Source organism: Liolophura sinensis, chromosome 6, assembly GCF_032854445.1.
Source record: "Liolophura sinensis isolate JHLJ2023 chromosome 6, CUHK_Ljap_v2, whole genome shotgun sequence".
NCBI classification, from domain to species: Eukaryota; Metazoa; Mollusca; class Polyplacophora; order Chitonida; family Chitonidae; genus Liolophura; species Liolophura sinensis.
In genome coordinates, this window is record NC_088300.1 from 32,696,832 (window position 1) to 32,754,282 (window position 57,451).

Consider the following 57,451-nt stretch of genomic DNA (forward strand, 5'->3'; position numbering starts at 1 on the left):
CCAGTGATAGAGTATGCCTGGGTCTTTGAAAGCTGAGGTTAAAAGTGACCACTCGCGTGGAACAGTTTGCGGGGTATGGCATTAAGAAATTGACGGCAGCTGCGATACTCTACAAAGATTATGAAAGCTGTGTGTCGCAGTTTGCGCTAAACACGAATTTAACTAAATAAACAGAAAAGATAAACACGTAACTGTAACTGTAACCCCGTGACTGTATTTGTGACACTTTTTTTCACTGCCTGATGTGACGTGGACTACATTAACGTGCTTTCGAATTTCTTAACACGTTTGACACGTTTGCCGCTGTCATTCCAAGCATAAGCCTGTCAGTAATGAAGAAATGCGGCAGCAATGCCTTCTGTTTTCTAGCCGCCATATTGTCCCACAAATACACTGACAAGTAGGAGCTCACTCAGTGTGTCTCCTGCAGGAGCTGTTCGTAGGACAGTGACCAAGGGTCATTTTTTGCATGCTCTGGAGGAATTTAAAATGTAATGTGGCCAATCAAATCACAGCCCTTGATCTTTTGTGGATTTTTGTTTCTATATCGAAATAACTTTCAAAGGATGAAACATGCTTTCCAGATTTGACATCGTCGTCAGTTTGGACCGATCCAGTTGATTCGAACAGGAAGCCTTGATTCGTCACCTTCATCATCTGAACGAATGAAAGCAAAAAGCCAAAAATATTCACAAGATTTAAGAAACAATGGCTTCTTTCATTGCTTATACGCTGTGATAACTGGAGAGAGGTGCACTATCAGCTTTTCACGCATTATCACGCGAGATTTGTAATACTGAAACATTGCTGTAAACGAGAATTTTCGAGTCACGTGATCTGTCTGGCCGAAAAAATCCAATAGTGCACTTTAATGGATAACTACGGAAGTGTCCATTGTTTTGGGCGATGTTACATCGGTATAACATAAATGTGAAGCGATACCAATGGTTATTAAGTCGTTGGTATGGTTTAATAACTGGTGTCATACGGTTCTTCTGAAGTAGGGGAAGGACGCTATTGTAGATACCAATGTGACACTTTACCAGTTTCCCAAGCATAACCTTTCACCGACTCGCTCTAAATAAATTATTTTGTGTGAATTCTTCCTATAACAAACGTTACCTTTAGGCAGATGATCATACAAAAGATTTGCTACGTCTTGTGAAAGGATTGCCTGGTACGCTAGACTGGGTTTTAAGTATATCACTTAAGAAACTGAAGAGAATGCATATTTCAAACTCCTTAACATATATGGTTTCAACTACATCACTTACGGAACAGTAGAATATGCAGATTTCAAACTCCTTAATATATATTGTTTCAACAACATCAGTTTAACTTCACACAGAATTTAAATACCTAAATACTCTTTCATGAAACCAACCATGACCATGATGGGAATTTTCTCTAGCTAGTGACTAACTTCTTGGTAAGAATTCGTCCAGACAATATCGGTAGCCAGCCACTGGTAAACGTTGGTGGCGGGAATCCATGAAACCCCAAAGCAGCCAATGCGCAGGTCAGTACACTTGTGATTACCACGCTCAGATTACGCCGCATTCTCGCCATCATCCATTCCATTGGCGCATCGGGCAGTGGGGGGCAACATATCCGCGAAAAAAAAAATCCCTCTTATTTGCTTGAAAATAATACCAAATGGTCCCGACGTTTTGAACATAATTCCTCTATGTCCAGAATTCACATGAAATAACAATATAGCCACTTTAGTGAAAATGCAATGTTTGACAAGCTCATTAAAAAGACTATAAACCATACATGCTGTTAACAGGAAAGGCCCAAAAATATGAATGTAAGCTGTTTTGGTCGCGTAAAAATAGCAATGTTAAGTGCGTTTTGTACGTGTCCGGGCTAAACCTTGTGCAAAGTACGTGACCCCAGTTGTAAGCATCAGATCAGTTGGCTCAATTCTACACTTTGCAAACTGTGCACACGTTATTGGCACCAATGTGTTATATTACATTTAAGTATTGTCTATCTGGAAAATCTAGATTTCTGAATTTAATTTTAACTTTTGAGTCAAATGCATGCCTGCCTTTTTCTTCAAAATATCCAAAATGTCCATCCGAAAATTTTCAAGTAAAATGAATTCTAGACAACAGTTTTCTTACTGGGAATTGCGTATTTATGTATGTGTGTTACAGTTTGACAAGTGTTCTCGTCAGTGTCCAGGTATAGCCTGGGTGTGACCCAAGTCAATAGAGCCCAGGTTAGGAATTGATTACTTCGAATCTAGGCTTCTCCTGCTTCTTCTGTCAGGCGGGTTCTTGAATTTATTGGTTTTGGTTTCCACATCGCCTTTCTTCATGTTTTCCTCTGGTGCCGAAGACAATCCGTTTCACATTGCATGCAGTTTCCTTAAACATATGATACAAAAAGATGTAGTATTTTTCAATGGCGAAGCATTTCTTTTTTGTTTTTGAAATTATTGTTTAATTTATGCGGAGATAAACACACATGGACGCAACCTCTCCCTCCGACAAACGCATGCATACATGCGCTCTCCTACGCGTATTCAAATACACATATTTGTGTAAATATAAAAGTAGACATATAGGCAAATAGATAGATAAATAAAATAAATAGATAAATAAAATAGATAGAAAAATAATGAATAATAGATTAATCAGACCAATGGTATAAATTGATTGTTTGTTTCCGTGTTCTTTCATTCTCGCGAAACGCATTTGGTATACACCTGATCGGCCCTCAGAATCAAAGTATCACCGATGAAGTCTAACCTGCGCTTGTAATGTTCGTATGGCAGCCAAAATCTCAGGAACATATGTATACAATAAATAACCAGATAAATTGATAGGTAAATAGTGAAATATAAATAATAAAACTAAAATAATTTGAGCAACAAACGGCGATCAAAACAAGGTGTGGCCGATGTGGTATGCATGGTTTCGCTTTTCGCGCAGCGCATTTGAAATATCGGGATCTATAAGATATAAGATTGACGGTGATGAAGGTAAAGCATTACAGGAGGCAATTAGCTGCAGTTTTCCATGCGACACCCACCTTTTATATAGTAAACACTTGAAAGACAACGTCACTAGATATATTTGTGATAAGGTTGGTTGCTCAACCTATGCAAGGAATACCATTGTAGTGCCCATCTTTGTGGAGGTCTGTATAAGGTCTGACACACTCTATTTGTTTATTTATTTGATTGATGTTTTACGGCGTACTCAAGAGTATTTCATTTGTATGACGGCGGCCAGTGATATGGTGGGAGGAAACCGGGCAGAGCCCAGGGAAACTCACGACCATCCGCAGGTTGAGGAGACACACGATAAGCGCCATTTGTGCATGCAGAGTGGCAGAACTCGCACTATTTCAAGAAAAGCAAATATAAGGATGTATAACTGTACTGTAGGGACTTCAAAATGTCTGAAGGAAGGTGCACTCAAACAGGACTGAGGAACAGTCAGGGAAACTTGTGTTATCTGCAGAGGGGGTCTACGGCAAGGGGCACCCATGTGGCTGTCTCTGTTAGTTTTCATCAACGTATACGTATCGATCGTGGGAGTTATTTGAAAGATTATGATCTGTATACTCTGAAGATGGTTCCGATCGATTACAGGAAGATCGTAGTAACACCACACTATATGTAGCCAATGTATACTCTCGACTTGTTTTAAAATTCTATATAGTAACGATTACACTTTAAAGTGCTTATTTGTCCATATAAATTTGTTTTTCTATTATTACCGTTTCAATGGGTGGATTTCCAGCCTCACAGCGCTGAGGCTGAACAAACCATGTACCATTTGTTTTGCTGCACTCAAAAAATAATCTGTTAGCTTTAACAGAGAGTTTGTTGTCTGAGTGATGCTAGAATGTATTTCGTCATTATGACATAATGCTGTCTTAGATTTAAAGTAATATCATGTTAGTCTAATTAAAATAATTAGTTGAAGTTAATAGAATATGAGTGTTACATTTAATATAATAATCTGCTGCAATGAGAGGATAATCTGATGGAATAGAGTACACCAATTTTAATAACAGTTTACTCTGGCCTCAGTCACCCAAGTAACCTCGGCGTTCATCAAGATTCTGTACAAATTTTGCTAGTGGTGGCAGTGATGTACAGCGAAGGTAGTGAGCAGCACGTGAGAGTTGTAAGGAATATGAAATAAAGTATGTGATGCTAAAGCTCTATTCACATAAACAAATTAAATCTTTGTGCAACTTTCATGTATGTGGCGCAGTGTTGTTTAGTGAGGGGCTGAAGTACGTCACGCTTAATATGCATGTGTATATCAGTATACCTACAGTAGTGCTTATATAGTTCTATTTTCCCTTTTGTATTTTGTAATTGCATGCACTTTTTTTTCTTCAGATAAACTAAGATCCTATATAAAATATACCTAAGGAGTCAAACTCTGGTGGCCCACTGTGTGGCGTAACATATATCCTCAGAAAGATGCAATTACAAACTGGACGACGTGAAAGAAGAAGAGATTAGGTGCGGGTGAACCGAAGTGCGGGTGTCGTCAGCGTGTTGAGAATACCTTAATTTCTCTAATTTTTAGGACAGATAATTGCAGTGCTGAAGCAAAAAATCACACTTCTCTCTCAGTCTTTTTGGAAAAGTAGAGATATGAATATGTTGTTCATTGGATGGATTAACCCTGAAAGAAAAAAGAAACTAAATATTCCTGTTACAGTTACATGTATACTGGCTAAAAAGAGCAGACCAGGTGTCTCAAAATTAGAATAACTAGGGTACTCTTGCGAAATAAAAATAAAGGAAAACACTCATTATTCAATGATTGGACACAGTGTTCTGTGTATAGGTAAACCTGTACACTGCGAAGAAGACCACAAATGGGTCACCTTTGTACGCCTGACCAATTTAAGATCACTGAACTGTGAAGGGTAAAGAAATTTTCTTTTTTTTCTGACCGAATTTCATAACTCTGGCGTGAGAAAACGAAATGTCTCCACACTGCTGTCAACGGGTGTATTTGAATTTCTGTACTTGCGCTGATGGAACGGTGTGCAACAAGAACGTTACTTAAATGAAGCGCACTTTGTGCTCTTTTTGCACATGCAAATTCGCATCAGCTGACACGAGAACACTGCACTGATTACACACTTCGAATGGATTCGAATACAGCTAACAGGTGCTTATATCCATTTACACGTGCACACACGCGCCCAGACACACGCAGACGAGGCCAATTAGGCAATCCAATGTGGGGATATGGGGGAGATTTTGTGTGTGTATACAACTGGCAGTGTGTGTATATGATTGTGTACAACACACCTCAGTGTATGTATAGGATTGTGTACAGCAGACTTGAGTGTGTTTATATGATTATGTACAACAGACTCCAGTGTGTGTATATGCTTGTGTACAACACACTCCAGTGTGTGTATATGCTTGTGTACAGCAGAACCCAGAGTGTGTACATGATTGTGTACAGCAGAATCCAGTGTGTGTATGGTTGTGTACAGCAGACTCCAGAGTCTGTATATGATCGTGTACAGCAAAATCCAGTGTGTGTATATGATTGCGTACAGCAGAATCCAGTGTGTGTATATGATTGCGTACAGCAGAATCCAGTGTGTGTGTCCGGTTGTGTACAGCAGAATCCAGTGTGTGTATGTGCAGAACATAAAACTTACTCTTTAAAAGAGTTTTAAACGATGTTATTTTTTCTAACCTGCCTAGAACTGGTTTCTATGAACACACAACACGTCAGGGATACTTCACTACAAACAGGCACGAACTCTACATCAATATATATATGACAACCACATGTCCGTGATATACCCCAGGCACTAAGTCACCCATAAAACTGGTGTATATCGTATTAAGAAAAAAATTCTTGAGGATGGCGCTCAATAAACAACACTCCAATAAATCAATCAAATCGTTTCCAAACTCATATCAGTCCAAAAATTAGGACGGGATCATGCAAAGAGTACAGTCAACAGTTTTTAAATGATGTTGAAAAGACGCAAGAAATGTGTTAGAGGGCGAATGAGTAAAATCATTATTCAAATCGTGCACCAGTCTATAATTGGTAGACAATCAAAATATGTACCTCAGCTGCGCTTTGATTGAAACTGCTCATATATCCAACGTGGAGCTGCAATTCAACATGATGAATATCTGGTCCCAAGCTCCGGGTTAATAACTAAGTCTAAAGGATTTGCACCTGGCGCCATCTACCGGCCATATTTGGGTGATATGAACAAGAGGATAATAGCCGTTATGGGTACCAAAACAAGGACATTCAAGCTCTCAACAGAACCGACACATTCCGCATAGTTTATTTAAAGTCATGCATATAGCTAACAATACAGAAATTATTATCGAAATAAATGTATGTCCATATATGTTTTAATGCATTTTTTGACCTTTCATCTCCTCTTTACTTTTATAGTTTTATGTATATATTTCCACGTTTGGTGCTGTTTTCTACACTGTTTATACACATTTATTATCCGTATAGTTAGTGGTTCTAGAACGTCAGTTATCCTGGTAGCTAAACAACCCCTGTAACACATCCAGTCGGGTTATGAGTAAGTTGTGCAATCTGATGGCAAAAGGTAACGTGACTGTGAAGCATGCACTCATGTACAACGACTATTCCGTTGCTCACTTACACAAGGTATGTCCGCGCACGTGATCCCCGGGGAACCCTGTCTTCACCCGGGCGTGAATAGGTATATAAATAACGGCTAGATTTGGTGTTCTGCACATACAAAAGAACGGCTAAGGTGCAGTCAAAAACCGGGACAGTAAAGACGTAGACGTATATTTACGATGTTTTCTCTGGGAATTTTTATGCTCTGTGTCGTTTATTCTGTATGTGCACACAGTTTGGGTGGAAAGTCCGACTCCTTCCCTCATCATGTGGTGTTGGATCCAGAAGAAAAATTCCACCTGTTTTGGAACTTTGACCACCATGAAATCATCTTTGAGGTTCAGGTGATGACTCTGGGGTATGTAGGTTTGGGGTTCTCTCCCAATGGGGACATGACCGGCTCGGATATGGCGATCGGCTGGGTGGAGGACACCACAGGAAAAGCCAATTTACAGGTAACCTGACAATGATCAATGGTTATAACGTTAGTCAGATGACAGGCAGATGAACGCAAAAAGTATTATTATAATTGATATCTTCAGCACATGGGCCGATGGGCGTATAAACGGAACAGTTATACTTATTTAAATTGGGAGACAATAGCCGTCTACAGTGTCCATAAATCCAAAACCAAATAGCATAATAGCACGATAGCGTTGTATAAATCAGAGGTCCAGTACAGATATGGTGAGGATTTGGCCCACATCGACAATATATGGCGGATACCGTATGAGATCAGTTATAGGACGCCTATAGTGAACAAACACAAGGAGGTCTAACTTATCCTTCCCGTGCACACGAGTTTAGAGGATCACAAAGCCGTACACTCAGACTGACAAAATCATTTAGTTTTCAACCTTTCCGGAAAGAAAATGGACCCATTACTGACAGAAAAATTCATTCAAGAAGAAATAGTTCCGATTATGAATTGAATTCTTAATGTGAGGTTATAAGTGTGGATAATAGTAAAAGATAATGAAAGTTTTATCGTAATCGTCAGCTATACCCCTACCACTGAGGATTACTCAGGGCACTACACTAATAATGAAAGTTTGTCGTAATCGTTAGCTATACCCCTACCACTGAGGATTACTCAGGGCACTACACTAATAATGAAAGTTTGTCGTAATCGTTAACTATACCCCTACCATTGAGGATTACTCAGGGCACTGCACTAATAATGAAAGTCTGTCATAATCGTCAGCTATACCGCTACCACTGAGGATTACTCAGGGCACTACACTAATAATGAAAGTACGTTATAATCGTTAGCTATACCGCTACCACTGAGAATTAATCAGGGCACTACACTAATAATGAAAGTTTGTGTAATCGTTAGCTATACCGCTGCCACTGAGGATTAATCAGGGCAGTACACTAATAATGAAAGTTTGTCGTAATCGTTAGCTATACCCCTACCACTGAGGATTACTCAGGGCACTACACTAATAATGAAAGTTTGTCGTAATCGTTAACTATACCCCTACCATTGAGGATTACTCAGGGCACTGCACTAATAATGAAAGTCTGTCATAATCGTCAGCTATACCGCTACCACTGAGGATTACTCAGGGCACTACACTAATAATGAAAGTACGTTATAATCGTTAGCTATACCGCTACCACTGAGAATTAATCAGGGCACTACACTAATAATGAAAGTTTGTGTAATCGTTAGCTATACCGCTGCCACTGAGGATTAATCAGAGCAGTACACTAATAATGAAAGTTTGTCGTAATCGTTAGCTATACCCCTACCATTGAGGATTACTCAGGGCACTACACTAATAATGAAAGTTTGTCGTAATCGTTAGCTATACCCCTACCACTGAGGATTACTCAGGGCACTACACTAATAATGAAAGTACGTGATAATCGTTAGCTATACCGCTACCACTGAGGATTACTCAGGACACTACACTAATAATGAAAGTCTGTCATAATCGTTAGCTATACCGCTACCACTGAGGATTACTCAGGGCACTACACTAATAATGAAAGTCTGTCATAATCGTTAGCTATACCGCTACCACTGAGGATTACTCAGGGCACTACACTAATAATGAAAGTCTGTCATAATCGTTAGCTATACCGCTACCACTGAGGATTACTCAGGACACTACACTAATTATCGAGTTTTAACTGTCCATGGGAAAGTTATTAATTTGAAAAGTGTGTATATGGAAGAGCGAGTAAAAGGGAGCACTTTTTATTGAGGGCTGCTTCTTTTCTCTTTAAACTGGGTCATATTCTGATCTAATGCACTCTGGTTGTTTCATTATTTTCTGCCCACTGGCATGAGTCATCCTGGCCTGAGTTTACTTGGCTTTAATATGCTGGCGGTTAGTACTTTTAACTGTGAATTTAACGTGGGATTTGCGGCATTTTATGGCAAGTATATTGTCAAACAGTACACCGAGCACTACACTAATAATGAAAGTTTGTCGTAATCGTTAGCTATACCCCTACCACTGAGGATTACTCAGGGCACTACACTAATAATGAAAGTTTGTGTAATCGTTAGCTATACCGCTACCACTGAGGATAACTCAGGGCACTACACTAATAATGAAAGTTTGTCGTAATCGTCAGCTATACCCCTACCACTGAGGATTACTCAGGGCAGTACACTAATAATGAAAGTTTGTCGTAAACGTTAGCTATACCGCTACCACTGAGGATTACTCAGGGCACTACACTAATAATGAAAGTTTGTGTAATCGTTAGCTATACCGCTACCACCGAGGATTACTCAGGGCAGTACACTAATAATGAAAGTTTGTCGTAATCGTTAGCTATACCGCTACCACTGAGAATTAATCAGGGCACTACACTAATAATGAAAGTTTGTCGTAATCGTTAGCTATACCCCTACCACTGAGGATTACTCAGGGCACTACACTAATAATGAAAGTTTGTGTAATCGTTAGCTATACCGCTACCACTGAGGATTACTCAGGGCACTACACTAATAATGAAAGTTTGTCGTAATCGTTAACTATACCCTTACCATTGAGGATTACTCAGGGCACTACACTAATAATGAAAGTCTGTCATAATCGTTAGCTATACCGCTACCACTGAGGATTACTCAGGACACTACACTAATTATCGAGTTTTAACTGTCCATGGGAAAGTTATTAATTTGAAAAGTGTGTATGTGGAAGAGCGAGTAAAAGGGAGCACTTTTTATTGAGGGCTGCTTCTTTTCTCTTTAAACTGGGTCATATTCTGATCTAATGCACTCTGGTTGTTTCATTATTTTCTGCCCACTGGCATGAGTCATCCTGGCCTGAGTTTACTTGGCTTTAATATGCTGGCGGTTAGTACTTTTAACTGTGAATTTAACGTGGGATTTGCGGCATTTTATGGCAAGTATATTGTCAAACAGTACACCGAGCACTACACTAATAATGAAAGTTTGTCGTAATCGTTAGCTATACCCCTACCACTGAGGATTACTCAGGGCACTACACTAATAATGAAAGTCTGTCATAATCGTCAGCTATACCCCTACCACTGAGGATTACTCAGGGCACTACACTAATAATGAAAGTTTGTGTAATCGTTAGCTATACCGCTACCACTGAGGATAACTCAGGGCACTACACTAATAATGAAAGTTTGTCGTAATCGTCAGCTATACTCCTACCACTGAGGATTACTCAGGGCAGTACACTAATAATGAAAGTTTGTCGTAAACGTTAGCTATACCGCTACCACTGAGGATTACTCAGGGCACTACACTAATAATGAAAGTTTGTGTAATCGTTAGCTATACCGCTACCACCGAGGATTACTCAGGGCAGTACACTAATAATGAAAGTTTGTCGTAATCGTTAGCTATACCGCTACCACTGAGAATTAATCAGGGCACTACACTAATAATGAAAGTTTGTCGTAATCGTTAGCTATACCCCTACCACTGAGGATTACTCAGGGCACTACACTAATAATGAAAGTTTGTGTAATCGTTAGCTATACCGCTGCCACTGAGGATTAATCAGAGCAGTACACTAATAATGAAAGTTTGTCGTAATCGTTAGCTATACCCCTACCATTGAGGATTACTCAGGGCACTACACTAATAATGAAAGTTTGTCGTAATCGTTAGCTATACCCCTACCACTGAGGATTACTCAGGGCACTACACTAATAATGAAAGTACGTGATAATCGTTAGCTATACCGCTACCACTGAGGATTACTCAGGACACTACACTAATAATGAAAGTCTGTCATAATCGTTAGCTATACCGCTACCACTGAGGATTACTCAGGGCACTACACTAATAATGAAAGTCTGTCATAATCGTTAGCTATACCGCTACCACTGAGGATTACTCAGGGCACTACACTAATAATGAAAGTCTGTCATAATCGTTAGCTATACCGCTACCACTGAGGATTACTCAGGGCACTACACTAATTATCGAGTTTTAACTGTCCATGGGAAAGTTATTAATTTGAAAAGTGTGTATATGGAAGAGAGAGTAAAAGGGAGCACTTTTTACTGAGGGCTGCTTCTTTTTTCTTTGAACTGAGTCACATTCTGATCTAATGCACTCTGGTTGTTTCATTATTTTCTGCCCACTGGCATGAGTCATCCTGGCCTGAGTTTACTTGGCTTTAATATGCTGGCGGTTAGTACTTTTAACTGTGAATTTAACGTAGGATTTGCGGCATTTTATGGCAAGTAGGCCTACATGTATATTGTCAAACAGTCCACCGAGCAATCTTTACACTGACTGAACTTATTGATCAGAATCTGCTTAAGCAAGCCCAAAGTTGAGCATTATTCCCGCGGTTGTTTATTCGCTGCTTGGTGAACCGTTACACTGACAAAAAATTTACCCGGTAAATTCCCTTTCCTTTTATTAGTAAGTGGATCCGCTGGTGTTGTAAAGCTGAGGTTGATGCAATCGTTAGTCGATCACCCACTTCTCAGATGCTCTTTGCATCTTGCTATATATCATGTATAATATTGTTGTAAATAAGGATGTGATGCATGTCTAATAAATTTATTTGAATATTAATTTGGTGTTTATATCCGAACACATGTATTTAATCTGAATTTTGATAACATTTACCAATACATTAATAACAAGAACATGATCAAACTCCAGACTGAACACATGAGTTAGCTGAAAAGGTCAAATTCTAGTGCAAATATATTTATTAAACATGTGCTACGTCATCATTCATAAAATTATTACACAAAGACAAAATATACCAAGGGATGGTCCCATATACTCATCATACATAAATTATGTATGATGTGTCTATAGGTGTTTATCTCTTTTAAGAAAAATCGAAAAAATACTGAAGCACACACTTACCACTAACATTTCGCACTCTTTCCTGTGAACTTTATGTAATTTGCATATTTTCTCCACCTTCAACAAATCTCGGATCGCATTGCAAATGAATCAGACTTTGAGGGGGGCATAACTCGATCCATTCTAATGAAAGGACAGACTTCTTACAAATGTAAATAATTGAGAATGCTCAGATTCAGATAAAAGTTGATAGTCAATAGCTTCAAAGATATCACACTGAAGCCACTTTCAGGGGGTGCGATTTGTTGCATTTCCTTATATAGTCCAATGAAAATGGGATAAACCCGCTGATTTGTATAGGATTTGTAGAATTCCGCATAGCCGTCATTGAATGTCAGTATCTCTGAGGGCCGTGCATGACGCCAGTCTATGTTATAAAACATTGTATCAGAAATTTCCAAGTCTAGACACTTCATACAAAGTGAAGTGAAGTGAAGTGAAGTTCAAATTGAAATTAAACGCCAAAATAAACGCTTAAAGGAGAAGAAAACTTAAAAACATGACACTGTAGGCTGAAAAGAGCACATTTTTTCTATCTGGTGGTGCCTGCTGCATAATTTTGCCATTTTTCCTCGCCATACACGTATAGCCTGAAAACGGCAAAGCTGGCATAAGTCGCTGAGTCCATCGCGTCCTCCATCTTTAACACCTGTAATTTATGCTGGGTGTGTGTTGCGTCTCAGCCATTGAGAATCGGAACCTACGTCCAACATTCCGGTTTCCCGATCGTCAAGCGGAAAACGAACTGTACTGTTCGCTACCTTCAGGGAAGAAGAGTTCTACCGGAAATGTACGAACTGCACTTCGGTGGTTTCCGACGGCAATTCTCCGAACACAGAAGACTGCAGGACTAGTTCTTAGGCAAAATCGAGTCGCCCACAGCAACAAAAGTAAGCAGAATACTTACAGTATTGCTCCGCTTACATAGGTGGAGGCAACTGGATTACAATAACATAAACTTAACTAATGGGAAGAAATCTATATAGTGAACTGACTGAATTACACAAAGCGTTTAGTGTCTTTAATCATTTTGCAAACACTCAAAACAATGACCTCGTTAAGTTTTAAACTGACATCATGTTGTGCATATAATAATAACAATCAAGTGTTAATCTCTTCATCGTATCCAGAAACTTTGATTGTAACCATCATGACCTTCCTATGGTCAATAAACAATGGATAGTACATCAAAAAGTGATCAGCTGACTCATCAAAACTGCCACATTGTCATGCAGCGGAATTTAAGATGTGTTCAGTGAACTACACCCATTTCGCAGTTGGCATAAGACTATATTTCAACGTCTTTCTCCAACACAGTACCATTTTGGGGGCTGAAATTTTTAATATTACAACTAAAGATATTTGTAACTTTAAATTGACTTTATGTCATTAGGTATAACTTATTCAATGTCTTTTTGAATAACTCTGTTCTACAAAAAAGAAGGTTGTTAACTGAAGAGGATTCCTGCTGGGATATGGGTTGTACTTTTGCCTTGTTTGGGAATATGACGAGAGAGGCAGGGAAATTGATTGTTTACTATTTTATGGAATGTAGAAAGGTGATGTATCTCGCGACGCATATGAAGCTGCAGTAGTCCAGATTCTTCTTATAAAAACGCTGTACATGTATACCTGAAGTTAGGTCGGTTATTATTCGAACAGCAATTTCTGAATTTTTGGCAGTCGGTTTACGGCTTCGGGAGAGGTAGATCCAAGATCACTCTTGGATCGAGTCAAGAGTTAAGACTTTAAAAGCTTGGCGCTTGGCGTTCAGCATGAAACGGATTGTGCAACGACTGGTTGACCCGTATCAGTATAATGGCTCGGGCGCTGCCGGCTTTCATGCATTTGGTAAGTCGTCTCAGTGAAGCAGCACTAGATAAAAGAGCTGTGGAAATCCGTCACATTGCATGCACTCTAGGGTTTCCTTCGTCGTCATATGACTGAAAAATTGTTAAGTACGACGTTAAACCTCAAGCACTCACTCACTCACTCCAGTCGGTTTACATCAGATTCTATCAAGTTATCCTACACAACATCTGCATACTGGTATTCTGTGCTGGGACCTACGCAACCTCTGTAATAATATCAAGACATTTCACTCCAATATATACGTCCTCGAAAAACAAAAAAAGGTGAATTTCTTTTGTGCAGCGGTAAGTAACTGGTCGATGTGATTGTTCCATGTTCCCTGGTTATTTATTATGACACCTAGATGTTTATGGGTTATGCGCAACTCAATGCTTGATCCCCTGAATTCATAGGTAAGCGGCGAACGTCCGGAGGCAAGGAGGGAGTTCGCTTTTTTGTGCGTTAAAGTTAACCAACCATTGTTGAGCTCACCGATCAGTTGTACTTAAATTATTATTGAGTTATCGATAGCAAAATGGAATAAGTTTTTCCATATAAACATCTGTCATACTTGTATCTTGAGACAGACTTATTCCAAAATTGATATCCGTTCCCACAAACTCACTCCTGATTAGTTATCTAATGTAGCTTTAGTATAGGTTACTTTGTAATGTGCATCGGACACGGCTTTTTGCAGCATGTTTTTGGAAAATTATGATGTGTTAAATATTTCATTTCCATGCATTCTCAAGTTTAACCTTGAGAATAAGTTAATTTTTATAATTTCTTTTTTTTCCAATGAAAGGCAGTATTTGCTTAGTTGTTCACGATCTGCCACTTTCCACATACTGGGCCTTTGTTCTAATCAGGATTCCCTCTATAATATGTCATAAACTTAATACTTAGTGCTGGAAGCAGATTTATAGGCTATCCATATTTTGAGGCACACTTAACCACATGTTGAGGAAGACTTATACATATCTAGAGCCAGCTAGACAGAATCGACGCTTATCAGCTGACAGTGGATATAGAGATTCCTTGGTCACGCTTGAATAAAAGCACCATTTCTGAACTTTAGAGGCTTGCGCAAGGCATAGCCTGGACTTGCCTATCTCTCACATCAGCCAGTCAGAATCGGTTCTGTATCCCTTTAAGGCACGCTCGTAGGCCTACATATATCTTTTGTGGCAAACATCTGGGACTAATATAACAGCATTAGTAATAGGTATATAATAGTCCCAGCAAACATCTGGGACCAATATAACAACATTAGTAAGAGGTATATATTAGTCCCAGCAAACATCTTAGACCAATATACCAGCGTTAGTAATAGGTATATATTAGTCCCAGCAAACATCTGGGACTAATATAATAGCGTTAGTAAGAGGTATATATTAGTCTCACCAAACATCTGGGACCAATATAACAGCATTAGTAAGAGGTATATATTAGTCCCAGCAAACATCTGGGACCAATATAACAGCGTTAGTAATAGGTATATATTAGTCCCAGCAAACATCTGGGACCAATATAACAGCATTAGTAAGAGGTATATATTAGTCCCAGCAAACATCTGGGACCAATATAACAGCGTTAGTAAGAGGTATATATTAGTCCCAGCAAACATGTACTGGACTGTGTTTAGTATAAAACAAAGGGAGATTTAATTGCTGACACACATTGTGATTAAACTAGATTCTGAGAAAAAGTCTGGAAACGTGCACCTGTTTCATGGTAGAATACCTGATGTTGACGAGTTCTGTGGGTAAACGTGTGACGTTTTGCCTATATTTAAAATGTTTAAGTATTCTAGAGGCATAAGGTGTCCTAAACAAAGGAATGCATACCATGTGAAACACGCTATTTACACACAGTGATACTGGCATGCGGGACAGATGTGCGCATTTATTTGGTGACGTTTTACGTCTAAGACGAGGCGTTTTTATCATTGTAGTGACACGTACGCACTGTTTAAGATTCATTTATTTGGTATTCTTAAATTAATGTTTCGCTGAAAGTCCTCATTGTGCCTCTGGCCAGTGGATGTTTGGATCCATCCAGTTTAATTTCTTTCTCCCATTAAATTTTGTCATTGTGAAATAAGTGATTTGAAAAACAAATCAACGGTTTAAGTGCTCAGTATTTTTTCAGGATCGCTTTGCCCCCGGACGCTTTGAGCCTGTCGTTGACCTGATCTCTGACTACAAGCTGTTGAGCGGCTCTCAAAACGGTACACACACAATACTCAGGTTCAGTCGGCGGCTCAATCTCTGCTCAAAGGATGACTTCAGTATCAACGTAAGATATAGACATTTGTATTGCGCAAATACTGAAATAAAATTTTTACATTTTCTAAAATAAATTACGGTAACGTATCAATATGAGAATATAATGTAAATGATAGAAGGGTAATCAGGAAGCTTTCTACTTTTAAAACGCATTTAAAATATGTTGGTCATAAATCAACTACTAAATATTTAATTTAAAATTTAATGACGATTTTTATTTCGTGAACGAGCTTTATGGATCAAAAGTATGGGAGGAGGTATAGAAAGTCTGTTAGATCTGTTTCATTGAGATTTACCAAACGGAATTCCAATGACCTTCATAAAATCAATTTGGAACATTTCAGAATGACACGATCCGTGTTATCTGGGCTTACAGCGACTCTCAGCCTGGTCCGGATGGACACATATCATACCATTTGCAGAACAGAGGGACGAGGAGTATGTATCTGCTGACCTACAACCAGGATTTGCCACCATTACCCACTGATACCGTCACTCTGGATCTGGTCAACTCGAATGTGAGTACAAAATGGCACAAAATCGACACAAACTGTTCAAAGATGGCGGGAAAACAAGTCTAGCCAAAACTAGGTACTTAAAGTTTGTTTTATGTCTTACGGTCTCCTTAAGAGGATGGGTGGATAGAATAAGAGCTGGTTCCGGATTAGTTTGGGCACTACACACTGTGCAAATTCCAGCTGCAGATTGATCCTTAGATGTTTACACTGAAAATTACACCTCCCTTTATACACAAACTGAATATTTTTTGGAAATGTAAAAATAAATTTGTACATAATTTTTTTTCTCAGTGCGTAATTAACTCTGAATGTTTTTTGTGAAGACGACAAAGTAGTTTAGAGTGAGAAACGCATGATGGATTACTGTGAGTCCTAAGAGGTAGACTATTTTGCATCAAGATCGCACACTATCGTATCGTTCCGCTTTTCTGTTTAGGTTCTCATCCCAGACAAGGACACCACCTACATGTGCACCTCCTTCAGGATCCCTGAACTGAGTGGTAAACACCATGTCATACAGGTAACAAACGCTCCATTTGACATTTACAAAACATAAATGTCTACAATATTGTGAGGCAAAGATTTTTTAGTGCAGGCGAATAATAATAAACATATTAATAATTTATATTTTCAATATAAGACTTCAAGATCTTAAAAAAATGTTTCTTCACAAAGCTGACAATAAGGGCATTTATCGCTAGCCGACTACCAACGACCCAGTAGCATCTAACACTTCCTAAAGTGTCTATTTTTAATTCATTTTAACACGCGTCTGAATTGTAAGCGGTATGCCGTGGGTTCAATCCCGACCGAAGTTTTCCCTAAGAATATAAAATTGTTTACATCAGCACTATCTCGTTTTGGAACTGATCGATCCGGTGTAAGTATGATATAAAAGAATGATTAAAACATAACTTTACTTTGGTATTATTGAAGAAGCCATATCGTGGCATATAGTGTATTGTAACCGGGTGGGCGTTGTGTCTGGTGTCTTTGGCATTGCGTTCCAGTGCGACGCCACTGCAAATGTTCTGACATTGGTTCCGGCCTTTTACTACAAGGACACACCCTTGTGATATGATCAGAACATTACTGAAAGCGACGTTAAATAAGCAAAAATAAATAAACCATATATAAGCAAACGAACAATCCATTTGTCTCACCCCGGTACTTCTGGTCCGCAGGTGGAGCCCGTGGTTCAGCCTGGTCGTGAGGCGGAAGTGCATCACATCGTCTTGCAAATCTGCACGTACAACTCCAGTGCCAGTATCGGGGTGACCCACGAGTGTCGCCATCCAAACATGCCCCCAGAGTGGTGGACTTGCGCATCAGCCTACTTTGCGTGGGCCATTGGCGGAGGGGTAAGTCAAGTTGGATGGTTTCTTTTAATACTGTTTCCGTCATGATTTATTTTAATTCCAAATTCTAATGTGGTATATTGTATCGATACGACCAAATATTTAGGTAGATCATTACACGGTTATGATTCCTTTTTAGCTCTCCTGTACATAGTATAGACGTGACTTATATCATACCTCGATCGTCGGTGTTGGCGTCCAGTAAAAAGGAAAGCGATGTTAAACAAAATGGTAGGGGTGGTACTGCATGTATTGACCTCAGCTTGCCATACATGTAAAGCACAATAACACGAGGGGCCGGGGTGGTGGGTTGAGGTGTTCTATCGCTGATGCCCTGTGTGCATATTAATTACGGTAAATTACGAAATTCACGACTTAATGTATTGTATATTAGAATCAGTGTTAAGGTAAATGTTAAGGGCGGTATCTCAAAAAGTACTCCATGTATTGAGCTGAAATTTCGCATTCATTTGTCTCCTCCACCAAATCTAAGTAAGTTTAATTCAGTTGATGAATGCTATGCTGAATTCACCAGTGATTGTTATGAAATTTCCTTTGGCTGATTTCATCTGTGGTTGTTCATCTGCTCTCCTCATGCAGGTGCCAGTAGCCTTGCGTCTGAAACATCTGCTGAAAAAGGCCACAAATCTGATACAGATAGCTAATCAGCTATCCACGTACGTGGGGAGATCTTGCAGAAACCTGCGGATGGTCGTGCATGGGTTTTCCCCGGCTCTGCCCGGTTTTCTCCCACCATAATGCTGACCGCCGTCGTATAATGAACTATTCTTGAGCGCGGCGTAAAACACCAATCAAATGAATCACTAACTAAATAAGTAAATAAATGATAATCCAGAATGACCAGTGGAAAACATCGTGACATTGTAAAACTGTAACATGTTGCTGTTGTTGTAAAGTTACTGTGAATGAACGAAGCGGGATCGTGAATACGGGCAAAATTTTGACAAATTTGTTGATCGAGTATTAAGTGTGGACACTATCTATGGTCAAATTGTGGGCGATAAGTGACGCCAGATATTGCTGACGTAGTTTTTATTTTATTGAAAATGCTACCCTCTATAGCCGCCAACCTTGCTCTGTGTGTAATGTGTATATTATAAGACACACCTGCACATTGACAAATGAAAATTTGTACTCGTTTGCTCAGGTATCTTTCTCGCGTGGAGCGTTAATTTGCAAACATAGATTACATCACTTTTCACTCTTATCAGATAACCGCGTGGTTCAATCAAATTTCATAAATAAATAAATAAATAAATATTCCCTTGAACGAGGCTTGGTTATATCACGGTTAGATGACACATCAAGACACTATAGCGTGGAGCGTGCTAACATAGATTACGTCACTTGTCACTTTTATCAGACAACCACGTGTCTTTGGACAGAGTATAGGGTAACTCACATCAAATTTCAGAAATAAATAAATAAATAAATATTCCCTTGAATGAGGCTTGGTTAAATTACGGCTAGATGATACATCACGACACTATACAATGTCCTATATACTGTGTTATGAATTTCTCACTCGATTGTCAGTTTAAGCATTTAAAGGCGATGACTCAATAAATCATTGTATTTCAACATGCCTAGGTGTTTTCGTTTCCGGAACATGTTGGGATGCCGATTGGAGACAGCGATGAACCTATGATGTTTTTACTGGAGGTACACTACGATAATCCGAGATTACAGTCAGGTAAAACAGTTTTAGCAAAGAATCGACTAAACTATCTTTCGCTAAACTCATTATCAAGGTTTCGGCGTAATGAGAATTGTCATGATATAATACTAACTAAATTAATGGATTTGTCCCTGAGCTGATTTATTGTGAAAAAGATTTTATTTTGTTTATTATTTATTATTATATTATTTATTTTTTTTCACTTTTGTTGTTAACTGATGAACTTTAGTACAGATTTTATAGTGGCTGAAATCGCACTGAGCTATGTCCAGCTCCCAATGTATACCTTTAAACTGTAGCGTGAATTCCATTATTTCATGTCGTGATTTCTTTGGACTCTTGAATTAATATCAGTATCAGCGAACAAACAGGGCCCAGTTTCACAAAGATGTCGTACATATGCAATAGTCACACATACAGGACAATGGTGCAGTAATAGTGACCTACAAAATATCGTTCGACAAATGTACAATAAAAAAATATCGTATGCCGCGTTGTGAAACTAGGTCTAGCACCGGTACCAGATCTGAGGGCGCTGCCCATAGATTTTTTTTTATACCAATACCACAATCGAAGCAAAAGGAAATTGGAACACAAATTGTGCATTCGGTCTACTGATGAATGAAGGTGTGTGTTTGTCTACAGGCATGCGTGATTCTTCCGGCCTACGATTGATCATGACGTCACAGTTACGTCAGTATGACGCCGCTATAATGGACATGGGTATGAACGTGTATGAAGGCCATGTCATACCGCCGTACCATAAAGAGTTTCTTAGCGAGGGAGCTTGTTCCAGCGATTGTCTAAGTCAGGTATGTTATCAGATAACTCTTGTACCTCATTGAACAGTCGTGTTTTGAGTATCTATTTTATTCACAATACCACTTTTTTTTAAACCTTAAGTGTTACATTTAACACTGAAAAGATCACGAGGGTTGACTGCACTTTCAAGAGTTACAGGTATCTGATGTTTCATTAAGTGTTAATGTTTCAACACTGTTCAAAGATTTTCATATTCCAACTCCATCAAAATTTCAGATATTTTCAAACTCTGTTTCAAGTATTTTTTAATGTTGGAATGTTAGAGTTGGTGATATTTAGGGTGTTAAATGTAACACCTTAGTTTCAAAAGTGCTTGCAGTAATTTCAATTACAACAAATGAAAAATCATTGCCGGTATTTATTATTCAAGTGGGTAGAGGGCGCTACTGTACAACCAAATTCGAGATTAAAGGCAACCCATTTTACTTTTGTTCCAGGGAATGGGAAATCAGACTGATGAAATCCAAGTCTTTGCGGTCTTCCTTCACGCACATCTGGCCGCCCGGAAAATTCGCTTACGTCATATTCGGGATGGCAAGGAGCTGGACGTAATTGCGCAGGACAACAATTATGACTTCAACTTCCAAGAAACGCGTCTTTTGTCAGAGGAAAAGGTTATCCGGAAGGCAAGTATGTTTTACTGGATTGTTGAGCACCGACGTAATTGTAGAACCGTTTCGATCTTTATACGTACATTTGTGATCTTGACCAGTTTTCTGCCAGGATTGTTGTTTTTGATGTACTGTACACCGTACAGGTGATGCAATTAACCAGTCCTGAAGGTAGGCTACTTACTGTAACAAAGTATCCGTCAGAACAGTTGGGCCGTATAGAATTACATGACGGCACCTTCGTCCTGATATTATTTTGAAGTCACTACATTGCAACCATATAACCTGCACAATTTCGGCGGCCTCACTTATATTCATTATCAGCCAGCCGAAGATTATCGACCCACGGACTAAAACTTGTGCCGTTACTATCTGAACAGACGGTCTTGTAATCACAAGACTGATCCCACAGAATTAATGGGGCATTAGTCTGGCTACACCACGATGGTGCAGAAATTCATGCACGTCAAGAGTATATATATATTGACTCTAGGTACAAGTACTACAAGTTTAGCTCAATGAGCATTTCCAGGATTTATCAAGAGTGACCGGCTTCAGATGTTTGATGGCTTATAAAATAAAATCATTCATTCTACAAAAATGGATATAATATTTTATGAATGATCATTCAACAAAAATATATACATATACACTCAGGTTGATTTCAGTTCCCTCCACAAAATTTTGTTGCATATTACCTACAGTACATCAAGCCATCTACATGTATTTAACGCACGTGCCATTTAGTAACTTCAGTATAAGCAGTACATGGAAATTCGAAGGCTTTTGCATTCTGGTTTGGAAATACCACTATAATTTATTTGTGTCACTAAGTCACATAGATTTATGTTATCTGATCACAAATATTGGGTAAAATACTCATCGATTAAACAAAATGATGAATTTTGCAAACAGTAGACCTAAATATTTATTTCTACCTCTTGGTGTTGTTTTTTGAACAGGGAGACAGAACGCTGATACAGTGTGTCTACAACACAGAAGACAGAACCGAAATGACATACGTAAGTGTTTCAACCACTGTGTGCATTGCAAATTGAAATAACTATGCATCGTTTACCGCAAAAAATATTCACGGTTTACTGATTATTTGAACATTGTCATTAATTGGAAGTTTAATTAACTCCGTGGCATCTACGTCCAATGGTAACAGAGTCCAGTGAAATTATGACATTTTAGTGACACGTTCAAAAGTATACCTTTATAAACACCTTTCCATGCAACACTAAATTTTTGGTCACATCATGAAAGGCAAAGAAAGCACTAACGTGAAGTATGTCAGATAAAATACTATTAAACACTGCCCATAAAAATAGCTCAACTTATTTTTCAAAAAATTTTTCAACTTAGTAAAATGCATTTGAAAGTTGGCATTTTCTGACAATGTTGATCAATGATGTCACATCCGATTTTTACCACACACAGACTGCTACATTTTATCAATAAAAATGAATATACATGTAGATTTTTTTTATCGTGAAACGAGCTATTTCAATACTTTCTGGTTCACTACAGACCAACGTAAAAAAAATAAATTGAACTATTCTATTGGAGAGTATTTAATAGTTTTTCATCTGAGATATACTTCAACTTAGTGTTTTGTTTGCCTTTAAGTTGTCATACTCTTACTACGAAATATAAAAGACAACAGCATTGAGATTAACACCCTGAGTAGCGACGACATTGTGATAAATGGCAAATGGTCAAACATAACTGGTGAAATACGGGCTCTTGGTAATTTAGCTCAGTTAGGGTTTTATTCCAACTGTCCACGTACATGCTTAAATTTACCAATTTACACGCTCAGAAGTACGTTGTTTAGTACCGAGGCCATATGTACTTGCTAAAACAGGATAGAAAAATGCAATGATATTGATAAAAAAATTTTTGTCAGACGTCTTTAGTCTAGAAATATTAAACTTTTGTTGTGTCGTCAAATATATTAAACAATGACATGAAAACAATGCTACCCAGGATCACGAAGCGATCTTAGACTTACGTGCACATTTCAATCATTATTAAAGGATTAGTGTCCAGCTACTGGCCCTAATTGTAAAGAATGTAACCTTTTCAAACAGTGTTACTGGGAGGGCTTCCGAGAAACGTGATAACGACTATAAACCCACCAAAAACAATAGATTTACTACCCTAACCGATCTCCGACCGGCCGCCCCACACGGCTCAGCGGCTGACGTCAAGGCGGCCAACACAAGTCTATGTGGTCTAAATAACCTTCGAATCAAAACGATGTCATTTTTGAGATGGATTCTATCTACGCAGGAGCAAGTATACTGTCATTTGAATTTGAACCCTATTTCGATTTATAACACTGACATCTCTTTCCAGACTTTAGATTCCGAGTTTTCAGACGTTAACTTTGATCGGCTCAGGTATTTCCGCACTGGCAATAGGGACTAGTAAGCTATAGCTTTATCCTGCGTTACACTGTACATTTCTCATCTTTATCTTAAGATTTAATATTTATTTACTATTCTCTCCCACCGTCCGCTATACAGTAAATATCAGTCTTTCCCGAGACATTCTAAATCCACACATAGGGCTCTTATGTGATGACAACTAGCCGAATGGCCTATGCCCATCGGAGCCTATAGTCATCAAATCGTCTGAACACTTGAAAAAAAAACAAATCCTGGGGCCCTCGACGACCTGTTTTCACAACGCGCCGGTATGCAGAACAGCAAACCCTTTTAGTGGAGAAATTCGATATGCTTGTTGTCACTCTTGTAGCTTTTTTAACACTGAGCTAAATGTTGAAGCTCTGACATTGTACTGAAATTGTAGGACGTAATTGGGTGGAGCCTACCGAGTGTTAGCCGAAAAAAGCATAAAATTAGCCTTATTATCAAGTGATTTTAAGTGCCATATTACTCCAATTAATATACCCCTTTTCAATATTTTTTCACATTCAATTTAATAATATATACAAGTGTGGCTAATATGAATAGATAGTCAATCTGGACACTAATCCTTTAAACTTGGTATGTTCCTTTCCGTTATTTTAGCCGACATTTGTTTTACGATAACTTGTTCAAAATTTACCTTGTTAAGCAGTATTTTGACCTTGTTACGTAAGAATTAATTTTAAAGTGAAATTCTGTTTCAAGTCTAAGATCGTTTCTTGATCCCGGGGCCAGGTCTTGTGGATGTATATGCCCACCATATGCCCTGGTATATGCGGCCAAAAGCATGGGAAGCTAAACAAAGGCAGTGACGAGGTTTCCTTGAGGCTTATTATTTTATAACCCCAGTTTCGTGAATTTTTGAATTTCAATTTTCATAGGAAGGATTTGTACAGGCTTATATACGCTTGTGTTATAATTATAATTTTTCTTTTTAGGCCGGGTTGAGCACGAGAGAAGAGATGTGCATAGCGTTTATCGTGTATTATCCCAAGATATCTCTGAGCTACTGTACAACTCAGCCCACTGCACAGTTCAATATTGCCTTCAGGGGCGCTACAGCTGAGTATGTTCATTCTAAGTATAAGAAGCTTGTCGTATGTCTGACTTGAGTTTGTCGATACTGAGTATGACAAGCTTGTCCCCATCTACTGCTCAATATGTCCATCTAGTCTTGTCGTACGTCAGAAATGAGCATATATACTTAGCATACATGCAGATCGTTTATCATTACTTTGCCATATGTTAAAACTGAACATGTATGTTTCTCCTGATGGACAAGCTTGCTAGATGTCTGAACTGAGTAAATGTTTGTCTTGATCGAGTATGATAAGCTTGCTGGATGTCAGAACTGAGTAAATGTTTGTCTTGATCGAGTATGACAAGCTTGCCGGATATCTGAACTGAGTAAGTGTTTGCCCTGATCGAGTATGACAGCTTGCCGGATGTCAGAACTGAGTAAGTGTTCGCCCTGATCGAGTATAGCAGGCTTGCCGGGTGTCTGAACTGAGTAAGTGTTTGTCTTGATCGAGTATGATAAGCTTGCCGGGTGTCAGAACTGAGTAAGTGTTTGCCCTGATCGAGTAGGACAAGCATGATGCATGTCAGAACTGAGTAAGTGTTCGCCCTGATCGAGTATGACAAGCTTGTCGGGTGTCAGAACTGAGTAAGTGTTTTCCCTGATCCAGTAGGACAAGCATGATGCATGTCAGAACTGAGTAAATGTACGCCCTGATCGAGTATGACAAGCTTGCCAGGTGTCAGAACTGAGTAAGTGTTTGCCCTGATCGAGTATGACAAGCTTGCCGGATGTCAGAACTGAGTAAGTGTTTTCCCTGATCCAGTAGGACAAGCATGATGCATGTCAGAACTGAGTAAGTGTTCGCCCTGATCGAGTATGACAAGCTTGCCGGGTGTCAGAACTGAGTAAGTGTTTGCCCTGATCGAGTAGGACAAGCATGATGCATGTCAGAACTGAGTAAGTGTTCGCCCTGATCGAGTATGACAAGCTTGCCGGGTGTCAGAACTGAGTAAGTGTTTGCCCTGATCGAGTATGACAAGCTTGCCGGATGTCAGAACTGAGTAAGTGTTTGTCCTGATCGAGTATGACAGGCTTGCCGGGTGTCAGAACTGAGTAAATGTTTATCCTGATCGAGTATGACAAGCTTGCCGGATGTCAGAACTGAGTAAGTGTTTGTCTTGATCGAGTATTGCAGGCTTGCCGGGTGTCAGAACTGAGTAAATGTTTGTCTTGATCGAGTATGATAAGCTTGCCGAGTATCAGAACTGAGTAAATGTTTGTCTTGATCGAGTATGATAAGGTTCCTGGAAGTCAGAACTGAGTAAATGTTTGTCCTGATCGAGTAGGACAAGCATGATGCATGTCAGAACTGAGTAAGTGTTCGCCCTGATCGAGTATGGCAGGCTTGCCGGATGTCAGAACTGAGTAAATGTTCGTCCTCATCGAGTAATGACAAGCTTGCCGGGTCTCTGAACGGAGTAAGTGTTGTCCTGATCGAGTATGACAAGCTTGCTTTATGATAAAACTGGGCATTTGTGTTAAATATGACAATGTGTAACAGCTGAACTTTTTGCTACTCTATCTGGTACTCTAGTTGGTATTACAAGCTGGATATCACCAGTTTGGTGTACGCAGAGCTGAGTAGACTTATATTTGTAATCCGATATTCAAACAGTATACAGGGGAGTTCTATCTCGCCTACGATACCTCAAAGCGACATCTTAACTCGGTCAAGGCGCTGATTCAAAGGAAAATCAGGCAGTTGTTTTAATAACAACATTTTATTAGCCATAAAAGCCTGCTCTATGTGAGAATTTGATTCTTTAAAGAGGAATGTCATTTAGCGAGATGGCTGTCAACAAATAGCTCTTGAGTAGAATTGATTTCAAATGCTACTCAAAACATCGTTACCAAATAGAATCGTCTAATTCATAGACTGTAAGGATTTAAAGACTTGTGACTTTTCCTTTCTTGGGTACATAGCACTAGTGTTGGTGGTCCTGCCATAAATATAGAATTGTTTGAGCATATTTAAATTATTTATTTTGCAAAATATTGTTTTCACAGTCACCAGGTGAGCCCTAATATCCTCACCCCACCCGAGTACAAAGGAAAGAACTGGAAGGATTTCTTTGAGAACGCCATTAACTGGTCAGATCCAAAGGTTAGAAAAGACTTCCAGGAGTATTCCCTGCTCAAGGATTATCCTGTTCACTTCGCTCTGTGTTTTGATGGCACCAAATCCTACCCGGTAAGTTTACAGTGTTGTCCAAGTCAAACCGTATTTAACCCATCAAACTATAGTATTTATAATGTATTTCTTCTGGCCTTCTGTATTCAGCTATCTGTGAAATCAGTCATACCAGCTACCAAAATTGCCAGTAGTCAACGAGTGAGTGAGTGAGTGCTTGGGGTTTAACGTCGTACTCAACAATTTTTCATATGACGACGAAGGAATCCTTAGGGTGTATGTCATGTGCCTCCTTGTCGCAGGACGGATTTCCACCGGTCTTCTATCTAGTGCTGCTTCTATCTAGACGACTTACCGAAGGCAAGTAAGGCGCCCCGCCGGAGCCATTATACTGATACGGGTCAACCAGTCATTCATGCTGAATGCCAAGCGAGGAAGTTACAATTTCCTCTTTTAAAGTTTTAGGTGTGACTCGACCCAGGATTGATCTCGGATCTATAAACTGTGCTATCCAGGCCGGTTGTAGTCAGTGACGCGTATCAAAACAAACTATACACATGTTAATGTTGGAAGTCCATATTCTGGCACAGAAAATGAAGTTAGAACACTCTTTCTAATTCATAATATTAAACTACATAAGTTCGGTTTCGACGGCAAGAACTCACTAACTGGGGGAGGTCATAATTATTCAAAACCCGGTAGCGGGATAGTTCAACATGTATAGTATAATATAACCTTGTAGTATATAATCTTATGGCAATATGGTTTTAAAGCTGGACGTTAAGAAATTTTGTTATAAAAAAACAATGTCTATTCACTGAGACAGTAGTGTAGGCTGTGTCATTACATGGAGTTTGCTATAACGCATGCTGGTGCTCCTATTGTAAAACAAATTACTCTCCACGCCCATTGTCCAGCATGCCACCTCTTCGTGAATACTGATGACGTCACCCGAGGTGATGAGTTTGCGGCCTTGGCATCAGGCTTATGGAGTTTAACATTATGAATTAGAAAAAGTATTCTAACTGCATTTTTATTGTAATAATATAAACTTACAACATATCATTGGTTAGAGCCTTTGGTGTTACTTGTCACTAACGAAATGCAATTTTGGTAAGGAGTACGAGATTTCACAGATAGATGAATATAGGCGACTGGCTAAATGACTATAGGTATTTTAGCTTTATATGTTTAGCTCGTCTGGTAGTCGTACATTGCTTAGAAGGAAAATTCCAAAAACTTTTCACATCTCGAGCCCATCGTCACTTTTGATGTAGATTGAATCCGCAAGTTAGTCGAGATTTGAAAATGTGAACTTTGCACCGGCATACCTTTTTTTAACAATAATCCAACCTTTGAAAATTTTGAATCGAGAAGTCTAACTAACGCCCGCCATGTTTCATACAGGCAAGGTCATGCAACGTACGTACTGGCTGTTGTCCGTAAGGGCCACCATATTTAATTTTAATTTCAGGACATTTTATAGCTCAGAAAATAAAAAAATAAATAAAAAATTTCTGTTTGGCAATCGGAGTGACTTGTATTGTAAACAATAGATAATATCCCGAAGTTTTCGGTAAAATTTTCTCAACGAAAGACACATTTTGATCAAATCAAGGCGTTAGCTCTGTTATTCCTTGATTTGATTTGCTTTGGCGTGCAACGGACATTGTGTACATAAACGGGAACATGTGTACATTAAAATATCTGTGCGTCTTTGTTTTTCCAGGCAAATTTCAAGGTGACGAGCATACCAAGCATCAGATATCCTCTTGAGGAGAAGTCGATGTGTGGTAATGTGATAGCGGATGGAGCACAGATGGCAGTCAGCTCTGTGACTCTCTTTCTGATCACCACCCTTGTCACGGTGATCGTTTGAAACTATAGGACTATGTGAACTGGCTATCACACACACGCCAAGAGAGTTCTATAAACCCAGAGGTGTTTTGTAGATTACAACATAGCTGAACTCAAAGTGGGAGACTTTAGAGTTGCAAGAGGCATGTGTGTGGTCATATAGAGCTATTGTAAATGTACAATGAAGCTGAAGTTAATTACTGACATTGAAAATTCATTTTACTTCTGTTTCTAATTATTATTACATCTAATATGTCTATTACAAATGTCTGCTGATATATATTTTCCACAAGAACGACTCTCCTGCCACTGAACGTGATACTTTTTACAATATATTTTTTGGAATAAAAATTTTCTATTTTTCCACGCATGGCATTCTTACAATTTTTTCGTGTCACCTGAAAGTTTGAACCTACTGTTTTTCCATGTGGTGGTCAACTGGCCAATTCTCGCATTATTCCGTAGCCACCGCGCTTAGGTGGCCGAGAGGATAGGCAACGTCATGCTTGTACTGGGGTAAAGCTGGCAATCTTGATACATTTGCCTCCATGGCTTTGCACTCACCAATTTGTTTTTCTTTGATTGTTGTTTTAACGCCATACTCAATAATTTTTCACTTATACGCTAACGGTCAATTTCATGGGTGAAAAACTCCGAGAAACTGGACTTTCTCATGTGTTTCTCACATGTGACTTAGTGCAAATTATGTTTGTAGAAGACACGAGTATGGTCTTCAATGAACGTTAGACTGCCTAAAACACCCCACCGAGCATCACAGACCGCTTATTGTTATCAATTTTTCACAAGCAATGAGATCGAGAAAATCTATAAATTCCATGTACAAGGCCGGTTTTGAAGCCTCACCAATAGAAATTGAAAGCCAAGCGCATTGAACCGCTGGACCACACCCTACACCCCAAACCCCACACTCAGCATAAGGCATTAGGCTAAGCACCTGTCGACACTGTGTCAGCGCACTATCAGGTGTGAGGTCATGTCTGGTAAGTATGTATGCTTTGAGTTTTACGTCGTGGTTAACAATGTTTCAGTCATATGGCGACGAGGGGGCATTGGGTGTTTGTACATGAGCAAAAACTGTGTCTTCTTTTGGCAGGGCCAGTCCATGCCGCCAGTGTTGCTGCCAGTGAAGCATCATACCGAAGACACTAGACATGACACCCCACCGAATCACATTATGCTGATATCGGGCCAACCAGTCCTCTTTCCTTACTCTATAAACATGACAGGTACAATTTCAAAAGTCTTTAATATAACCCGATCATGGTTTCATCCTGGGTCTTCACAAGTTTTGGGGTAGAACAGAAGAGGTCTCAAATGTCTGGCAGCACTATACAACTTAGAATTGGTACCAGACAACAAAGCCAGTGATCACCGCTAGTAAAACTAACATTTTGTTTTTGGAGTGATGCTAGAATAGATTGTTACAACATAATATTATATCACCGGCAATAAATTAAGGCGTTATGCACTAATGAATTTATTTGTTTATTTGATTGGTGTTCGACGCCGTACTCTAGAATATTTCACTTAAACGGAGGCGGACAGATTTATGGTGGCAGAGCTTGGGAGAACACTACGACAATACGCAGGTTGCTGAGGGGTCTTCCCAGGTACCGCCGGAGAGGAAGCTACATCTTTTGGCTTCGATGAACTAATCATTAGGCCCTAAACAGAACACATTTGTATAATTTATTACATGGTTATTTGGTGACGAGAAAGTTCTCATGACTGTGTATTCATGGGCTGATCTATTGTTACCAAGATTACCAAAGACTGGTCTATTACACATGCAGAGCTCTCTATGGTTGGAGGTAAACTAGTCTTATGATTGTAAACAAATACAGTTGTTCCCTGTATTGCCACGCCATCAAAGTAAGCTCATATTTACCATCAATTTGTCATCGTAAACACTATCGAACTATCAATGGTTGTAAACGTAAACTAAGAAAGTCAACATGCGCATCCAACGGGAATTTTTAATATATATAAAATACATTGTGAAACAATACAAGGTTCTATGGGCTGATTTCTGGGTGAATAATAGGCCTGCGTATCAACACAGATTAATAATTTGGGAAGGGAGTACATGTAATATTAAAGTATATCAATGGCTATAATTATTATCAGTTATAATTAATATAATTATATTCAGGTTTATGTGACACTTGTGTAGTGGACGATCCTATACCATACCTGTTATTTCAATGTAAGATGCACAAAAATGCAAGAATACAGGTTTTACGCAGACGTAATTAAAGTGACTTTGTGTCCACATCATTACGTTCTAAACGCCTTCAGGGTTTATAGAACTTCGAGTAACTTTCTGTTGTGGTTAGTACAAGGTTTATAGAACTACGAGTAACTCTCTGTTGTGGTTAGTACAGGGTTTGTACAGCTGCTTGTAACCCTGCTCAAAACTAATTTCCCTCTTCGCACAGTGCTTATTCTAATCCATAAATTTTATCAGACTTCTCCTGATTTTAATTTCCTTGTTGTATCTTGAAGTGCACCTGACACGCTTTATAGCCCTTGAGTTTAGAAGAGCAGAGTAGCCAGGGTAGTTGTAAGGAATATAACCCACCAGCTGAGCATCATATGGCTGCCAGTCGCCGGATCCACAGGGCGCTCTGGCTTCTCCGTGAGAGGTACCCGGATGCTCGGTATGTCTACCATGCTGTAACTTGCCTGGATAATGAAACATGTAAAGACATTTGTATGTTGTCATTTACATACAAAACTGTCATTTCACGCAACATGGATAAGTAAGACTATATAGGCATATATACGGTGGAGGGTGTGGGGGCTGGGGTGGAGGCTGGAGTGGAGGCTGGGGTGCAGGCTGGGGTGGAGGCAGGGGTGCAGGCTGGGGTGGAGGCTGTGGTGGGCGCTCTGTGCCTAATGGTAGTATGCTAGCACAGAACAATGATCAATGCGATCGCAGTGAGTTCAAGTCCATCTGATGCTAGTTTCCTCTCCTGTCGTATGTCGGAAGGCCTGTCAGCAATCTATGGTTTCCCAGGTGGGCTCAATTTCCAATTTTCATCCACCGTATAATGCCGTGGTATAAAATATAAATCACTTAATATATTATAACCAAATGAATACATAAATATACATGTATACGGTTGGATACGATTTTATATTATTTGCACCATAATAACACAATTATTTTATTCGTATTACAACTTACTACTGCGGATAACCTAATATGACATTCGCATCAGAGTTAGTATTACACGTTACTGCTGCAAGTAACTACCATGAGCTGGACTTGAACTCACAGCGACCGCATTGGTGAGAGGATCCTGGGTCATTACGCTGCGCTAGCGCGCTTACCAACTGAGCAACAGAGGCCCTACTTCGTATTATAGCTTACTATTTTGGAGAGCCTAACATGACATTCGCATCACACTTCGTATTGCAGCTTACTATTGTGGACAGCGTAATATAACATTTGCATCACAATTCGTATTGCAGCTTACTATTGTGGAAAACCTAATATGCTATTCGCATCACAGTTCGTATTGCAGCTTGCTGTCGTGGACAGCATAATATGACATTCGCATCACAGTTAGTATTACAGTGGATACTTACCGGATAGAATTTTCGTTTATTACTGCACGAAGAGAAGTAAACAGGATAATCCTTGAGCAGGGAATACTCCTGGAAGTCCTCTCTAACCTTTGGATCTGACCTGTCAATGGCGTTCTCGAAGAAATCCAGTTCTTTCCTTTATAAGGTGGGCCTAAGGTGGGCACTTTTGTATATAAAATATTAGAAGTGAAATATCTGCATCTTGTTTTTTCCTATACAAAACAATGAGAACTCACTGGTGTTGATATCACCAGCTGTACGCGATTATCTCGTTTTAATTTTAAACAATCATGATAGATTCTCAAGATATTTACTTATTTATTTATTTATTTCCTTGCGTTTTTTTGACGGAACACGTTTTTTCACTTATAAGCTGATCGAAAGGGAAACACTTTAATAACAGCTCGGCCAGGGCCGGACCCATTATAAAGTTAAATGTAATTTGTTACGAACCCCATCTTTAAATATTGTATAGCATTTTAAAAATTTTATTTTACTGGGTCAATATAACTACATTTCCGCCTTTGTGTACGTTATAGCCTGCATTATAATCCAGTAGAGCGTTCGCCACGCTTCGGTGTTTACGAGTCTCGTGTCATTGTAAATAGGGTATACATTCTTGAAATATGTATTTCAAAAATAGAGATGTATAACTGAGCAAAATCGTTTTACTCAAGCATTCCAGGTTCGGTGGGAGAGAGACTCGAATAAAGCATGTATCCAACAAATGTACTGAGTATTTATTTATTTAATTTCTTCTATGCGACACCGGTCAGGATTGTGGTGGTTCGAAACCGGACAGAGCCTGGGGTGAAATCCACGACCATCCGCATTATGCTGAATAGACCCTCTTACGTACGTTATGTACCGAGTAAGGCCATGCAGTATTATACACCGAAAAAAGAAACTACTGATGTAAATATTTTAGTTCTACAGCAGAAAAATTACATCGACATTATCACAAAAGGCTTGTCACACCCAGTTTAAACACACTCAGCTCTTACATACAGCAAGCTTGTCACACCCAGTCTAAACACACACAGCTCTTGTATACAGCAGGCTTTGTCACACCCAGTTTAAACACACTCAGCTCTTACATACAGCAAGTTTGTCACACCCAGTCTAAACACACCCAGCTCTTGTATACAGCAGGCTTTGTCACACCCAGTTTAAACACACTCAGCTCTGACATACAGCAAACTTGTCACACCCAGTTTAAACACACTCAGCTCTTGCATACAGCAAGCTTTGTCACACCAAGTTTAAACATAATCAGCTCTAACATACAGCAAGCTTGTCACACCCAGTTTAAACACACTCAGCTCTTACAGACAGCAAGCTTGTCACACCCAGTCTAAACACACTTATCTCTTGCATACAGCAGGCTTTGTCACACCCAGTTTAAACACTCTCAGCTCTTACATACAGCAAGCTTGTCACACCCAGTCTAAACACACCCAGCTCTTGCATACGGCAGGCTTTGTCACGCCCAGTTTAAACACTCTCAGCTCTTACATTCAGCAAGCTTGTCACACCCAGTCTAAACACTCTCAGCTCTCACATACAGCAAGCTTGTCACACCCAGTCTAAACACACTCAGCTCTTGCATACAGCAGGCGTTGTCACACCCAGTTTAAATACACTCAGCTCTTACATACAGCAAGCTTGTCACACCCAGTCTAAACATACTCAGCTCTTGCATACAGGAGGCATTGTCACACCCAGTTTAAACATAATCAGCTCTCACATACAGCAGGCTTGTCACAGGTGAACTTGTAGGTGTAATTTACAGCATTCTGATAGAGGACATTTCGGATATCTCCAATACATTGTATAATCCTATTATCAGACTTCCCAACATTATATGTAAACTTTGATCAATGCAGATTTACTTTTCTGCATAATTAACCATTGACTGTCCATAATCTTACTCACCCATGTAAGTATGCTCACGTAGTAGCCTGTATAGAATACAACCGACTGAACTCCCATCGGCTAAACGCTCTCACGCTATTTTACTAAAACGTCATGTAAAACCGCCACGAAAGGTCAACCATGCTACGTATTATTTTCCACTAAGCAAATAATGCGGCCCAGTCGGCGCGAAAATAGACATCATAGGGTGATCATTCATTGGCGCTAATTATGATGGATTATTGTTTTTTAGTAATTGTTTGAAATGACACCGCGCGATTCTTGAAAAAGAATCGATAGTTGTTACATTACTACAAACACGTTTAAGTAGAAGAAACAACTCGCAACAGTTGATTCTTGACAAAGAATCGATGCGGCGCTCCGACTGTCAACTATCGCTCGTCGTTTCTCCACTACATAACAAAGAACTGGTCATCACTTTTCTGGGAGCGTGTTGCAATCCTGGTGTCAGTTGACAATACAATGAACAGAGACCATAATCTCATGCTTTTACAGTAGACATTGGCCTAGATGTAATTTTCCAGGCCTTTCAAAGACGATGCGAAATATGAAGCCGGTGTTTACCACACACCACACATCAACCCCTTTGTATGAAGCATGAACCAGAAAAAAATGCCAGGCACGTGGTGTTATTTTGAACAGGATAATATAGAATTGGCTGGATGTCGTGTTGCAATGTCTACGTTTGCGAAAGAACAAACTGACAGATAGCCCAACACTTACTGTGTTGGCAGGGATAAAGAAAATAAACGTAGCACAGCAAGTTGACGTTAAAGTGTCGATCCCCTCTTACGCGCCTCAAGGGGGACTTACGACGCTTGGAAGAGGAACTGTGAGTGTGTGTGGAGAAGGGAGAGTGCATCTTAAGAACAATTTGATCTCTTATATACATGACAGAGGGAAATTCCGTTGTCCCCAAAAACTAAAATGAAGAACATGTCAGATGAAAGACCGTTAAACACTGTTCAAAAAAACAGTTCATTTATTTTTTTTTAGAAAGGGTTACTTGGTTTTAGAACATAAGATTGTATACCATGATGTGTAATGATACATAGTCTGTTGGGACAAAATGTTTTATATCGGAGTCTATCAATGTGCTTTCGTAAAGCAAGACACCTTTGTTGGCATCAAAAGTCAGGCTTATCAATCATAAATTTGAAGTTTACCTATTAAAATATCACCCTATGACGTCTATTTTGGAGTTAAAAAAGCACTGAAACAAAAATGCTGTGAAGTAAAAAGCTGGTCAAGATTATAGATTCTTCTTAAATATATGGAAGTGAGATAAAATGACACTTCATGGACGACTAACAGCATCGTTATAATCTTATGTCACAAGTTTAATGATCGAATTAAGTGTCTAATTGATCTAGGCTTATCTTTCCCGTGAAAAGTGAAAAGCTTTAGGCTGCTTATATCATGTGTGGGAAGGCGGGCCAAATTTTGTTGTTGTAAGTCTCCAGTAGTTGTCAGGTGTCGAATTTGCCCAGTTATAATAAGGTCGGTGTTTTGTTTCGTCTGCGTCCGTCATACAGTGGTTACAAAGTTACATTAACTTTGTAACCACTGATTATTGTTAAGTTACCTGTAAATTGGCTTTTCCTGTGGCATCCCCAAACCTGCCGATGGCCATATCCGAGCCGGCCATGTCCCCACAGGGAGAGAACCCCAAACCTACATACCCCAGAGTCATCACCTAAAACTTCAAAGATGATTTCATGGTGGTCAAAGTTCCAAAACAGGTGGAATTTTTCTTCTGGATCCATCATCACATCATCACCTCTGTGCACATACATAATAAACGGCACAGAGAATAAAAACCCCTTGCAAAAACATATTAAATATATGTCCAGGTATCAGCTGCGCGGGGTTGTGACTGAACAGGCTTGTGTACTGCCAAATGACGTGAGCTGAAGTAATATTTTTTGGCGCGTGTAATATATACTTAAGCTCGACGTTCTGGTCTATATCCTTTTGGTGGGCATAAAAATGGGCCGTACTTTTGATGCTGCATTGCTCCATTACCCTTTGTTCAAACCCTTTCAAACTTCATTCATGACATTCAAATGGCATGATTTTGTTAATATACTAACCAATTTTCAAGGTTATAGCTTGAGTAGTCTGTACACAGGGTTAAAATGAAAACATAGTCTCAAAAACGCACGTTCCGGTGATCCACATTGCATCACCTGTCAGGTGTCATGAGTAGAGCGCGCGCTGCACCTGTGTGACACGCGTCAATCAAGTGTCGTCTGGAAAAATTGTCTGGCTCTAGTGTCAGAGAAACCCTTCCGGCAGATAGGCACAGGTTTTGCTGAATCAAGATGGTTTTCTCTGCGGCGGACAAGGGATTGATCACCTTTTCAAGTAAAACGAGGTAGAACATCATTTTGAAATGTCCGGAATGTAGAACACCATTTTGAAATGTCCGGAATATGCGTTTTTGACTCTACTTTGATTTTGGTCCCATGAACAGAAATCTTAAAGGATGAAATTGAAATTTGGTCTGTATACTTAGAACATAATTGCTTTTGATTGTGTGAGTATTTAGAAGCTGACGTAAGAGGGTTTCGGAGATATTGAGTGTCAAAATACGGCCCATTTTTTATGCTCACCCGATATACCTGACCGGATCCACGTGTACACGTGACATAGATACCTTATACAAACAGTCGTTAGTAAGTAAGGGTACAGTGGTACTGGAGACTGTCGATTAGCGACAGGTGTAAAACTCAAGTCATCGAATTTCACAGCTTTTATCACAAGCGAACAGACATTACATGTGCTTTATCTTTTCCTAGTTTTAGCTATTTACATGCGCGTTGGATTGCTGTTTTACGCAATGGCGGTGTTCAGGTTTATGGGTGGAGGAATTCGAATAGTGTCCTGGAAAACAACTGTCCCTCTCCAAAACCCCGTGCCGAACCATTGTGAGCTGGATTACAATCTGCGACCGCATTCACTAATTACTAATCAAAAAACTTGACCTTTATTAACTAAAACACAAGCACACAGCTAGGTGAAATCTAACCTACTATGACTTCTAATCTGTCGTATCCTGCTGAATATTCTTTGATACTTATTTTTACATGTGATTCAAGGAAAAGAAAACACTAAAATGAAGTGTATACCAGATGAAAGAAAATTAAACACTGTCGAGTCTAATAGTTTGATGTATTTTCGTAATGGACAAAAGATGTGTGGACGTCTCTGCAAGGCAATGAGAGAAAGGTGTGTGGGCGTGTCTGCATAGTAATGGGCGAAAGGTGTGTGGAAGTGTCTGCATAGTAATGGGCGAAAGATGCGTGGATGTCTCTGCAATGTAATTGGCGAATGATGTGTGGACGTCTCGGGAGCGTAATGGGCGAAAGATGCGTGGGCGTCTCTGCAAAACAATGGGAGAAAGATGTGTGGACGACTCGGCAAAACAATGGGAGAAAGATGTGTGGGCGTGTCTGCAAAGTAATGGGTGAAAGGTGTGTGGAAGTCTCTGCAAAACAATGGGAGAAAGATATGTGGAAGTCTCTGCAAAACAATGGGTGAAAGGTGTGTGGAAGTCTCTGCAAAGCAATGGGTGAAATGTGTGTGGGCGTGTCTGCATAGTAATGGGCGAAAGATGCGTGGACGTCTCTTCAATGTAATTGGCGAATGATACGTGGACGTCTCGGGAGCGTAATGGGAGAAAGATGTGTGGAAGTCTCTGCAAAAGAATGGGTGAAAGATGTGTGGAAGTGTCTGCATAGTAATGGGCGAAAGATGCGTGGACGTCTCTGCAAAGAAATGGGCGAAAGATGTGTGGACGTCTCTGCAATGTAATGGGCCAATGATGTGTGGACGTCTCGGGAGCGTAATGGGCGAAAGATGGGTGGACGTCTCTGCAAAACAATGGGTGAAAGATGTGTGGAAGTGTCTGCGTAGTAATGGGCGAAAGATTGCGGACGTCTCTGCAATGTACTGGGCAAATGATGTGTGGACGTCTCGGGAGCGTAATGGGCTAAAGATGTGTGGAAGTCTCTGCAAAACAATGGGAGAAAGATGTGTGGAAGTGTCTGCATAGTAATGGGCGAAAGATGCGTGGGCGTCCCTGCAATGTAATGGGCGAATGATGTGTGGACGTCTCGGGAGGGTAATGGGCGAAAGATGTGTGGACGTCTCTGCAAAACAATGGGTGAAAGGTGTGTGGAAGTGTCTGCAAAACAATGGGTGAAAGATGCGTGGACGTCTCTGCAATGTAATTGGCGAATGATGTGTGGACGTCTCGGGAGGGTAATGGGCGAAAGATGCGTGGACGTCTCTGCAATGTAATTGGCGAATGATGTGTGGACGTCTCAAAAGCGTAATGGGAGAAAGATGCGTGGATGTCTCTGCAAAACAATGGGCGAAAGGTGTGTGGAAGTGTCTGCATAGTAATGGGCGAAAGATGCGTGGGCGTCTCTGCAATGTAATGTGCAAATGATGTGTTGACGTCTCGGGAGCGTAATGGGCGAAAGATGTGTGGATGTCTCTGCAAAACAATGGGAGAAAGGTGTGTGGAAGTGTCTGCATAGTAATGGGCGAAAGATGCGTGGACGTCTCTGCAATGTAATTGGCTAATGATGTGTGGACGTCTCGGGAGCGTAATGGGCGAAAGATGCGTGGACGTCTCAGCAAAACAATGGGTGAAAGATGTGAGGAAGTGTCTACAAAGTAATGGGCGAAAGATGCGTGGACGTCTCTGCAATGTAATTGGCGAATGATGTGTGGACGTCTCGGGAGCGTAATGGGGGAAAGATGCGTGGATGTGTCTGTAAAACAATGGGAGAAAGGTGTGTGGAAGTGTCTGCATAGTAATGGGCGAAAGATGCGTGGACGTCTCTGCAATGTAATTGGCTAATGATGTGTGGACGTCTCGGGAGCGTAATGGGAGAAACATTTGTGGAAGTCTCTGCAAAATAATGGGAGAAAGATGTGTGAAAGTGTCTGTATAGTAATGGGCGAAAGATGTGTGGAAGTGTCTGCATAGTAATGGACGAAAGATGTGTGGAAATCTCTGCAAAACAATGGGAGAAAGATGCGTGGGCGTCTCTGCAATGTAATGGGCGAATGATGTGTGGACATCTCTGCAAAACAATGGGTGAAAGATGTGTGGAAGTCTCTGCAAAGCAATGGGTGAAAGGTGTGTGGAAGTCTCTGCAAAGCAATGGGTGAAAGGTGTGTGGAAGTCTGCAAATCAATGGGTGAAAGGTGTGTGGGCGTGTCTGCATAGTAATGGGCGAAAGATGCGTGGACGTCTCTGCAATGTAATGGGCGAATGATGTGTGGACGTCTCGGGAGCGTAATGGGCGAAAGATGTGTGGAAGTCTCTGCAAAACAATGGGAGAAAGATGTGTGGAAGTGTCTGCATAGTAATGGGCGAAAGATGCGTGGACGTCTCTGCAATGTAACTGGCAAATGATGTGTGGACGTCTCTGCAAAGCAATGGGTGAAAGGTGTGTGGAAGTCTCTGCAAAGCAATGGGTGAAAGGTGTGTGGAAGTGTCTGCATAGTAATGGGCGAAAGATGCGTGGACGTCTCTGCAATGTAATTGGCGAGTGATGTGTGGACGACTCGGCAGCGTAATGGGCGAAAGATGCGTGGGCGTCTCTGCAAAACAATGGGACAAAGATGCGTGGACGTCTCTTCATAGTAATGGGCGAATGACACGACAGCATCTCGCAAAATACTAATCGGACAATGTGCGGACGAATGATGCGAAGCAATAAAGAAGTCATGGTATCCAAGGTTAGATGTTGACAAATCAACCGCTGGTTATGCTTGGACAAATCCAAGCGATGACAGCATCAATAATTAAACACGTTTTTCTATTCGTTGAAGAGGCGGTACTTAATTAGCCTTACCGTAAAAGCTTGACCGATGAAGACATAAATAAAATATAGACACAACAAAAGGCAAAATGATAATGTCTACTATGATGGAAATGTGTTCAATGTACCTCGACAGGGCTGTTCCTTCACCACATGCACAAAGTACCTCGACAGGGCTGTTCCTTCACCACATGCACGGAACAGTGACCGATGTACGGGTTCGTGTATACCCATTACAAACTGACGAACATGCACTGGATGAGCCAAAGCTATAACAGGAAATCAATAGCTTCGTTGAACCGAGAACTAGGCCTAAAATAGCTAAAATTATCGAGTCGAAACCATAAACCGGCTGTTGTTAGATGCTGACCGTCATGGAATTGAATTTAACTCTCATTTTGTTTATTACTGAGGTTGTCAATTTAACTTGGGCTTATTCGGGATTTCATGGATTTCCGCCTGCTACATTCACGAGTGACTGGCTGCCTATCTCGTCTACTACCTCGTCCACCTCTTACCGAGTGGTCAGTCACGGACTGGGTGAAGTGCCAATCATGGTCAAGGTTTGTCGTATTTGTTTCCACCAATAAGTCTTATCTCTGTGTTGTTTTACTCTCGCTCTAGAATCGATTTCACAAAGCAATTTTTAACATTTTTCAACACTTGCGGACTAAGTTCCAATACAAAGTTTCAAGAGGTCCAAATCGTCACACTTATTATGTGTTTTCAATTTTAACTCCTGGGATCCAAATATAAATGTTTGTTTTGAATTTCAAATTTGGACGTTAGTATACTGGCTTTGTGGAATCACCCATTGGCTCCCGCGTTATTCTGTTGTCGATTTCATTTCTGGTTAACTAGTTAGGCTATTTTACTGTTTACAGTTTGCAGCTTAACCAATTCAGTCTGGAGATATGGGATTAACACTGAGATATCAGGGCAAGGAAACAGGACTTGTTAGCTCAGTGTCAGTATAATGTGACTGGGTGGGACGTCATGTCTGGTGTCTTCGGCATGGTACATCAGTGACTGAATCGCTTTGGTGGCATGGATTAGCCCTGCCACAAGAAGACACTATATATCGGCTTGGCATAAAAAATGGACCGTATTTTGACACTCAATATCTCCGAAACCCTCTTACGTCAGCTTCTAAAAATTTACACACTCAAAAGCAATTATGTCCTACGTATGCAGACCAAATTTCAATTTCATCCTTTAAGATTTCTGTTCATGGGACCAAAATCAAAACAGTCAAAAACGCATGTTCCGGATTTTTCAAAATATTCTACCTTGTTTTACTTGAAAAGGTGATCAATTCCTTGTCCGCCGCAGAGAAAACCATCTTGATTCAGCAAAACTTGTGCCTATCTGGCGGAAGGGACAATTTTTCCAGACGACACTTGATTGACTCGTGTCACACAGGTGCAGCGCGCGCTCTACTCATGACACCTGACAGGTGATGCAATGTGGATCACCGGAACGTGCGTTTTTTAGACTATGTTTTCATTTTAACCCTGTGTACAGACTACTCAAGCTATGACCTTGAAAATTGGTCAGTATATTAAAAAAAATCATGCCATTTAAATGTCTTAAGTTTGAAAGGGTTTGAACAAAGGGTAATGGAGCAATGCAGCATCAAAAGTACGGCCCAATTTTTTTATGTCCACCCGATATATATGAATATATAAACCCCGTAGGGCCGAGTTATTCAAGAGTGCATTAGTATTAGCAGTTAAGTCCGATATTAACTTTAGTTAATGCATTACATTGGTTAAAACATTAGATTTGTATTGGGCTACGACTTGTATTATGATTTAAGGCTCTGCTGAGGTTATTTGTTTATGACAAGAAACCAAATTAAATGGCATGTTAATTGTGTTTGAAAATCAGAAAGTTAAGAAAATGCCGGAGTTCAAACGCCTGAGGTAAAGTGAAGAGAAGTTTGATCAGTGTTCTGGACCTGAAGGAAACAAGGAAGGGATGACGTCATCATTTATACTATAACGATGGCCTTAACTATATTGATGGCCTTGAGGTAGCAGGCTCATTGGTCTGTTTTCAATATGCTTTATGACATACAAGGCTTTGAACAAAAAGCTATGGTATATGAAATTAACTCAGGCAATAATAAACGAATTTTATTGTGAAGATCTCCTTCAATCATTTACACAGAGATAATTCAAGTTGGCCATAAAGTCCTCTACTTACTGTCTTCCTAAGACCTAATGGTTTGAAAGATTACCATGTATATTGCTGACGATTAGATTGATGCTATCGCTGGTTCAAAACCAGGATTGACCTCAGTCACGTTTTATCACGAGAGTTTATATCCCGAAGTGCACTCCGTACTCACGATATATAACACTATTTATCCTTTATAGGTTTTGGTGAAAGTACAGGATGGCCCGAACAAGGACTACAAGTTTGAAGCGGCTGGTTCCGGTCAGACGGACGATGATTATTGTAAGCTCTGAACATTTCACAACAGCATCAATCGTTTGAAATCTGATCGAGTTTCAAGACCCCCCTTCCCAAAAAAAAAAGTCGAATAGTTGGCAGACTAAGCATCAATGGATAGAACATTATTTCTCCGTTATTTTCAATTGGTTTGTGGACTAAATAATGCGCTTTAAATATTTGCATTCTATGGTGGGCTCTATGGACCATACTGAATATGTTGAAAACAAGTGATGTGAAGCGGCGTTGTACTTTTTACTAGTGTATTGTTTAGTCATGAAAAAAAATGTATTCTTCCATAGTTAAAAAGGTATTTGGGAGAAAAAAAACGTTTCTGACGTCACGAAACCCTAAAATTGTTCAAAAAGCCCACAATCAAATAAAACAGCAAACAATAAGTTAATAGCTATGCATATAAAAATGTTCAATAGTCTTTCCACTTACGCTTTAATTCAGGTACATTTCAGCTTCTTTAATACATATATGCACAAATTATTCACAGTATGATGTCCGTCAGTTTGTTTGAAAGTTGGGTGTTATAGCATTCAAGTACTCACAAACTGCACAACAAACTTTCATAAGGTACTTTTTATTAAACGAGTGAGAGGAATTGTAAGAAATTATACTCTGAGCTAGGTTACAAATATTATGGGTATATGCATGGCGAACTCATGGATATCAGGTTACGGTTTTTGTCTTGTTAGCCCTTGAGGGCTTTTCTGACATAGTAAACTGTTACAGGGCTAGACTCTTCTCATTCATCCCTTATTTTATGTTGTTTTGCATACTGTCTTCAATGGATCGAAGCTGGGAACATTAAAATGTTTTTCTATAATTATGCATGCCTGAGTAGATATTCTCATGTGTGATTACTGGTAAATCTACACGAGCCTAAAACTGGTCGACATTGGACTCGAACTTCAGCTATCATGTTTGAGTCCATTCTCCCAACAGTGAACGAAACAACACAAGGGGCATCACTGCCATCACAAGACAAGTTTGACCTTTTATATTCCCTATATTCATCGTGTTGAATTGGATCGCCACGTTCGACCCGGTTGCAATCAAAGCGCAACTGCGATACATATTTTGTTATCGACAACTGATATTCTAGCACGGTACACGATTGAATACTGATTTCACTCAATCGCATAGAACATACCTTGCGTCTTTCCTACATCCTTGAAAACTGTTGGCTCCTTCTTTTTGAATGATTCCGTCTTATTTTCGTACTTTATATACTTTCTCTGTTCTTTGGTGGTTTATCTTATACGTTGTTTTGGGGAATTGGCCTTGCGATTATTGACCTGGAACGTCCTTATCGGTTGACGGTTGGTATACGAATGTCAGTGTCGACAGATTTTGACCTTGTCCACATATGTGGGCTTCCTTAAGCTTAGCTTCACCAGTAGCGCCGTAGAATGTATCCCAAGATCAACATTCATCAATTTAAAAAAAAAACTTTATGTGACTTTTGTGTCAAATGGAGTCGGAGAATGGCCAATTGTAACAAGTTTTAGGCTGGTGTAGATTTCAGAAATCATATATGAGGCAGCCTATGAAACCTAAATGGGTTACGGGCAGACATTTTTTAACGCCCCCAGCATCACCCCGGCACGCAAACCGGGCAACGTTATGTTCAGCACTGTGAGCACAATTACGCGCTCGTAACGTCAGATGGCCTTTGGTAACTGGGAAATGGAGACATTCAGCGTATATGCCCACCTCATTACTGTCAGTTAGTGCGTAAACGGCAATGTGCGTGTTTTTTTCTTAGCGTATACTGAAATATTCGACAGGATATGTCTTCATTAATTTATTTATTTTATTGTTGCCCAACGTCATGCATACTCCTGAATTTTTTGCTTATACGATGATGTCAGTTTTAGGGGTCGAGGAAACCCTGAGTAAAGCAAGGACCTTTGGCAAATTGACAAGATTCTTTCCAACGTGTGAATTACACACCATATTGGTGAAACATTATTGGTCTTCCATGAACGTTAAATTGCAACGCGATTGTTATCGACCACTTATTGGCACAAAGGACTCGCAAACAGTGAGAGCTGGGAAACAATCAACTTCCCTGTTTAATACCGGGGTTGAACTCGCACCTCGTGTGTACTAGCAATGGAAAGGCGAGCGTCTCTGAACACTAGACCACGACACTTTCAGTAATGGGCAGTAAATAATAAACTGGGTTAACTTTCTTTTCAGCTTCAGCTAGAGGGGGCGTGATTTATATGTACACTGACAATGACGTTCACATCTTTTCGGCTTCCGGTAATAACGACAACTCAAACGCCTTCAGCCTTTACATCGGAAATACTTGGGGGTCAGGAGCGCAGGCGCAATCCGAAACAAGTGCGCAAGTTCAGGTAAATTTTATATACAATCAATTGGTCGCCCTCAAATTGGAGAAATGTTTTGGCGTCCATACTTGAACTGTTGGCCGAAAAGATAGATGTTGAAATAGTGTAAAGTATTATCATGTCTAAAAAGAACGATCTTGGTTATCGTGGTAGCGCAGAACAATGGCCCTGGACCTTCCCACAAAACGGTCGCTGCGAGCTCGTACAGCTCATGTCGGCTTCCTTTCCGGTCCCACGTGGGCAATCTGCAGATGGTCCTGGGTTTTCCCTGGCTTTACCCGGTTTCTTCCTACTATATTGCTGGCCGCCATCGTGCGTATGTTGAGTACGGGGGAAAATACCGATCAAATAAAAAAGAAATAAATATCACATCTAAGGCAAAGCACTGACATTGTTTCCGTATCAAATGGAATGATCAAGCTGTGCTAAGTAAGCTATGCATTTTATAGAAGCTACGGGGTTAGTTCGCTAACCCACTTAACCCAGCGACTGATGAATATTAGTCTGACGCATTGCATTAAAATAGTGAAAGTGGTCATGTATGTTTAATCTGTGCTTCCGGGAACGTAGGTATGAGAATAAATTCCCGCCTTCTTCCCTCATATAGTCAACCCAGCCTCATACAATAACAAATGAATGACAGCCTATCTCCAGGGAAACCAATTTTGGTTATTACGGTGCTGTAGGCTTTGTAACCTCCCTTGCATGTCTGTACATGTAAAAATGTTCAGAAACCTACCCCTGGCGATAGCCAGTGGTATTGCGGCCCGCCTGCTTCTGTCAGGAGATTTTCAGCCAATCATTGATCGTCTCTTATAAGTGTGTATTTCCTTTGCTTCGAAAAGTTTGCATGTAAGGCATATAAGTTCAGATCCAGTTGATTCCCTGGCGCAATATTAGAAAACAGAAATAAACAATGGTATGTTGATGTGATTTTATCGACACGTACAGTCAGTGGAATGTCACTGGCCTGTCAGGCAAAACCGATAATAGCTACAGCGGTCGACCAGCCTATATAGCCCATGTTTTTGTTTTTCCGTTACTAATTTTCATATAACCGGCCCGGATAGCACAGTTGGTAGAGCGTCCACTTCGGGACCTGTAGATCCAGGATCAATCCTTGATCGAGTCACACCTAAGACTTTAAAAGAGGAAGTTGTAACTTCCTCGCTTGGCGTTCAGCATGAAGGGGATAGTGCAACGACTAGTTGACCCGTATCAGTATAATGGCTTACTTACCTTCGGTAAGTCGTCTCAGTGAAGCAGCACTAAATAAAAGAGCACTAAATAAAATAAAAAAAGGCACATTACACGTACGTGCACCCTAATGATTCCTTCGTCGTCATATGACTGAAAAATTGTTGAGTACGACGTTAAACCCCAAGCACTCGCACTCGCACTAATTTTCATACATATTTTTGCCTATTTTGCCTCAAAATGACCGGCCTCCCCGATAACCTTTAACATTTCGATGTGCAGGGAGTTATTTTTGGTGTGTTGTCTTGAACTAATATAGTTGTTAAGCTGCCAGTCGACCTGCCAGTTGATCGGACTGTGAATTAGGCATATTTTTGAAGGAAAGTTCATGGTTTTCAAGAGTTAATATGGCTCAGTAAATCAAGGTTGAAGATGTTGAACATCACTAGCTCCATTCATATGTGATATATGGGTATTCAGTATATCCATATCCTTACTAAAATGTACATCCAATTTCATCACGCGCAAAGAAAATTGATCCTGTAGTAGAATCATGAGTGTTACTTTCTTTAGAGACAAATATACTACCAAATGTGGACTTCCAGGTCGACGTACTTGACGCAGTATAAAAAAAAAGCAAAAAACGAAGTCATTTATGTTTGTTTTGATTTTAGGTCCAGGTCTGGTCTGTTGATGACTTTTATCCGGCCGATTTTGTCAGCGATCCATTCAATATTGGCTTATCGGCGTACAAAGAGATACAGCACAACTTTCAAGAAGAACCAGTCCTGCTGAAAGTTGTCGGTTCTTTCAATCTATCTGGTATACCAAGCGGTGGGGGTGGGGGTGTAGGGTTAAAATCTTGATATGTATTAATTAGAGTACTAACACATCCAGCACAATATCCACCAAATCACAGAATTCAAGCAAATACTGGGTAGTAACATAAAGTAATGACTTATCTGTCTTTACATTACCATGAAAATCTGCATTAAAAAAAAATCAGTATTAAAGGTGATACGTTTTATAACTTACTTTTTGGGTTTCTGCTTCGGTGAAAACTGTTTCATCAGAGTGGAGGAGAGATTTTTACCAAGATGGAAATATTTTCTGGTTGAAAGGTTTCCACCCCGGTGAGAACGCTTTCCACCAGATAGGAATGCTTTTCTCACCCAGGTGGAAACACTCGTAATAGCAAAGGCCATGTTTTCGCTCGTAAGAGTCACAAAATTGCAGAAAAGGGTGTTGATCAGGTAAGGTTTGTGACGTCAGATGTATTTTCATACTCGTATTCCAGCCTTTCGTGTAATTTTCCTAATCCATATACCTACGTGAGGTTAAAATGCCTTTCTTTCGACCCTATAAGCCGAGATAATATTCCTATGCAGAGTTACAAAATATATCATTCCCAGGTATTGTCTTTAGGTCAGCTAATACCCCCTCCCCCTCCACCCCCTCCAGAAACCAAATAAAAGTTACAAAACTTCCAAAACATTTAAATACAATATATAGGCCACTGTATTAATGTTATATTAATATATTTCTGGTATTTTATACTCAGGCGATAAATTCTATTTCGATGGAACCGGCAGTCAGCAAAGCAAGCCCGCCAGACGCTATGATCACACGGGCTGGGTACTTTATGCTTACAACCCAACCACAACAAGGCTGTGGACGTCAAATATGAATGTATTTCTTGCATCGGACGGATGGGGTCTCTCGACGTATGTATTCCTAGCTATTCAATTTTTTCATAAATCTACTTGTTTATCTGAATGGCCCTCTGAAATATACTAGTAAATTTGAATCAACACGTTTCTCCTGGACTTAATTCTGCTAATAAAAATTGCCAACATTGTATTGTATTTATTAAGAATTTTGTGCGTATACGATGGGGGCCAGTAGAATGGTTGATGAGAGCCGAAAGGGCCTGGCTCCGAGCTCACAAAGCTATTTTACACTTAAGTCAAAATTTTAATCATTAAATCTGGAATGTTCATTTCCCTTATTTAAACTAAAGTTTGTTGCTGAACAAATTACCCAGAATTTACGTTATCAAGCAATATTTCGACCTTGTTACATCAGAAATGACAAGTTTAAAGTGATTTGGGGACTTGAGCCTAATATTGGTTCTCAATATAGTGATGAACAGTTGTGAACAGTTGAGTGTGGTCTTCATTGAACGTTAAACTGTGCAAACAGACACACAAGTGTTGTGGACTGCATTTTGTCACCAAGGCCCCACAGGCAGTGGAACCCGGGGGATTTACACATCCCCTGTCCAAGGTCGGTTTTGAACCTGCATCTCGAGGGTTCAAGTCAAAATGCTTTAAGCACAAGACCATGGTTTGTTCCCTCAACATGTAGTAAATGTATCGTGTTTATAAAGAAATACTGTTGGAATTCTCCATGTCTTTCCTCTCGGAATCTTGCTGTGCATTTGTACAATATGGATGTAAGCAATTGGTTTACCCTAAAACACAGAAGGAAATAGATTTTTAGCTGTCGCTTTTTAACAAAACCATTTCCTCATTTAAGGGAAGACTTCTTCATAGAGTCAGCGGATGTGCAAGTCTTCGCCTGGCGCTCTTTCCCGTGTCTTACTCCAATACTCGATTCTGATTGGCTCGATGTCGACCAAAATGTCAAGACGTTTTTCGAGCTTTCTTATCCCGTGTGTACATCAGATCGCCATGTTGACGTGCATCTACGTGCAGTGGATGGAGCTAACAATGGTGGGTGGCAAGATATTTCACGATAACAAGAATCAAAAGCAGAAAGAATAAATGAAGACATAATGAAAAAGAAACAGAGAAAAAAATCCTTCAAACTTTAATCCTTGGAGAATTTTACATCAAGCGTTCCTAAAAAATGTATTTGTAAAGATATTTCTAAATCTTGATTAAAGAAAATGATAACACTGAATATGTTTTCTCAAACAGGGTTTATATTTAACGGAGCTGGAATGGCACAGTCCGCTGGTCAACGGGGAACAAGTGATGGGGTTGGCGGAGTAATATTTGCGCATTCAGATGGGGCTGTTCGTCTATGGGTGGCGGATCCTGTCAACTCCGGAAGCAACCTGATACTTATAGACGGTGTCAGCAAAAGTCAAGCTAGTAACAATGGAGCTTTTAGAGTCCGGGTATGGTGTGGCAATTTCTCCGGGACTCCCTTCTGCTCCACGCCCGGAACAATACCAAGATGTCCTTTGTCAAGTCCAACGCTTTCCGACCCCTCTAATCTGTCCTTGGTTCTGCTGGACTCGGATATCTCCAGCTCATTCTTGTCTTGCGCGCGCAGGTGTGTTGACATCCGGTACTGCACAGCATTTTCTAGGTTGGTTGATGTGTGCAGTTTGTTTGGTGATACACAGTTTGGGACTGATTCAGCTGTGGATAACAACGGACAAATCTTTCGCATTCTGACTTAACGCAGAGATATTCGTCACTTTACATCATACATCTTCTGGAGCCCCAAGACAAGTGCCTTAAGCATAAAAAGGCTATCAACGGCATACACTTTGGATGGGTCTGAAATCTTTTCGCTACCGGGAGCTTATTTATTTATTTATTGCAGTTGTATGCTGTACTCCAGAATATTTCACTTATACAGGGGTATTCAGCATTATGGTGGGAAGAAACCGGGCAGATTCCGTGGAAACACACGACCATCCGCAGGTTGCTGCAGACCTTTCTACATATGACCTGAGGGAAAGCCAGCGCGAGCAGGACTTGAAGTCGCAGTGGTGACAGGCTCCCGGGTCATTGCGCTGCTCTAGCACACTGACCGCTAGGACATGGAGGCCCCACCATGTCAAGAATTACGACAAATCCGACTTATGTCGACTTTACGCTTATGTCAAGAGGAAATTACCAATATTATGATATTGAAGTGACTGCCGATAGCAAAGTTCACTGTGACATTCACTTTCCAATCTGATGTCTTAAACTATGAATATTATGGTTCACTTTGATGTCCAAACGACATGGTTGATATCACAGTTCAGTCGAATATCGAAAAGAAGTTACCAATATCATATAGTTCCCACTGATGTTCAAATGGCATGTTATAACAGTTCATATAACAGTTATATGGCAGTTCATAGATCATATAGTTCACATTGATGTTCAAATGGCATGCTATAACAGTTCATATAACAGTTATATGACAGTTCATATATCATATAGTTCACATTGATGTTCAAATGGCATGATATAACAGTTCAGATGTGGCGAAGAAACAACCGATATCATACAGTTCACATTGATGTTCAAGTGGCATGTTATCACATTTCAGTTGTCGTGAAGAAACTACCGATATCATGTTGTTCACATTGATGTTCAAATGGCATGTTATAACAGTTCAACTCTCGTGAAGAAACTACCGATATCATATTTTGCGTTGATGCCCAAGTAATATAGCTGAAGTCATAGTTCACACTCATGACTAAATAATTTTCTACATACCGTCTTGTTACCATTCTGTTTAATAATCTCGAAATCTTTCTTGGAATAAAATTTTACGTTCTGTTAACGAAACTATGGTTCTGCTAACTCTTGTCTGTTGATAATGTCGATCGACAGTTATGGTAATTCCCAAAGCTAGATAATTTGAGGGTCTCCGTGGACGAGTAGTTAGCGTGCCGGCCCAATGACCCAGGAGCCTATCACCAGTGCAAACGCTGTGAGTCAAGTTCATCTCATACTGACTGCCTCCCCGGTCCTTCATGGGAAGATCTGACAGCAACCTGCGGATGGTCGTGCGATTCCCTCGAGCTCCGCCCGGTTTTCTTCCACCATAATTCTTGACGTCATGGTATAAGTGAAGTATATTTGAGTACGGCGTAAACACCAATTAAATATATACATTTATTTTAAGAGTCATGCTCAAATCCAACTGTCACGGTTTCGGCCGCGTCTTCAAGTGAAGAAGTTTGTCATGCCTGGAGGAATCCGCCGATCTTCCACCCATAAACCTCCATGCCATCAAATAAGTAGACAATTCTTAAGTACGGCGTTAAGACTATCAATCAGATAAATACATAAATAAATATATCTGTGCAAGGTGGAAGAGTGCTCAAAAACAGATGTGTCTGAATTGACGACGCCTGTAAGTCGAAAGGCTTGTTTACTACCAGAGGAAGGTCGATAGTTTATCCTTGACACTCCGACACTCTCCACCCCATGAACCTCATCGCCGTCATTTAAATGATTGAAAAATTCTTAATTGAGGACATTAAAAACGCCAATGAACTAAATGTTACCTGTATAAATAAAAGTCTTAATAATGAATTTTAATCCTGTTTTTCTGTATGCTTACTGTTGGATTGTAACTGATTTACATAACCACACGATGTTAAGGATTTTATATGCCTTCCTGCATACTCATGCATGGCATACTGAATGGCCAGAAGCAGAATGGCCAGGAACACAGTAACATCACTTACCTATTTTATCTCAAAATATGTGACCGGCCCGGATAGCACAGTTGGTAGAGCGTCCGCTCCGGGACCGGTAGATCCAGGATCAATCCTTGGTCGAGTCACACCTAAGACTTTAAAAGAGGAAGTTGTAACTTCCTCGCTTGGCGTTCAGCATGAAGGGGATAGTGCAACGACTGGTTGACCCGTATCAGTATAATGGCTCGGGCGGGACGGCTTACTTGCCTTCGGTAAGTCGTCTCAGTGATGCAGCACTAAATAAAAGAGCGGTGGAAATCCGTCCTGCAACAAGGAGGCACATTACACGTGCATGCACCCTAATGATTCCTTCGTCGTCATATGACTGAAAAATTGTTGAGTACGACGTTAAACCCCAAGCACTCACTCACTCACTCTCAAAATATGTGAGTAGTATATGGTAGGAGTCTATGTAGGTGTATGCATTGAGTTGTCAGCGTGCATCACTGTGCTGTGTGCCACCTAGTTCTTCCATACATTCAGAGAGACAAACATTACCACATTAATATTGATGAAGCCTAATGATGCGTCTAACATATAAATCTTGCTTAACACACATTGTGCCGCCATGCATACAATATATACCTCGATTATGTACGTCAGACTGATAATCCACTCACAAACTACAGGCTGAATCACTGGACAAGAAAAAAATCGATGTGACTCCTTGAAAGCATGTACTACGCTCGGTTGTGGGGATAATAGCTAAAGTTACCGTTCATGGGGATATCATAAGAAAGTTACCTTTAATGGGGATAAGATAGAAAGCTAACTTTAATGGGGATAACATAGAAAGCTAACTTTAATGGAGATAACATAGAAAGTTAACTTTAATGGGAATAACATAGAAAGTTAACATTAATGAGGATAACACAGGAAGTTAACATTAATGGGAATAACACAGAAAGTTAACTTTAATGGAGGTAACACAGAAAGTTAACTTTCCTTACGAACGATATTTAATCCGTTCATATTGTGCTGCTTACCTGAAAAAAAATTTTGACATTATTGGTTCATATACTGGATAGCTCTGCTCAGTGTTACGGTATTGAAAACAGCAACAGAAAACAGACTCAGTGACTCAATATTACAATGTAAACAATGCTTTATATATAAAATGAGACGTACAGTTTTACAGACAGTTCAACAACAACAACAACATACACATCAGTATTACCGGTCTTTACAAGTTTCCAGTTCACCTTTGCATCACAAGGAATGTATTCCAGGAAATCCAACGTAAAGACCATGGGATAAACACACAATTCACAAATTGTCCTAGACAGGTACTTCGCCAGGTTAGCGAACACGAACACAGTACACAGGTTACACAGAACTGGAACAGTCAAGCCTTTGAATGACGTCACACCCGCAGAGCACAACACAGGGTAAATACAGGCATGGAGGTATAATCCACTTTAGAACAGTTTCCCGCAGAAACTCACAAACGAGCCGTTCAGAGACGTGGAGTAATGTCACCTTGTGGCAGAACGAACGTCCTTTGCAAAACTGAAAACTTCAGTTTAGAGTCCTTGACGACCTTGTCGGTCAGGTGAGGTCAGCGTGTTAAACAAATTACACAGTCCACACTGTATAATCATAATCAAGATCCGAACACCAATAAACGTGACTTCCGCAGAAATTCACATAAACCAGACATCAGTACTACTGTGGTACATAAACGGTGCCGGCATAAAAAACTGTCCTCCCAAATGAAACTGGCATCACCAGCTCATATCAAAATAATGGACTCGATACGAGAGCGTCTCACACTCTCCTGGCTCCCAGTGGATGCAGCAAAAAATACCTCCCCTCTGCACAGAAAACACGGCTTATATACGTGCCAGGTGGATTCAACTATTTTTAAACACAGAGCTTAACAGCCAATGAACAGCCAGTTAAATAAACAGAGCATTGAACAAGGTGCTTTCGGCCAGGTCCGCGCTGTACATATATAACAGGGCCTGTTATGCTTTCACAAAGGTCCGCAGACAAATAGTACATGAAGACGTTAAGTAGTCATACATAACATCAGATTAACATTTTAACATCCAGACATCAGCAGATTTTCAAGAACGTATATTTAATACAAGAATGGTTTTTCTTTATTGTTACGAGCATCGTCTGTATATATTGTATTATATATATTTTTTCAAAATTTTTATCTTACCAGGTCAATATCTGACCTACATTTCCCCCTTGTGTACATTATAGCCTGAGTTATTTGTGAGTTTCCTGTATACATTCTGGAAATAAGTATCGGTGCTGTAAACATGAATTTTCTTTTGCGCTAGTCTATAAATATGAGCGACGGAGTTGTGAAGCTCGCTGTCATTCATTCAAGTCCACTTGTGAGGAGTCATTAACTAAAGTCCACTTGAGAGCAGTCACATTTACTGTCATCCACTGTGAAGGATTTTACCGGGCTTGGAGATATCGGCTTTCACGCCATTCGACATTCGTCATTTGTACTCCATTTTCTTTACGCAGCACTTTGTGAGCTTGTGTTTCGTCACTTGCTATTTTTTAGACGTTATCTTCGAGCTTGTATCGCCCACTGTCTCTTTGTGCCATTACGTACACTTCATCCTAGTTTAACCTGAAAGTGACTTTGTGTATATTTCCGCGGGGTGAAGCGTAAATCGCAAGCTCGGAATCACGGACGCTTCTGTCAACCCAGGTAGTCACTTAACAGACTGTCATCCTTCGATTGGAGAATTCCTCTTGACTGTGGATTCTATATTGGCTGACTCGCCTCTGGACGAGATTTATTTAGTACTCGCCGGATTAAGACGCTATAATCAGTAAAAAGACCATATATTTTTGTAATTATTTGTATTGTTTTATATATTATTCTCATTTGTATATTTTGTTGGAATATACGTATTAAACTTATTCGACCGTATTCGTGTTTCTTTCTTTCATCTTCTGTAAAGCATGTCGCTTATCTGAGTGTTAAACAAGCGAGTTATTTCTCACCTTTACTCTCCGATAGTGGCACCCTTACATTATTAACTTGACGAGGAGCCAAATACATACTTTTAAAATGTCACACGTAGAGACCTTGAAATTACATTTTTTGAAATTGATATTATTTATTAATATCAAGAATATGGCGTGAAAAGGATAACATTTGGGTAGTAAAAGTATTAAACAATTCAGACTTGAATCTCTCGAAATAAGCGAGTGGCTCCATATGTAGATGGTCACTCTATGTGTAGCAGCCTTTGACATGACGTAGGTATCCTCTCACCATAATGCTAGAGGCCGTCGCAAAAGTGAAATCTTCTTGAGTACAGTGTAAAACACCAATTAAATAAATAAATAAAATAAATAATTTTGACACGACGTATAACATTCACGTATAAAATACTACAGCATAGAGAGTAAAACCAGAGCGGCAAACACCGTGTGATAGTTGGCAAATGGTCACACGTAACCGGTAAAGACGTACAGCATAGAGAGTAAAACCAGAGCGGCGAATACAGTGTGATAGTTGGCAAATGGTCACACGTGTAAGGTGAATCCGGCCTATTGTGAATTTACCTCTGCTATAGGTTTATATTCTATAAATGCTTCAATAGTAGCAGCTAAGACGTTCCCTAGTACCATTGATTAGGCAGAATTTAGTTTAAAATACAATGATTTTAGTTGAAGTTGTCTGGTAATCCTTTAATATAGTATGCCGATTGGCCAATGTACTACCCTTACCCTTAGAAACCACAGTAGCTGTTAAAACTGATGCGTCATTTGACTCTCATCGATCAACTGGCAGGAGAAGTTTGCAAACTTTTAATTAAATTCGATCCAAACACATGTGTTGGTCAAATTGCAAGAGGCGATACATTTAGTAACTTATTAAATTTAACTGTTGAGTTGTGTGGTTTTGTTATATGTACTGAAGTACGAACATAATAAAATAGCAAGCTGACGTCCACGCTCTCTGATGTTAAACTTTTTTATCACATTTTTTTTTAGCCCTGGGCATTTATTGACTGTTGGCCATGAATTTACAGTTCGTTCTTACATTACCCACGTGGCCTGGGTTACAGTGTACACCATGTACAGGCAACTTTGTCGTAACTACTCTTACTGAGCGAAGGAATATAATAGTTATCTCCCCTTCAACGTCACAATGGCACGTATACCAATACTTCATGAAGACGGCGAACTGGAAGAAAACAGTTTGAAGCATTCCTGTCTTTGATCCCTTCCTAAGCACTAATCAGTCTTCGTCATAGTGAATGTTGTTCAAAAATTAACTGGCTACTTGTTATGTATTATTTCAGTTTTATTAATACATAAAATGAGCAGATCAGCCCGTGAATAATTCAACCTCTTTAGACATCATTTATCATGTGTCTTTCTGCATTTATTTATTTACATTTATTTATTTGATTGTTATTTAATGTCATACTCGAGAAGTTTTTATACATACAATGGTCAAAGCGGAATACAGGGCATTAACCACTGACCTTTGAGAAGTCACTGACGAATTTTTCAACATGTGACTGACAGATATGTACACCACATCGGTGGGGAACCAGCGGTTTTCAACAAACTGCTCAGAATGGCCACACGAGCGTCGTTCACCGCTCGTTGTTGTTAAGGCACAACAAACGACGACAATAGCCTCGTGTCCGCTTCTTTAGCAAACGTAATGCCATTCTAAAACATTAACGCATCAAACTACAATAATCAATATTAATCAAGTTAAAAAAAGAAACAATACGAAGCAAAATTTCTGTATAGAATCTTTATTTTCGATGGCATCAGTTAGAACTGCGTTATGTACAAGGCGAAACAATAATTTACGAGTTTACACGTTTTAACATACACAATATCCAGGACCAAATTTTCATATGACGACGCGGTTTCATTGTGAAGCATCTGACCACAAACCCAGTATAGCAGATGCCTTCTTTACATGCACACAAAAGAATCGTTTTTTAACCATTTAAGACTGATTTCTCTTAAACAAAAGGAATACAAGACAGTCAGACTGATACGAACTTTTATACGAAGTATATGGCCCTGTTATTGTTTCATGGAATGCAATATTTTAAAATGGAAATGCATAATATATCTGCCACGTATTAAGAATGTGACGGGCATAGTTTGTATTCAACGTGAACGTGTCAGAAGTCTCTAATTGGATCGTACAGATCGTACGGATCTTGGATCACTTAGACAACACGGGTCATCTATAATCACACCCCGAGCAGAAGTGGGTGGTTTTTATGCCGTCTCGGGTGTATATCAACCCGGAACTCTGGACATTTTTTCGCCGATGTTACCAATGATGCAACTAACATAACAAAAGTGACGAAAGGTACACCACAGACGAAACATTAAATTATTTACACCGATAAAAATCATGCTGATTAAAAACGAAGCTAACATCAGTGTTTTGTCTATAAACTGGTTTATGTACAATGACTTACAGAGCAGGGAAGATAAGACTTAATCTCTCATTTAAGTGACGTGTGAAAAAAGAGCAATTTTTACATGTACAACAGGTGATATTTATACAGTAAATTCAACACAGGCTTAAAGAATGCCATAAGCAGAGAGCGAATGAATTCAATGGTGAATTCCAGCATATTGGAGATGTTCATCGGTTCTCTTAAGGCCTCTGTCCAGGCATATGTACGATATTCGCGAGCATTAGCGCACAACTACACCTGCACGTTAATCCTTGATGTACCACGTCTGCCGGATTATTGGAATGGTGTGAGCAAAGTTTCATTGCGATCTGGTACATATCAAGGGAGATATCAAACAGCGTTTTGGGGGGAACTTACTTTTGCTACACTGTTTAGATTCTAGTCAACACGTTTTCTTGTACTCTCTTCGCACTTTGCTCTTCACCATTGTCATTATGTAAGAATAATAGTTGGCCATCGATCGATTGTGATACACACATAGAAATGCACAGATGGGTTTCATTAGT

The 57,451-nt window shown here is 39.8% G+C and overlaps 2 protein-coding genes across 2 annotated transcripts; both read left to right on the forward strand.

The window, feature by feature from the left end:
• The first annotated feature begins 6,757 nt into the window (after positions 1 to 6,757).
• LOC135467107 (DBH-like monooxygenase protein 1) lies at positions 6,758 to 21,264 on the forward strand. The gene is made up of 8 exons (XM_064744868.1): positions 6,758 to 7,084; positions 15,970 to 16,116; positions 16,451 to 16,624; positions 17,061 to 17,144; positions 17,809 to 17,985; positions 19,594 to 19,696; positions 20,327 to 20,493; positions 20,941 to 21,264. The coding sequence occupies exons 1-8, from the start codon at positions 6,809 to 6,811 to the stop codon at positions 21,262 to 21,264; spliced, it is 1,452 nt and encodes a 483-aa protein (XP_064600938.1). The 5' UTR covers positions 6,758 to 6,808.
• Positions 21,265 to 22,076: 812 nt separating this feature from the next.
• LOC135468778 (DBH-like monooxygenase protein 1 homolog) lies at positions 22,077 to 28,983 on the forward strand. Its single transcript, XM_064747198.1, has 4 exons — positions 22,077 to 22,136; positions 24,491 to 24,618; positions 26,641 to 26,824; positions 28,494 to 28,983. The coding sequence occupies exons 1-4, from the start codon at positions 22,128 to 22,130 to the stop codon at positions 28,641 to 28,643; spliced, it is 471 nt and encodes a 156-aa protein (XP_064603268.1). The 5' UTR covers positions 22,077 to 22,127; the 3' UTR covers positions 28,644 to 28,983.
• The last annotated feature ends 28,468 nt before the right edge of the window (positions 28,984 to 57,451 follow it).

What these genes read in the sequence shown, in the direction of transcription:
- LOC135468778 (XM_064747198.1), top strand. An exon ending in TTCAGGGGCGCTACAGCTGA is followed by an intron (nt 24,619 to 26,640) that starts GTATGTTCATTC and finishes TTGTTTTCACAG; the next exon opens with TCACCAGGTGAGCCCTAATA. An exon ending in ATGGCACCAAATCCTACCCG is followed by an intron (nt 26,825 to 28,493) that starts GTAAGTTTACAG and finishes TTGTTTTTCCAG; the next exon opens with GCAAATTTCAAGGTGACGAG.
- LOC135467107 (XM_064744868.1), top strand. Translation starts at nt 6,809, where the DNA reads ATGTTTTCTCTGGGAATTTTTATGCTCTGTGTCGTTTATTCTGTATGT. An exon ending in CAGGAAAAGCCAATTTACAG is followed by an intron (nt 7,085 to 15,969) that starts GTAACCTGACAA and finishes GTATTTTTTCAG; the next exon opens with GATCGCTTTGCCCCCGGACG. An exon ending in GTAAACACCATGTCATACAG is followed by an intron (nt 17,145 to 17,808) that starts GTAACAAACGCT and finishes TCTGGTCCGCAG; the next exon opens with GTGGAGCCCGTGGTTCAGCC.